General features: G+C 41.7%; 1 protein-coding gene across 1 annotated transcript; it reads left to right on the forward strand.

The window, feature by feature from the left end:
* The first annotated feature begins 8,408 nt into the window (after positions 1–8,408).
* Positions 8,409–47,913, forward strand: LOC112230799 (uridine diphosphate glucose pyrophosphatase NUDT14-like). The gene is made up of 5 exons (XM_024397127.2): positions 8,409–8,594; positions 27,093–27,136; positions 36,443–36,507; positions 38,744–39,062; positions 47,174–47,913. Exons 1-5 carry the CDS (start codon positions 8,514–8,516, stop codon positions 47,421–47,423), a joined length of 759 nt encoding a protein of 252 aa, XP_024252895.1. The 5' UTR covers positions 8,409–8,513; the 3' UTR covers positions 47,424–47,913.
* The last annotated feature ends 3,384 nt before the right edge of the window (positions 47,914–51,297 follow it).

Raw genomic sequence — 51,297 nt, forward strand, 5'->3', positions numbered from 1 at the left:
CCGTCTCATTCCATTTTCGACGACACATTTGAGGAAAATACCCACACAGAACGTGACTTTTCCAGTCATGTTTGGTTTCACTGCAATCAACTGGTTTGTTTGTAACACAACCAAACCTGATGGGTCATTTCGCGGGACGCATTGACTGAAAGAAACAGATTTGAAGACAACAAGTAATGACATCATTGTGCACCAATGATTTACCCGCTGTTTCGTTGATTGACTGTATTTTAACCCAATGACCACTGATCGTCTTGAAATCTAGCTGGGTAGATAGCCAATGAGCTGAGGTAAACGGCAATAGGTCATGTTTATGTGTTGCAAGACCAACCCATGTAGTAAGCTCCAGCGTAAAGAGAGTCATTCGCTATTGAAGTTTCATACCGGAAGGAGCAACACATATTACGCACAGCGTTGTTTCGCATATTCAGCTGTTTATATATCAATCATTATGGCGACTAAGTCAGGGAAGGCTAAATCTAAGTCTAGATATACAGATGTACACACAATTTTAGAATACATTTATTGGGAAAGTGAGACAGAGATTGTTGTAGGACGATTCATTTAGCGATTCCCAAGTGGAGGAATATCTTTTGATGGGGAGAGGACATCGTTTTGGACTGGTAAGTTCTTCTCATGCTAATGCCCTTGTTTGAAATTAATAATCTAAAGTATTATGTGATTTTTTTTAAATTTTAGAAGCAATATATAAACATGTAATGTCATGAAATGTGAGATGTGTGTGTCTGCCACCCCACCCCAACCCACATGAAATAGCCTATTTGAGGCTGTTGAGGGGAGGGCAGGCCCACAACAATGGCCAAAGTGAAATGGAGACTGTAGATACAGCTGGTCTATTGTAATATAATAAAGACAGTAGATCTAGCTGGTCTGTCATAATATATTCAACCTTATGTTCCCTGTACTCTCTCTCTATATACAGTGTCTTGCGAAAGTATTCGGCCCCCTTGAACTTTGCGACCTTTTGCCACATTTCAGGCTTCAAACATAAAGATGTGAAACTGTATTTTTTTGTGAAGAATCAACAACAAGTGGGACACAATCATGAAGTGGAACGACATTTATTGGATATTTCTTTTTTCTCCATCCTAATTTATCCTGAACATTTTTGTATTTTTTTTGGATTACTTTGGTTTATTTGTGTGGTGGCAAGTAGCCTAGTGGTTAGAGCGTTGGGGCAGTAACCGAAAGGTTGCTGGATCAAATCCCCAACTGTTGTTCTGCCCCTGAACAAGGCAGTTAACCCACTGTTCCCTGGTAGGCCATCATTGTAAATAAACATTTGTTCTTAACTGACTTGCCTAGTTACAGGTTCAATTAAAAAAATATTATGCAATATACAGCGGGGCAAAAAAGTATTTAGTCAGCCACCAATTGTGCAAGTTCTCCAACTTAAAAAGATGAGAGAGGCCTGTAATTTTCATCATAGGTACACTTCAACTACGACAGACAAAATTAGAAGAAAAATCCAGAAAATACCATTGTAGGATTTTTAATGAATTTATTTGCAAATTATGGTCGAAAATAAGTATTTGGTCACCTACAAACAAGCAAGATTTTTGGCTCTCACAGACCTAGAACTTCTTTAAGAGGCTCCTCTGTCCTCCACTCGTTACCTGTATTAATGGCACCTGTTTGAACTTGTTATCAGTATAAAAGACACTTGTCCACAACCTCAAACAGTCACACTCCAAACTCCACTATGGCCAAGACCAAAGAGCTGTCAAAGGACACCAGAAACAAAATTGTAGCAGCTTGGTTTGAAGAAATCAACTGTGGGAGCAATTATTAGGAAATGGAAGACATACAAGACCACTGATAATCTCCCTCGATCTGGGGCTCCACGCAAGATCTCACCCCGTGGGGTCAAAATGATCACAAGAACGGTGAGCAAAAATCCCAGAACCACACAGGGGGACCTAGTGAATGACCTGCAGAGAGCTGGGACCAAAGTAACAAAGCCTACCATCAGTAACACACTACGCCGCCAGGGACTCAAACCCTGCAGTGCCAGACGTGTCCCCCTGCTTAAGCCAGTACATGTTCAGGCCCATCTGAAGTTTGCTAGAGAGCATTTGGATGATCCAGAAGAAGATTGGGAGAATGTCATATGGTCAGATGAAACCAAAATAGAACTTTTTGGTAAAAACTCAACTCGTCGTGTTTGGAGGACAAAGAATGCTGAGTTTCATCCAAAGAACACCATACCTACTGTGAAGCATGGAGGTGGAAACATCATGCTTTGGGGCTGTTTTTCTGCAAAGGGACCAGGACGACTGATCCATGTAAAGGAATGAATGAATGGGGCCATGTATCGTGAGATTTTGAGTGAAAACCTCCTTCCATCAGCAAGGGCATTGAAGATGAAACGTGGCTGGGTCTTTCAGCATGACAATGATCCCAAACACACCGCCGAAGGAGTGGCTTCGTAAGAAGCATTTCAAGGTCCTGGAGTGGCCTAGCCAGTCTTCATATCTCAACCCCATAGAAAATCTTTGGAGGGAGTTGAAAGTCTGTGTTGCCCAGCAACAGCCCCAAAACATCACTGCTCTAGAGGAGATCTGCATGGAGGAATGGGCCAAAATACCAGCAACAGTGTGTGAAATGGTAAGTTGGTGGTTGAAGATATCCCTCTAGTGGTGTGGGGGCTGTGCTTTGGCAAAGTGGGTGGGGTTATATCCTTCCTGTTTGGCCCTGTCCGGGGGTGTCCTCGGATGGGGCCACAGTGTCTCCTGACCCCTCCTGTCTCTGCCGCCAGTATTTATGCTGCAGTAGTTTATGTGTCGGGGGGCTATGGTCAGTTTGTTATATCTGGAGTACTTCTCCTGTCCTATTCGGTGTCCTGTCTGAATTTAAGTATGCTCTCTCTAATTCTCTCTTTCTCTCTTTCTTTCTCTCTCTCGGGGACCTGGGACCATGCCTCAGGACTACCTGACATGATGACTCCTTGCTGTCCCCAGTCCACCTGGCCGTGCTGCTGCTCCAGTTTCAACTGTTCTGCCTTATTATTATTGGACCATGCTGGTCATTTATGAACATTTGAACATCTTTGCCATGTTCTGTTATAATCTCCACCCGGCACAGCCAGAAGAGGACTGGCCACCCCATATAGCCTGGTTCCTCTCTAGGTTTATTCCTAGGTTTTGGCCTTTCTAGGGAGTTTTTCCAAGCTTCTACACCTGCATTGCTTGCTGTTTGGGGTTTTAGGCTGGGTTTCTGTACAGCACTCTGAGATATCAGCTGATGTACGAAGGGCTATATTTGGATTTGATTTGATTTGAAAACCTTGTGAAGACTTACAGAAAACGTTTGACCTCTGTCATTGCCAACAAAGGTTATATAACAAAGTATTGAGATAAACTTTTGTTATTGACCAAATACTTATTTTCCACCATAATTTGCAAATAAATTCATAAAAAATCCTACAATGTGATTTTGTTACAATGTTTTTTTTTCTCATTTTGTCTGTCATAGTTGAAGTGTACCTATGATGAAAATTACAGGCCTCTCTCATCTTTTTAAGTTGGAGAACTTGCACAATTGGTGGCTGACTAAATACTTTTTTGCCCCACTGTACTAATCATCCTCATTCGATGTCCTGCACACACACAAATAAATAATGAACCTGCTATACGACTTCAAATTAAGAACAGGCGCGGGGAGAGGAGAGAGAGGAAGGCGGACGCTTCGGTGGAAATGGAGTCCCTAAAGAAAACAAGAACAAGGGGGTTGTCAGGAGTAGTGCAGTATTATCATAATGTCACACCCTGACCATAGAGAACCATTGTTTCTCTATGGTGTAGTAGGTCAGGGCGTGGCTAGGGGGTGATCTAGTATTTCTTTGTCTATGTTGTGTTCTAGTTTTCCTAGTTCTATGTTGGTGAGCTTGGTATGGTTCCCAATTAGAGGCATCTGATTATCGTTGTCTCTAATTGGGGATCATACTTGTTGTTCCCACATGGGTTGTAGGATATTTGGGTTGTGGGATATTGTTTTGTGTTTGTGCACCACATAGCCACGTTTCGTTGGTAGTTTATGTTTATTGTTATGTTTTTGCTAAGTTTCACTATTAATAAATTACGTACGTGACACATAAGGAGACATATACTTGAAAAAAGAGGGAGAGGAGGTCTAAAAGAGAGAGGGAAGAAGAGGGTGAGCTTGAGTCAGATGAAAATACTAAAATGGCAGGAAGAAATGGCAGCAGAAATGGCAGCAGTTTTACGGTTGCCCAACCAATTATGCAATTATGCGTTGTTTTTTTTGTGTCATTTGTAACTTATTTTGTACATAATGTTTCTGCAACGGTAGCTTACAGCAAAAAAGAGCTTCTGGATGTCAGGACAGCGATCACTCACCTCGGACTAGACAAAGATATTTTTTTCAACAAGCAGGACGCACAGGACATTCTCCAAACACCCGACAAGGCCAACATCCCAGTTATTTGCAAGAGGAAGAGATGCAGGTACAGGGGACACAGAGCGGGGTGCATTGTAAGGATACGCAGAAGGTGGGTGGGAAAGCTGCCGTTACCATCAATATTACTCGCCAACGTGCAATCATTGGACAATAAATTAGACGATGTATGATCACGATTATCCTACCAACGGGACATCAAAAACTGTAATATCCTATGTTTCACGGAATCGTGAATGAATGATGACATGAATATTCAGATATCAGAATAGATGCTGCACCGGCAAGATAGAACAGCAAACTTCGGTAAGAGGAGGGGGGGGGCGGTCTGTGCATATTTGTAAACGACAGCTGGTGCACGAAATATAAGGAAGTCTCTAGATTTTGCTCACCCGAGGTAGAGTATTTTGTGATATATTGCAGACCACACTACTTGCCTCGAGTTTTCAGCTATACTTTCGTGGCTGTTTATTTACCACCACAAACGGATGCTGGCACTAAGACGCACTCAGTCAGCTGTACCACAGACTGGAACATGTACCAGGATTCTTCCGATGGCATCGAGGAGTACACCACATCAGTCACTGGCTTTATCAATAAGTGCATCGAGGACGTCGTCCCCACAGTGACTGTATGTACATACCCCAACCAGAAGCCATGGATTACGGGCAACATTCGCACTGAGCTAAAGGGTAGAGCTGCCGCTTTCAAGGTGTGGGACTCTAACCCGAAAGCTTAAAAGAAATTCTGCTATGCCCTACTATAAACCATCAAACAGGCAAAGTGTCAATACAGAGCTAAGATTGAATCATACTATACCGTTTCCGATGCTCGTCTTATGTGGCAAGGCTCGCAAACTATTACAGACTACAAAGATAAGCACAGCCGCAAGCTGCCAAGTGACGCGAGCCTACCAGACGAGCTAAATCACTTCTATGCTCGCTTCGAGGCAAGCAACACTGAGACATGCATGAGAGCATCAGCTGTTCTGGACGACTGTCTGATCACGCTCTCCGTAGCCAACGTGAGTAAGACCTTTAAACAGGTCAACATTCACAAGACTGCGGGCCAGACGGATTACCAGGACGTGTGCACCGGGCATGTGCTGACCAACTGGCAGGTGTCTTTACTGACATTGTCAACATATCCCTGATTGAGTCTGTAATACCAACATGTTTCAAGCAGACCACCATAGTCCCTGTGCCCAAGAACACAAAGGCAACCTGCCTAAATGACTACAGACCTGTAGCACTCATGTCTGTAGCCATGAAGTGCTTTGAATTGCTGGTAATGGCTCACATCAACACCATTATCCCAGAAACCAGGGCAGCAGGGTAGCCTAGCGGTTAGAGCGTTGGACTAGTAACCGGAAGGTTGCAAGTTCAAATCCCCGAGCTGACAAGGTACAAATCTGTTGTTCTGCCCCTGATCAGGCAGTTAACCCACTGTTCCTGGGCCTTCATTGAAAATAAGAATTTGTTCTTAACTGACTTGCCTAGTTAAATAAAGGTGTAAAAAAAAAAAAAAAAAAAAAACTAGACCTGCTCCAATTTGCATACCGCCCAAATAGATCCACAGATGATGCAATCTCTATTGAACTCCACACTGCCCTTTCCCACCTGGACAAAAGGAACACTTCTGTGAGAATGCTATTCATTGACTACAGCTCAGTGTTCAACACCATAGTACCTTCAAAGCTCATCACTAAGCTAAGGATTTGTGGGACTAAACAACAGTTTTTTTCTCAACAGTTTTTACCCCCAAGCCATAAGACTCCTGAACAGGTAATCAAATGGCTACCCGGACTATTTGCAGTGTGTTCCCCCCCAACCTATCTTTTACGCTGCTGCTACTCTCTGTTTATCATAAATGCATAGTCACTTTAACTATACATTCATGTACATACTACCTCAATTGGCCCGACCCAACCAGTGCCCCAGCACATTGTCTAACCGGGCTATCTGCATTGTGTCCCGACACCTACCACCCGCCAACCCCTCTTTTACGCTACTGCTACTCTCTGTTTATCATATATGCATCGTCACTTTAACCATATCTATATGTACATACTTCCTCAATCAGCCCGACTAACCACTGCCTGTATGTAGCCTCGCTACTGTTATAGCCTCGCTACTGTATATAGCCTCACTACTGTAATTTTTAACTGTCTTTTTACTGTTGTTTTATTTCTTTTACTTACCTATTGTTCACCTAATACCTTTTTTGCACTGTTGGTTAGAACCTGTAAGTAATTTCACTGTAAGGTCTACTAACCCTGTTGTATTCGGCGCACATGACAAAAACTTTAATTTGATTTGAAATGGTGGAAAAAAGGGATATGGTTTGTTAAAGAAGAATGGTAGAAAGTGTAAGCAGAGGGAGCTGAAGACAGGAGGAGAAATGGAAGTGAATGAGGGTGAATTATCGGAGGTGGTAGGTGTGGTATAGATATCGGAGACCGAGGTATGAACCAAGGATCAGGAGGTAGGTGTGGTATAGATATCGGAGTCCTAGGTATGAACCAAGGATCAGGAAAAAGATGAGTCTGTGAAAGTAGGAGTGAAGTTTATGGAAAAAGTGGACTCTTTCCTTTTGGCTGATCCATTTGTGGTTTCACGGTTGGTGAAAAAAGAGTTGGTGATCCAGTGATAATTGTTTGTGTTTGTGTTGGCCAGAGGGAGCTCGAAGTAAAACGAATGGGGGCAAGAAAAGTGAATTGTTTCGTTCTCAAGTAAAGGGCACCAATGAAAGTGTGATAACTGGGGTAGCAGTAAATAGAAAAGTTGACCAGCTGAGGGCAAAGATTCCCTGTGTATGTGATTCTCGTCGTTTGATGCGATGCAGACATGGTGGCAAGAGTGAGGAAACAGAAGAGTCATTGTCTGTTCTTTTGAGTTTTGAAGTTGAGTCTTTGCCTGACAAAGTGAAGTTAACCTGTACGATCGTATATGCTGAATACATTACGATGTTACAGGTGTCAAGCTTACGGGCATGTGGCAGCAGTGTGTAGGAGGGAGGGTGTGAGAAATGTGCAGAAAGGAATGATACAAAGGAATGTGTAGTATTGGGGAAAGTAGTGAAATGTGTTACTTGTAGGGGTGTCCATGGAGCTGGGTGTAATATTCATGTGTGTAAACATACTGAATTGTAATTGGATGCATTTTACCGCCATATCATACTGTGCTATGATTGGTTAAGACCACCCAAATGGTTAGGTCATGGGCAGTTTGATCCTGGTTGGCGATACGTGAACATGCCAGTTATAGCTAGCTAATAAAGAGCTACGTTAAGAAATATCCTGTAGTACTGCATTTCATTATTTTGTACAAAGTGTGCAAAACAAGACACGGGATCAGAAATGTCCCGTGCGAGAGTGGCAGGTGAGGATTCCAGGGTTAGAGTAGTGCAGATGTTGTCATATGCTGAGGCAGTGAAGAAAGTAGAGGAAGTTGGGATAAGGGGGAGGAGTGGTGAGAGTAGTAGAGATATACCAGTACAGAGGGACAGGCCAAAAAGTGATATACGTTTCAGTAAGATTGGATTTTTAGCATTTATAGCAATGGTTATCAGCTGTGCTGCAGGGATGGAACGGAAGTTGCAGAAAATGGAGGTTGTGGTGGCAGATGCAGAGAGGTATTTAGTTGTGCAAGACTTGACATCAGAAGAGTTACAAGGTGTGTTAAGTGGTGATGTCCCATCCTTTCAGGATGATGGCATGAGGTAGGAATAAATACATTTAATTAGTGGAGAAGGGTGGTGTTAATTTTATTTGATATAATTTAGATGATTAGTGAGTGTAGTGTTAGATGGTAGGGTATTTATTTAGTACATTTTAATTTTTCAAGCAAAGTATAAGGGAGTTGTACTCCAGTCTAGTAGGTGGCGGTAATGCAACAAATTGGATGCCAACCGCCGTTAAATCGCATAGAAGAAGAATAAGAAGCCTTCCAATTAAAAGCGAGTGTATTTTGTCCTTACTAGGGAACCGTAGGCATTTGTCTCATCCTCCACTACGACCTGTGGTTTGTGCTATCTGACGTGAGATAAACACCGGTGGAAAGCTAGCAGTCAGAACTATGGAGCAGATACATGATATCCAGGTCGTTCCGTGCACTAACTCCAATTATCTGAAACCATTCAGGGTGCACTATAACCAGGTGAGTCAAAATAGCTCACTCGCGTTTGAATCTAGTCTGAATTCCCGGACTCATTAATTTCTATTGCTAGTAGCCCAACCCCCATTATTTCCCCCATTGCTTTATTGTGCTGCTTCAACGGCATAACCTTCATAAAAATACAGTACACCATATTTCAGTGACACGTATGGACTTAGCTATCTTAACTTTGCTTCACCACTGCCACCAAATATTTTCTCTTAGCATGAAATGTAGATTTTCAGGCAAGTAGCTAACATATCAGTTACTGTCTCATGAGCATATGCTTTACATTAACGTTAGCAACCTAGCTAAGTAACTGGCTAGCTTGTTGGAAATGTACAACCTGATGCTTAGCTACAATATCTACATTTCTCCTGTGGTTGTTGTTTCACGTTGAGCGTTAGCTAGCCAAGTCATGTAATGTCAGGCCTTGTTGGGATGTGTCAAACTAGAGATGGCCTTGCTAGTTTGATAGTGATTTTATGAGGTCGGATGTTGAGCAGTTGGTGCTGTGCTGAGCTTGCAAACCCATTTTACTTTCAGTGATATATTTTAATATATCTAGGGAACCCACACAAGTCCACTTATGTATAGAACCCACCAGTATTTTATGGCCCACAAATCATCTTGTGAAAATGTTCATCTACCTGAGTCTTTAATCTAAAGGGCAGCTAGCCCCTCGGGAGATAAAATGCATGTTAGGATAGCTTTCTAGTTAGCTACATTGATTCCACTAGTAACTGTCCTCTTAGGTACGTACAGTAGCTAGTTGTTTGGAAGATGGATACACTTGAACTAATTGCTATTAGCAATGTGATGTTCAAGACGACCATACTTTTATGGTTGATTGTATGTTTGTTGATTAGGAAATACGTCTGATCACAGGCAATTAGGCTATTCATATTTAGCTACTCATAAAAACACAATTGGAACCAGGTTTTGTGGTCGCTGTTTCAGTATGATATGTTGGATAAAGGAATACTAGACTCCGTAACAGTCGTTGCCATTCTTGAATTAGGCTGTTACCACTTTCTGAATCGAAAGCTATGCTCAGGTCAATCAATAACATACATGTAGGCTTCTAGAGGCTGGGCATTGGCTGTGCCATTGCCTCCTTTGACACTTTCCTTCAGGAAATGTGGAATTGTTCTGCTGTGATTTCTTTGGCAGTGAGACTCTGGGGCGGGCAACGTTTCATCACATTCACTCAACCTTTCCTGAGATAATGACATTTCTCCTTCTGTGGATTTCATGAAGGGCATTAGGCACTGTTTCGGCAGGAGGGCACCTGTAGATATTTCCGTCCCAAGTGTTCTCCCCATCTGGGCTTGTGGTCCTTGCCTAACACTTCCTGTCATTGAGTGTGGAAGTGTTCTGCTTCTCTGGCCCATTGTTGCTCTTTAGGTGTTTGTGAGTCATAGGCTGAATTACCACTTGAGCCCTATTGGTATGGCATTTCTTCCCCATCCGTTGTGTTATAGCAGAGACTTGATACTTTAAGTAGGGTGTTAAAGGACAAAATGAAACTTTGGTTCTGGTGTTATACTTTGTATTGTTATAGAGAAACTTCTCATGAACACAACACTTTTTTTTGATTTCATGAAGATAGGACTTGCCATTGCTGAGATCTTATTTTCAAGTTATCTGAAAAGATCAACAAGGTTGCAGACCTAATTCAACATGTTTTGTCCAATATCTCAAGAGAGGGGGGTCATATTGTAATTAAATTGATTAAAAGTAAAGTACAATTTATGAAATAGAAATGCTATATTATGCAAATTAGGCACTACAGAATATATATTTACAGTAATTTAAGACCAATAATTTGAAGTAGGGTGGTCATATTAACAGATGTTCATGCTTTATGCAAAACTGAGTTACAATTCATTACATTTGATTAACTTGTTATACAACTTTACAAATGATATACGTAATATGCTAATTAGTCTGTACGGAATAAAAACAGAAATACAGCATGTTAAACCCATTCATTTAAAGTAAGGTGGTCATATCATTAACATATATTGGTGTGTGCGCGTGCACACCAGGGGTACTAGCAGTGTACATATAATTGCCAGGGCTCTAGAAGCACTTTTTTTACAAGGAGCCCGTGGGTGTCTGTAAGCCGGTAATAGACTGCTTTTGACTGTAAAAATAAATAGAAAATTGGCACCAGCCAAATGTCCAGGATGAGAGGGAAAATCCCATTGTGAAATAATGCTTTTTTTTTTAGCCTATTCATTGAAGGAAATACCAGTTGATGTAAATACATTTGACTGGTTATGCTTATTGTTCTATTGGTTCATTTGCATCATTTAGTGCAATTAAATTGGCCAGTTTGTGTATTCTTTATGTATCTCATTTATCAGATGTGCATAGTGTACAGAGAGCCTTTGAGCAGAAAATGAAGGCCAATGGTGACTTTAAAACAGTTTAATGGCTGTGATAGAAAACCTGAGGATGGATCAACAACATTGTAGGTACTCCGCAACACTAACTTCAGGGTAATAAACGGAATGGAGTAATAAAAACATGTTTGTCTGCAGGGAGATGAATACACCTTTCAGCAGGACAATAACCTAAATTATAAGGCCAAATATACTTGAGTTGCTTACAAAGAAAACGTTGAATGTTCCTGAGTGGCCTAGTTACAATGATGACTCTGGCAATGATCATCTTGACAAGGCTTGAAGGAAGGCCCATTTGCTTGTTTGAATTTGATCACTTGCAAAGTCACAGATCCGATACTGCTTTTAGAGGATGTTTCTATCTCATCGGCCAAGGGTTGCAAGCTATCATCCTCAGTGGCAAGGGTCTCCTGCTGGGTCTCTCACTATTGCTCTGAAATTCTTAATGCTCCTAGGGACCAGAGTCACTAGTTCTAGATTCCTGCTCGCTTTCAGAATCTCCCATTGACTCAGTTTCTCCATTACACTCTTGTCCTATCAACATGGACCCGGAGGCGTCCACAGCCTCATCGACTACTTTTGAACTTAGACTGTGGAGGATACAGACAGCAGTTCTCTGGTCATCACTGCCCCCATCCACATCTGGTAGTGGGTTTGGTTTCATTGTTCTGGCATCTGCAAAACCCTCCTCTGAAAGGATGGAGGGAACAGTTGTATCCTCTTCAGCCTCTCCAATCGGAAGAAAGTTCACAGGAAGTAAGAAGTTGCGGTGTACAGCCTTGCCCTTTTCTTTGGAAGGGTTGGCTACTCTGTAGATGTGCAGATCTGGGTTGCTCCAGCTGAAGACATAGACGGTAGATTCTCCCACACCTGCCAATTTCCGTTTGCCCCCTTCTTTCTTGTTTGTTAAGAGAATTTTGTCACTGACCTCCAGGGTGCATCCTCTAACCTTCTTGTCATATTTTCTTGCCTGCTTTTTTTCTGTGCCTGCGATGTGTTTATTTGTGTGACATGCATGGCCTCCTGAAGATCTCTTTTGAAAGGAGTCTACAAATTTGCTGTAACCCAAAACGGTCTCGTCTCTCAGAACACTTCCAAACATGGTGTCGACCGTTAGCTGTGGGGTCCGCCCAAACATTAAGTAAAAAGGGGCGAACCCCGTCATCTCATGTACGGTACAGTTATATGCAAACGTGAGAGTTAACTGTAAGGTTGCAAGATTGAATCCCCGAGCTCACAAGGTGAAAATCTGTCCTTCTGCTCCTGAACGAGGCAGTTAACCCGCCGTTCCTAGGCCGTCATTGAAAATAAGAATGTTTTCTTAACTGACTTGCCTAGTTAAATAAAGATTAAATAAAGGTGTAAAAAAAAAAATTAAATGGCCAAATCGGTGTGCAAAAATACCGATTTCCGATTGTTATCAACTTGAAATCGGCCATTCCGATTAATCAGTCAACCTCTAGTTACTACTAGTACGTCAATACTTGCTCCATCCTTCGACTGAACAGAAATCGATACAGACCAACTCTAGTGGCGCACTTGTCATAATCGCTTCAAGAGGAGCTCTTACCTCAAGTCTTCTTGACTTGCTCACAAGACATCGTCTACATCTCATGACCTAGTCTTTAACTTGTTCATCCATACCAACTCGAAATAACCTGTCTGAGGTGTAAGGTTCTTGCTTGCCCTTGGTTTGCAGCATCATCATGTGTTCCTTTCAACACATCTGCCTTCAAGGACAAAGTTACAATGAACAGATAGCTCTTATTTCCAGTTTTATCCTTTGATTTCCTGTACAGTTTTCCAACTTTTTTTCTGCACGTCCACTGTTTCATGTTCTCTTTCACAATGTATTGGTCTCCGTTTCCTTTCCACATAATAGGTAGCACGAGCCAATGTCTCATCTGCTTGCTGCTTCTCTTTGAGATCTCCTAGTCAAAAAGTGTGTAGCGCTGGGTAACCTCCCTGCAGCAGATGTTGGGATAGCTGCATCAGAGGGACAGTGCACATGGATATGATCCCCTTTCGGGACAAGCGGTTGTCTAGGAGTGCCTTCACTTCATCAGAGATCTCAGCAGACTTTGTACCTTGATGCGACCCTGTCATGCAACTGTTTGGTGAGGCTTGGCAATTCACAGACAGCCGGAGTGTCTCTTGTACGTTCTCTGCTGTGACTGGTTGAGTGGTACCATCCCCGATGAATGGTATACGGCTGAGGTAAGTCTGCGGGTATGTTCTTTGGCCCAGGTATGTATTTCAGATCAAAGTCATACGGGGCTAGCTTCGCCACCCACCTCTGCTCACAGGCATCACGTTTAGGCTTTGTCAGTATGTGAGGGAGTGGGTTATTATCTGTCAGGACAGTAAACTGGGCTCCTTTAAGCCAGTGACAAAATGTTTCACATACGGCCCATTTCAGTGCAAGAAACTCTAGACGGTGGGCTGGATATCTTGCTTGGGATTTGTTGAGGGATTTACTAGCAAACGCAATGGGTCTACTTTTACTCTCACCCTCTGGGATCTGGCTCAGAACAGCACCTAGGCCGTCAATTGAAGCATCAGTCGAAAGTATGAAGGGTTTACTAAAATCTGGGTGAGCTAAAACTACAGCATTTATTACAGCTGCTTTTAACTCCTCAAAGGTATGTTGACACTCACTCGCCCAGTCTTCGGGTGTCGGCCTCTGGGACGGCCTACTCTGAGTCTTGCCATTAATTTTTTTGTTTGGTTTTCTGTCCTGCTGTTAAACAGTACAGAAGCTTGGCAATTTTGAAAACCCTTTGAGTGGGAGTAATGGTTCATCATTCAGAGAAGTGACTGGACCCTCTTCAGTCCAGGAGTTTTTCCATCAATCTCCATGAGATCAGTGGCTGTCATCTCACTGATGGCTGTCACTTTTCCCACATCAGTCTGGATCCCTTTTTCAGATATCACATGGCACAAGAATAACACAGATCGCCTAAGGAAGTGGCACTTTGGAGCAAGCTTCAAGTTGTTGTTTGAGAGTCTACATTAAACCAACTCCAACCATTCAAGTGCTTCTTGTTCACTTTCACCAAAGACCAGTAAGTCCTCTAGATTGACATCATCATCCTGGCAAACATAGCTGGGCTGTTGCAGAGTCCCTTAGCCCATCTGTTCTATTCGAAAAGGCCAACTGGTGTGGTAACGGTTGTGTATTTACAATCTTCTTTGTTTATGGGAATATTGTAAAATCCCAATGTCAGATCCATTGGGCTGAAAAGGCAGTTTCCGCCCAATGACGCCAGTGCTGCGGCTTGATTTGGTAGGGGCTAAGCATCCTTCTCAGTTCTCGTGTTGAGCCATCGGAAATCTGTACAGATTCTGAGTTCACCATTTGGTTTCCAGACAAGAACGAGAGGGCATGCACACTCACTATTTGATTTCCTGAGCATTTAATGTTCTTCCATTTCCTCCAAGGTTTGTTTCAGTTTTTTGGAAGTCACATGATGGCACTCTGCTGTAAGGAAGTCTGAAAGGCCTCTCATCTTTCGGTCCAATTTCCCTCTGGAAAATATGTTGTCATATTTCACAACCAGGTCTGCCATCTTGTTTTTCCATTCATCTGATACTCCACAGGAGGCAATGTCATCATCATCAGTCAGACCCATGTCTTTCAATACATCAGCATATGAGCGTTTCTCTGCCTGTTCCGTCGTGGTTCCAATGACGTTCTGTGCAACATCTTGTTAGTCATCACATTGACTGCAGCTGCTGTTTAACTCCAGGTCTTCCAATGCTATACAGGGGTATACATCTGCCAGCGTTGCATTACACTTCAGTGTAACTGGGCGATCTTGGACATTAACCACCTTCATGTGGATCCATTTGTCACCCCACAGTGGGCATACAGTACGACCCACTAACACACTCCTCTGTGCTGCTCGGGACATTGTGGGCTCTACAATAACAGTACTGCCAATGGAAAATTGCCCTTTTCCTTTGTCTACCTCAGACGAAGTGTTGATGTTTTAGGGATAGTGTCACACACTGGCTGAGAACAACCGTGGCAACTTTTTTTCCCCAGCATTTTACGTATTTGCCAGTATTCTTAAGTGTATCTGATTCATCAGAAAGGCCATTGGCTGGTTGTGATATTGCTTCCAATATCCCTCTACTTTTTTGAGTTGGAGGACATTTTTCAGTACATTTGTTCCAATGATCACTTCATCAGTTTTTCCTGGCACAGCTAATACTGGCACCGGCATCTTGCAGTTCATTAATTTGATATGGAGCTCATATTCACATTTTGGATTGACCTGTTGCCCTCCACATCCAATGAGTACTACAGGAGTGGACATTTTCGAGCTTTCAGTTAAGACATGTTTTCGAAGCAATGTATGCTCACACAGATTCAGTAACGTACAGGCCATTGAACCACTATCAACGAGTCCTCTTAGTTCTACTGAACCCTGCACTGTCACTGGTGCATAGAACAGCCTTTCATTGCCGGTTATTCTCCGAGTAGGTTGATATATCACATTTTTGTTGCCTTGATTTTTCTCTTTGTATGAAGACAGTTCTATTTCAGGATCGGTTTCATTTATAGGGGCTGAGTTTTTAGCTGCACCTTTCCCCTCAAGGTGCAGACCTATTAGTTTCAAGCTGCACCTTGATTTTGTGGCCGCTGCCTGACTGGTGCCTCTTCTAACCTACTGCTTTTGTGGTCTATGGTTTGATGGCCAGGATTGTGACATTTGAAGAAGATCTTTTACATATAGCACATGGGAAGGAGGGAGACAGCGGTGCAGTTCTGCTGGGCCCTCTTGCGTTGCAAGCAACGTTCAGGTTCATAATAAACCGGTCTAGCAGTGTTACAAGTTTTGTCATAGCCACTCTGAACTCCTTGAACCGCTCAGGTAAGGATGGGGTGCTCTGAGCTCACCTCCTGTTTTTTGAATGTCTTCCTGGGGTGTCAATATGTTGTTTCCTCCTTGTAGCACATCTGTCATTTTGGTGGTTGTCTATCAATTTCTGAACTTCACCCACTGTCCATTTCTCCCTAGGCTTGCATCCGAATGCTGTGTACAGGTCATGATAGGGGCAGTGCTTCACAAACATCATGGTGACCGCATGACCCACGTCATCCATCTGTCTGCCCTGTCTTTGTAGACATTCATTAGCTAGATCTGCTACTCGGTTAAGGCACACCCAGTAGTCTAAGCTACTCTCCCCCTGATAAGGTTTGGTTTCATAATCTTGAAGTGGCATAGTAGAGGAGATGGCCTCACCAAAATGTTCTTTCAATGTACTGAAAATAACCTCAGGGTCTCTGCTGATTTTTACAAGGGGGTTGCTGTAATTTTTAAAATCTTGATTAAATCCTTTCCCCATTGACATTTCTATGACTTTATTACCTTGCTCTGGAGTTTTGTAACCTTTCTTTACCAAGTAAGTCTTCATCATTTCTTGCCACTCATACACATTACATTTATCTGTTCCATCACCTCTGAAAGTGGATGGCTCACACACATCAGATTTCATGACAGTTTACCTTGTACCAGTCTGGCATGCACAATGGGACGGTGTTGGCGGCTACCTTGGATGGAGTGGTATTACTTGCTGACAGACTTGAAACAATACTGTGACCAATCTCTTGACCCATCTGTTTGACGAAATCAAACATAACACTGCTGCGTATGGTATTCATCATCATTGGAGTGATTATCATCTCCATCACTCTGACCTGTTGTTTGATCAATAACATCCTCTTGTTCATTTACTGACGTTACACCAGACTCCCGGTTAAAGTATGCTCTACCATTCTCGCTATCTGAGCCCCCCTACCAATACAGTATCACAGGTAACTCCCCTAGGTTGTAAGTCCTCACCAGTGTTGGAATTGGCTAAACTTTGAAAATTTAGATAGGAGGGCAACCGATTATGATTTTTCAACGCTGATACCGATTATTGGACCAAAAAAAGCCGACACGATTAATCGGACGATTTATTTTATTTTTTATTTATTTGTAATAATGACAATTACAACTACTGAATGAACACTTATTTTAAATTAATATAATACATCAATAAAAATCAATTTAGCCTCAAATAAAATGAAACATGTTCAATTTGGTTTAAATAATGCAAAAACAAAGTGTTGGAGAAGAAAGTAAAAGTGCAATATGTGCCATGTAAAAAAGCTAACGTTTAAGTTCCTTGCTCAGAACATGAGAACATATGAAAGCTGGTGGTTCCTTTTAACATGAGACTTCCATATTCCAAGTTGAGGTTTTAGGTTGTAGTTAATATAGTATTTATATGACTATTTCTCTCTATACCATTTGTATTCCATATACCTTTGACTATTGGATGTTCTTATAGGCACTTCGGTATTGCCAGTGTAACAGTATAGCGTCCGTCCCTCTCCTCGCTCCTACCTGGGCTCGAACCAGTAATACATCCACCCTCGAAGCAGCGTTACCCATGCAGAGCAAGGGGAACAACTACTCCAAGCCTCGGAGCGAGTGATGTTTGAAACGCTATTAGCGCGCACCCCGCCAACTAGCTAGCCATTTCACATCGGTTACACCAGCCTAATCTCGGGCATTAACCTGTTATGGCTGCGATCCCCGTACAGCGATCAACATCAGGGGAAATCTCAGTGACAACTAAAAATACAACTTCGTAACATTAAACATTCTTGAAAATGCAAGTGTCTTACACCCTTCAAAAGATTAGAATCTTGGTAATCAAACTACGTTTTCCAATTTAAAATGGCTATTACAGAGAACAAATCCCATGCTTTTGTTTGAGAAGAGCAAATAACAACAAACATTTTCCGCCATGACAGTTTTTACACATTCACATCTGAAGGTAAAATTATGACTTACATTCTGATATCTTGCTCTTATTTCTCTTCCTGAGGGTCCCAGTGATCAAATGAAGTGCCGTTTTCTTTGATAAAATCCATTTTTATAGCCTAAATCTAAACATTTTGTAAACCGTTTGTGCCGTGAATTCCATGTCTTTCAATTTTTTTACGGAGCATTTGACGTGATTGTTTACAGGGGGTAATCGTTTATCTAGTCATGGTTGGTTTCAGTGCATTCCTCTGGATGTTTGCAACACAGCCAAACGTCTTTTTTTGTTGTTGTGGGGAGTGTTGAGTGAACTGATTTGAAGACAACGAGCAATGACTACCTTACGCACCAATAATTTTAGCGAAGCTTCATTGATTGACTATTTCTGCCCAATGGCCGCTGGGTAGATAGCCAATGAGCTGAGGTAAACGCCAGTATGTAATGGTTTTGGGTTGGACCACAATTCCTTGTTTGTAATCGCACGCGCAGGGTACTCCATTCTGGCCTTGACAATCAGAGGAGTTGCTGTAAGGCTTTTTACGCGCAGCTGTATTTCGGAAAGTTGTAGTTTCAATGATTTCATTGAAGATATCATGGCGAATAAATCAGGTAAAGCAAAGTCGAAAGTGAATGTGAGACAGATTTTTTTTGTTTGAGGAATCTTGGAGTGTTATGATTCAAACTAACTGAGGAGCTGTTTCTGCAAGGACAGGACGTACTTCTGGACGGGTAAGTGCTAATGCCGTTTTATGAAATATAAATATATATATATTATATATAAAATAAAGTGTTTTTTTTGCAATGAAATGTGATGTATGTATGTGTATATATATTCCTTTTTATTTATTCAAATGGAATGGAGTAGAACAGCAAACACACACATGGCCACTGTGCCTGCTACTCCTCTTCATTTCCATATGAAATAGCCATTGGGTGCTAGGGGCGAGTGCAGGCCCACAACAATGGCCGGAGTTGAATGGAACAGCACTTCACCTTAGTGACTGTTCCCTCTGCTCTATACAATACATATTTGTTTATTTTATGTGATGATAAAAGGCTCATAACATGAAAAAAATATTTGTATTGTTTCTTTCACAGTGATAGCGACTCCGACTGGGAGCCCCCGGTGCCAAGCTGCCCGCTCTACCTCTGCCCCCAGTGGTGCTCATATGCATGATTGTGCCTTAGGGCCAAAAGGGCACAGCATGGAGGCGTTGTTGTGTTCTGTGTTACATGAAATGCACCACTTGTTTAGTTTGCCTCTGCTTTACATCAGAAAGAGACTGCTATGGGACATGGTACAGGCAGCAACATATTGTGACGAGGACTTCCAAGGGGTGTACTGTTTTTGTTTTTAAAATATTTTTTAAATAATTTTAACTTTTTTTTGTGTGTGTGTGTTAGAATTGCTTTTTGATATATTGTATATAGTTATTTGCACTGCTGTATATAGTTATAGGTCATTTCACCAATTCGGCCACTTGGGTACATTTGGGCAACTTGTGTGGGACACCTGGGTGACTTCATACTAAATGTCATGTAGCTCACCCATTCCTGAAGTTATCAGTCTGAAATTTTGCACACCTACAGTTGCCCTCTTGTGTTATCCATCATAATTATCTCCAGCATCCTATCTGACTGTGTGGCTATTCTAGTACATGTGAAAGATGATGCTACAACAATAAAAAACAGAACGTATGCTCTTTCTCTTTTCTTCCACCAGATCTACTGTGTTATATTCTCCTATATTCAATTAACATTTCCACAAACTTCAGAATGTTTCCATTCAAATGATACCAAGAATATGCATATCCTTGCCTCTGGGGCTGAGCTACAGGCAGTTAGATAACAGGTTAATATGGTCGAAACCGGAAACTATCACTTCGAAAACAAAATGTTTATTATCGCATATACCCTGACTCTGCGTGCAATGAACGCAAGAGAAGTGACACCATTTCACCTGGTTAATATTGCCTGCTAACCTGGATTTCTTTTAGCTAAATATGCAAGTTTAAAAATGTGTACTTCTGGCTCCAGGTCATCTACATGTCCATGCTAGGTAAAGCTCCGCCTTATCTCAGTTCACTGGTCACGATGGCAACACCCATCCGTAGCACGCGCTCCAGCAGGTGTATCTCACTGATCATCCCTAAAGCCAACACCTCATTTGGCCGCCTTTCGTTCCAGTTCTCTGCTGCCTGTGACTGGAACGAATTGCAAAAATCGCTGAAGTTGGAGACTTTTATCTCCCTCACCAACTTCAAACATCTGCTATCTGAGCAGCTAACCGATCGCTGCAGCTGTACATAGTCTATTGGTAAATAGCCCACCCATTTTTACCTACCTCATCCCCATACTGTTTTTTATTTACTTTTCTGCTCTTTTGCACACCAATATCTCTACCTGTACATGACCATCTGATCATTTATCACTCCAGTGTTAATCTGCAAAATTGTAATTATTCGCCTACCTCCTCATGCCTTTTGCACACTGTATGTAGACTCCCCTTTTTTTCTACTGTGTTATTGACTTGTCAATTGTTTACTCCATGTGTAACTCTGTTGTCTGTTCACACTGCTATGCTTTATCTTGGCCAGGTCGCAGTTGCAAATGAGAACTTGTTCTCAGCTAGCCTACCTGGTTAAATAAAGAAATAAAAGTTAATTTTAAGAAAGGCATTGTTTATGGTTAGGTACACGTTGGAGAAACGACAGTCTTTTTTCCGCGAATGCACACCGCATCGATTATATGCAACGCAGGACATGCTAGATAAACTAGTAATATCATCATCCATGTGTAGTTAACTCGTGTTTGATTTGTTTTTTTATAAGACTAGTTTAATGCTAGCTGGTAACTTACTTTGGCTTCTTACTGCATTCGCTTAACCGGTAGTCTCCTCGTGGAGTGCAATGAGAGGTAGGTGGTTAGATCGTTGGACTAGTTAACCAGAAGGTTGCAAGATTGAATCCCCGAGCTGACAAGGTAAAAATGTTGTTCTGCACCTGAACAAGGCAGTTAACCCCCACCGTTCCTAGGCCATAATTGAAAATAAGAACGTGTTAACTGACATGTCTAGTTAAATAAAGGTACAAAAAATAAAATATCTGCCAAATCGATATCCAAAAATACAGATTTCCGATTTGGCTATTTCGATTAATCGGTCGACCTCTAATTTAGATTTTGTATTTTTTTCACCTTTTTATATAACCTTGTACGCTATTTGAGAACAAGTTCTCATTTGCAACTGCGACCTGGCCAAGATAAAGCAAAGCAGTGTGACACAGACAACAACAGAGTTACACATGGAGTAAATGATAAAAAAAGCCAATAACACAATAAACAAGCCAATAACACAAACAAGTCAATGACACAGTAGAAAAAAGAAAGTCTATATACAGTGTGTGCAAAAGGCATGAGGGGGTGGGCAATAAATAAATAGGCCATAGGAGCAAATAATTACAATTTAGCAGATTAACACTGGAGTGATAAATGAGCTGATAATGATGTGCAAGTAGAGCTACTAGTGTGCAAAAGAGCAGAAAAGTAAATCAAAACAGTATGGGGATGAGGTAGTTGTAGATTGGGTGGGCTATTTACAGATGGACTATGTACAGCTGCAGCGATCGGTTAGCTGCTCAGATAGTTGATGTTTAAAGTTGGTGAGGGGGGGGAAAAAGTCTCCAACTAAAGCCATTTTTGCAATTTGTTCCAGTCACTGGCAGCAGAGAACTGGAAGATAAGGCGGCCAAATGAGGCCGACTAGAGCATACAGGTCGCAGTGGTAGGTGATATTAAATAAATGATGGATCAGAAGCATAGAATATAAGGAGTGAAAGTGACTGAGTTTTATGTCTGAAGTTAATGGTTCTCTGAAGAAAGACAGATGGCTTTGGAATGTGTTGGTGGAAGTCACAGGATTGCTATAGGGGAAGCAGATGGACATCTGATAATTAGGTGAAGGAGGAGTTGAGGTCAGGAGGTCAGGTCAGATCCCCTGAAGGGAGTAATAAGGGTTTATTACTCTATTACCCTCTTACTGTGGAACCATAAGATGAGAGGAGGAGTGTCTAAAGTGGGATATATATCTATCTGTGATGGTGAGATGTTTTTTGTTGTCTGAATACAGCTGTGTCAACCCTTTGGGAAGAATTAAACTTGGTTAAACTTCTCTGGTGTCCTTGAGTTATTTACTCTGAAAAATAAGAACCTAACACCAGTAAAAGTGGTGGATCACCATTGTGCTTGACCAGAGTACCTGGATTTTTTTGGTCTGGACATGTTATTCATGACAAATATTCAAATTAACTGTCTTTTGAAGTTGACGGCAGGTGTAGTTCTCTTCTCTGGAGCACTGCTGTATTCCCGGTGATCTTGTAGATCTGGGTCACGGCACCAATTTTGTCACACAGCCCCCCCCCAGAAGAAAGGCACACAGAAACCCACACTTCAGGTTGACTCGGGTTTTCATCTGCAGTAAAATATATCAAACCGTGATGACAGGCATTGACAGGACGGTCACATTCACACATTCACTGGTTAGGTAGGACACAAGACATCTTTTAGATAGGAGCAACAGTAATGATACATGCCCTCAATGTGAAGTGATATTCATCCATAAATACAGAGCACAACTACAACCCTTTTTATATTTATTAAGTGAATGTATATGTCAAAAATAAACATTCACTTAATATTTCAATAAATCACCTGCTAGCAATAGCTATCGTGACATTGTAGTGCAGTGGCCAACATTGCAAGTTAGCTCGTCATTAACATGGCTAGCTAAGCCAGTAAAAACTTGGTTAACTTGCCGAATTAGGTGTTAAATACATTAACGGCAAAATAAATATATACAGTTGAAGTTGGAAGTTTACATACATGTTGCCAAATACATTTAAACTCAGTTTTTCACAATTTCTGACATTTTATACTAGTAAAATTTCCCTGTCTTAGGTCAGTTAGCATCACCACTTTATTTTAAGAATGTGAAATGTCTTATTTCTTCCATCAAATTCCCAGTGGGCCAGAAGTTTACATACACTCAATTAGTAGCATTGTCTAACTTGGGTCAGATGTTTCAGGTAGCCTTCCACAAGCTTCCCACAATAAGTTGGGTGTATTTTGGCCCATTACTCCTGACAGGGCTGGTGTAACTGAGTCAGGCTTGCACACGCTTTTTCAGTTCTGCCCACAAATTTTCTATAGGATTGAGGTCAGGGCTTTGTGATGGCCACTCCAATACCTTGACTTTGTTGTCCTAAAGCCATTTTTGCCACAACTTTGGAAGTATGCTTGGGGTCATTGTCCATTTGGAAGACCCATTTGCGACCAAGCTTTAACTTCCTGACTGATGTCTTGAGATGTTGCTTCAATATCTCCAAATAATTGTCATTCCTCATGATGCCACTTATTTTGTGAAGTGCACCAGTCCTTCCTGCAGCAAAGCACCCCCACAACATGCTGCCACCCCCTTGCTTCACGGTTCGGATGGTGTTCTTTGGCTTGCAGGCCTCCCCCTTTTTCCTCCAAACATCAAACATAACAATGGTCATTATGGCCAATTTTTTCTATTTTTGTTTCATCAGTCCACGGGACATTTCTCCAAAAAGTACTATCTTGTCTCCATGTGCCGTTGCAAACCGTAGTCTGGCTTTTATATGGCGGTTTTGAAGCAGTGGCTTCTTCCTTGCTGAGCGGCCTTTCAGGTTATGCAAATATAGGACTCGTTTTACTGTGGATATAGATACTTTTGTACTTGTTTCCCCCAACATCTTCACAAGGTCCTTTGCTGTTGTTCTAGGATTGATTTGAACTTTTTGCACCAAAGTACTCTCTAGGAAACACAACGCGTCTCCCTCCTGAGCGGTATGACAGCTGCTTGGTCCCATGGTGTTTATACTTGCGTATGATTGTTTGTACAGATGAACGTGGTACCTTCAGGTGTTTGGAAATTTCTCCCAAGGATGAACCAGACTTGTGGAGGTCCACAATTTTTTTTTCTGAGGTCTATAGGATAACAAGAAATTTGTGGAGTGGTTTAAAAACAAGTTTTAATGACTCCAGACTAAGTGTATGTAAACCCCCAACTTCAACTGTACATAGTCACATTTGCTATTGACTTTAGGATATATGAACCCGTTTTCCAATGATAATTTTTATGCAGTTTTTATATACAGAGGAAGGAGACACGATCCTGCTCTCAGAATATCTCTGACTGAGGAGCAGGCAGACCAACTTCCCAAATAGGGGAGAAGCACTCAAAACCCACTAGTTGTTCTTTCAAAGAAAATAATACAAAAATGGTAAGTCCGAAGACCTCTTCTATTACCAACCTTAATACAATGGCAGCAAATATTCTTATGAATTCAGCAACACATAATGAAAGGTAACTTTATTTATATCACCCCTTTTCCTGAAGTGAATGGTTTCACCCACTACTCTACTCGCAAACTGCGGCATTCTTTGATATCTACATTGCGTGCGAGGTTGATGGAAACTCTACATTTTAATTTTGTCACACTAAGCTAGACAGAAAATGCTACCTGCTCCCATAATAGGCGATCAGCAATTGATACTAACTTCAATCTACTAGCCCTATAATGAATTTTATTTAGAAATTTCATCTGATGGGTTCTTTGAATCAGTACACCACACAATATCTAACGGCATACAGTATCTGACAGCCACCTAGCTAGAATTGACATGCACCCCTACTGAAATCTCAAAAGCTCAGAACATATTCATACCTCTTGACTTATTCCACATTTTGTGGTTTTACAGCCTGATTAAATAAAATGTAAATCTCACTCGTCTGTACATAATACCCAATAATGACAAAGTGAAAATATATTTTTAGACATTTTAATTGTGATTTATTTTTTCCCCCATTTGATTTACCCAACATTCGTAGCACTTTGAAGGTGCGTAATATATGTTTATTAGCACCCCTTGTTGGATGGGGATTTGATTTGAACAGACCTCCAGGCTGTGTAAGGGCTATTTGACCAAGAAGGAGAGCTGGAGTGCTGCATCAGATGACCTGGCCTCCACAATCACCTGACCTCAACCCAATTCAAGTCAAATGTTATTTGTCACATACACATGGTTAGCAGATGTTAGCGAGTGTAGCAAAATGCTTGTGCGTCTAGTTCCGACAATGCAGTAATAACCAACGAGTAATCTAACCTAACAATTCTACAACTACTACCTTATACACACAAGTGTAAAGGGATAAAGAATATGTTCATAAAGATATATGAATGAGTGATGGTACAGAATGGCATAGGCAAGATGCAGTAGATGGTATCGAGTACAGTATATACATATGAGATGAGTAATGTAGAGTATGTAAACATTATATTAAGTGGCATTGTTTAAAGTGGCTAGTGATACATTTTTTACATGTATTGCAGCAGCCACTCACAGTTAGTGATGGCTGTTTAACAGTCTGATGGCCTTGAGATAGAAGCTGTTTTTCAGTCTCTCGGTCCCTGCTTTGATGCACTTGTACTGACCTCGCCTTCTGGATGATAGTGGGGTGAACAGGCAGTGGCTCGGGTGGTTGTTGTCCTTGATGATCTTGCTTTTAGTGACCAGCCGAATTTCTTCAGCCTCCTGACGTTGAATAGGCACTGCTGTGCCTTCACCACACTGTCTGTGTGGGTGGACCAATTCAGTTTGTCCGTGATGTGTACGCCGAGGAACTTTAAAACCTTCTACCCTCTCCACTACTGTCCCGTCGATGTGGATAGGGGTTGCTCCCTCTGCTGTTTCCTGAAGTTCACGATCATCTCCTTTTGTTTTGTTGACGTTGAGTGTGAGGTTATTTTCCTGACACCACACTCCAAGGGCCCTCGCCTCCTCCCTGTAGGCCATCTCGTCATTGTTGGTAATCAAGCCTACCACTGTAGTGTCCTCTGCAAACTTGATGATTGAGTTGGAGGCGTGCATTGCCACGCAGTCGTGGTTGAACAGGGAGTATAGGAGAGGGCTCAGAATGCACCCTTGTGGGGTCCCAGTGTTGAGGATCAGCGGGGTTGAGATGTTGTTACGTACCCTCACCACCTGGGTGCGGTCCGTTAGGAAGTCCAGTACCCAGTTGCACAGGGCGGGGTCGAGACCCAGGGTCTCGAGCTTGATGATGAGTTTGGAGGGTACTATGGTGTTAAATGCTGAGCTATAGTCGATGAACAGCATTCTCACATAGGTATTCCTCTTGTCCAGATGGGTTAGGGAAGTGTGCAGTGTGTTTGAGATTGCGTCATCTGTGGACCTTTTGTGGCGATAAGCAAATTGGAGTGGGTCTAGGGTGTCAGGTTGGGTGGAGGTGATATGGTCCTTGACTAGTCTCTCAAAGCACTTCATGATGACGGAAGTGAGTGCCACGGGCGGTAGTCGTTTAGCTCAGTTACCTTAGCTTTCTTGGGAACAGGAACTATTGAGATGGTTTGGGATGAGTTGGACCGTGGAGTGAAGGAAAAGCAGAGGGAACTCAGTGGGAACTCCTTCAAGATTGTTGAAAAAGCATTCCAGATACAGCTGGTTGAGAGAATGCTTGTGCACAGCTGTCATCAGGCAAGGCAAAGGGTGGCTACTTTGAAGAATCTCAAATATAAAATATATTTTGATTTAACACTTTGGTTACTACATGATTCCATATGTGTTATATCATAGTTTGTCTTCACTATTATTCTACAATGTAGAAAATAGTCAAAATAAAAAATTGAATGAGTAGGTGTCCAAACTTTTTTTTGACAGGTACTGTATATAAAATGCTTCTTATTGTAGTCTTTGCTCGGCATCAGACAAATGTTGTGCTTCAGTTGCACTTCTAAACTCGGATGAGAATTCACCAACAGGCATTCCATCAGTAGACGGCGCTCTTACTGATGTGTAGCTACTTTTCTCCAGTACGTTTTGCTTGTAAATGTCCAAACTCACCAAAAATTACTTTAAGTAGCTACTACTTGTATAACTTTTCGAGCTAGATTGCCAGTCTTTGTAATTTGTTTTTCATTGTTCGCAATCTGGTAACAGATGCCCAATGAGCTTTTTTTTGCCCCTTGTGTACTAAGACGGCAATACTGTAAATCCCGCGATGAAAGGCCGGCATGACTATATGAAAATCTGGATACCGCCCTATCCTAGTTATTGGATGATTTGATATCCATCCGAGCCCACCAACATGTAGGACAATTAACTAGATCCTAGCACAGTTCTTTCAGAATGTGAACGTCATTCATGTATTGTTTTTGTGTCGTTCACAGAATGGGACAAAGAAATCGTGGGACTTCATGCGAACTCATGACAGGTGAGCTTTTATCTGCCTTTGACCCGTTTCGTTGTTGATAAGAGAAACTCCGTGCTAGAGATGGGGTGTACTCACATGAACACACTCAAACACACACTCTTTCAACTACCTCGCTGTCAGCTGAGAGGAGTCGTCAGATGTGAAGACCTTCAAAACCCCACATGCCCACCCCCCCCTTCCCAACGCATTCCTATACCCTTCACTTTGACTTGCTACCTAATAAACTAACAAAATATAATATTGAGGCCATTTCCTTGAACTTGGGAAAGCCCAGAGAATTTCTCTCTTCAGTCAGTATAAGCTCTAGGCATTTCTTGTGGAGATTTTAAAATCTGAGGTATAAGTTGACACTATTGTACCTAGGGACATTTTTGGCCGATACCGATATTTTCCTTGCCAAAAAACCCGATACCGATATTAAAACATTTAGCGGCCTTTTAAGCATTCTAGTACAGTTAAATAGTTGAAACGCACAAACTGACAAAGTTAGTTTGTTGGCCTTTACGTATATCCCCATTACCAGTAAAACATAAAACCTATTTCTTTCATTTGCTGTGCTGTTTCGTTGTTCATTTGTTAAGTCGTTTCATTCTCAACCAAGATTTCATCATACATTTCAAGCAGTGAGGTTTCAGCTCTCTGTCCGTGGCCTCTTCTCGGTGCGCACTATCACTGTGTCCGTTTCCATCTTGTCCAGCTGTATCTGTAACATTTCACGTAAACCCTGTTTCTTGTCTGCATCAAAGAAGCGGTCATTGTACCTAGCATCGAGCAGGGTGGCGACACAGTAAAGTGGCTCAGAGAGAATGCCTGTTAAAGAAGTAGTGGTCCTTGTACCTAGCATCGAGCATGGTGGCGACACAGTAAAGTGGCTCAGAGAGAATGCCTGTTAAAACCTCTTAAGTCGAGCCCCTACTTTTTCGAACATTCTGTTAAAAATCGCGCAACATTTCGGCGTCCTGCTACTCATGCCAGGAATATAGTATATGCATATGATTCGTATGTGTGGATAGAAAACACTCTCATGTTTCTAAAACTGGTTAAATCACCGCTGTGACTATAACAGAGCGTCTATTTCATCGAAAAGCGCAAGAAAAACTGATCACTGAAAACTGAAAAAAATATCCATGCGCCACTTGCATGTATTGTTCAAGGGGCACGAAATTAAATGGGGCCGAGATTGCAAGTCCTACAGCTTCCACACGATGTCACCACTCTTGTCAATTGCCTTCTCGTTGTTTCTTGGTCAAACGAGGAAGAGAGACTACTTTCCATCCGGTCTCCGACAGGAAGTTTTGGAAGAGAGATTTCGGAAGATGATTTGAAAGCGTGGAGCTATTGAATACACATCGCCTCGTGATCAATTTGATAGATTATTAACGTTTACTAATACCTAAAGTTGGATTACAAAAGTATTTCAAAGTATTTTGTGAAAGTTTATCGTCGACTTTTTTAATTTAAAAAAAATGACGTAGCGTTTTGAAACGGTGTTTTTTTCTGAATCACACAGTTTCCATAGATGGATATTTTGGGTATATATGGACCGATTTAATCGAAAAAAAGACCCAATAGTGATGTTTATGGGACACATAGGAGTGCCAACAAAGAAGCTCATCCAAGGTAATGAAAGTTTTATATTTTATTTCTGCTATTTGTGTAGCGCCGGCTACGCTAATTCTTTTGTTTACGTCGCCTTCAGGTATTTCGGGGTGTTGCATGCTATCAGATAATAGCTTCTCATGCTTCTCATGCTTTCGCGGAAAAGCATTTTAATAATCTGACTTGTTGGCTAGATTCACAACGAGTGTAGCTTTAATTCAGTGCCCTGCATGTGTGTTTTGATGAACGTTTGAGTTTTAACGAGTGCTATTAGCATTTGGCGTAGCGCATTTGCATTTCCAGATGGCTAGATGGGACGTCTGCGTCTCAGGTCGACGCAAGAGGTTAAAGAAGTAGTGGTCCTTGTACCTAGCATCGAGCATGGTGACGACACAGTAAAGCGGCTCAGAGAGAATGCCACCGACTCGCTTGTTCACAGCCTCTAGTAGAGTACATTCGGCAGTTTTGTTGAGCAGGCGTTTCGTGAAGCTAATAGCAGTGACACCCATAGCAAGTAGCTCATGGATGTGCGTTTCAACAATACTGTGTAACTCCGGTATGACTACATCTGAAAAATAGCGCCTACTTGGTAGTGTGTACCGGGGCCCGAGGTGCTCGACCAGTCGGCAAAAGCCAACATCATCCACGACAGAGAGCGGTTGATTGTCAAGGGCAATGAATTCCATTCTCTTGGCGTTAACTTCTTGGATATAGGGGGCGCTCTTTTAATTTATGGATAAAAAAACGTTCCCATTTTAAACAAGATATTTTGTCACGAAAAGATGCTCGACTATGCATATAATTGACAGCTTTGGAAAGAAAACACTCTGACTTTTCCAAAACTGCAAAGATATTATCTGTGAGTGCCACAGAACTGATGCTACAGGCGAAACCAAGATCAAACTTCAAACAGGAAATGAGCAGAATTTTTGAGGCTCTGTTTTCCATTGTCATCTTATATGGCTGTGAATGCGCCCTGAACGAGCCTACACGTTCTGCCGTTTCCCCAAGGTGTCTGCAGCATTTTGACGTGTTTGTAGGCATATCATTGGAAGATTGGCCATAAGAGACTACATTTACCAGGTGTCCGCCCGATGTCCTTTGTCGAAATTGGTGCGTAATCTCCAGCTGCAAGCATTCTTCCATGTGATTCAGAGGAGAGAGGAGACTTCCACGAACGATATATCATCGAAGAGATATGTGAAGAACACCTTGAGGATTGATTCTAAACAACGTTTACCATGTTTCAGTCGATATTATGGAGTTAATTTGGAAAAAAGTTTGCCGTTTTGATGACTGAATTTTCGTTTTTTTTTGGTAGCCAAACGTGACGAACAAAACGGAGCGATTTCTCCTACACAAAGAATCTTTCAGGAAAAACTGAACATTTGCTATCTAACTGAGTCTCCTCATTGAAAACATCCGAAGTTCTTCAAAGGTAAATTATTTTATTTGAATGCTTTTCTTGCTTTTGTGAAAATGTTGCCCGCTGAATGCTAATGCTAAATGCTACGCTAGCCATCAATACGGTTACACAAATGATTGTTTTGCTATGGTTGAAAAGCATATTTTGAAAATCTGAGATGACAGTGTTGTTAACAAAAGGCTAAGCTTGAGAGCTAATATATTTATTTCATTTCATTTGCGATTTTCATGAATAGTTAACGTTGTGTTATGCTAATGAGCTTGCGGGATAATTACACTCCTGGATACAGGTTTTCTTCGTAGCTAAACGTGATGAACAAAACGGAGCGATTTGTCCTAAACAAATAATCTTTTTGGAAAAACTGAACATTTGCTATCTAACTGAGAGTCTCCTCATTGAAAACATCTGAAGTTCTTCAAAGGTAAATTATTTTATTTGAATGCTTTTCTTGTTTTTGTGAAAATGTTGCCCGCTGAATGCTAACGCTAAATGCTATGCTAGCTATCAATACTGTTACACAAATGCTTGTTTTGCTATGGTTGAAAAGCATATTTTGACAATCTGAGATGACAGTGTTGTTAACAAAAGGCTAAGCTTGAGAGCTAGCATATTTATTTCATTTCATTTGCGATTTTCATGAATAGTTAACTTTGCGTTATGGTAATGAGCTTGAGGCTGTATTCACGATCCCGGATCCGGGATGGCTAGAATCAAGAGGTTTTAATGGATTTCGTGTTTTGAGTTGTCTCTCTAAAATTCATTGTAAATTACAAAAAGTTTAAGAACAAATTTACTCACCTAGTTTGGATATCCAAAATTAATCCAAATTATTAAATAATATGAAGTCAACTTGGAAAATCATTAATCAACTGTTATAGTTGTAGATGGAGTTGTTATTCATCTCAATTGTTGGAAATAAGACCTATCGTGTTCCTGATGTTATTTCATGTGACTTTTCTGTAAGTTTTTTGGTGAATGTGGGTTCCTCTGTTAAAGAAAATTGAGAATACTTCTGGAAATCCCTTGTCTGATTCCTTTTGATCTTCCTGATGTTATGGAGGTGATGGCGGTAACTGGTAACTTAAAGATTTCATCATGTTATTTGTCACTACCCTAAACTGTACTTTGACATTCAGAGTCCTGTACTTTGCTTAATTTATCTTTGCCTCGATCCTGGCTAGTCTCCCACAGTCCCTGCCACTGGAAAACATCCCCACAGCATGATGCTGCCACCACCATGCTTCACTGTAGGGAAGGTACCAGGTTTCCTCCAGACGTGACACTTGGCATTCAGGCCAAATAGTTAAATCTTGGTTTCATCAGGCCAGAGAATCTTGTTTCTTATGTTCAGTCCTTTAGGTGCATTTTTGGCCAACTCCAAGGGGGCTGTCTTGTACCTTTTTTAAAAAATGTATTTTGTATAATTTTGTTTTACTTAGGAGTGGCTTCCATCTAGCCACACTACAATAAAGGCCTGATTGGTGGAGTGCTGCAGAGATGGTTTTCCTTCTGGAAGGTTCTCCCATCTCCACAGAGTAACTCTAGAGCTCTGTCAGAGTGACCGTTGGGTTCTTGGTCACCTCCCCTACGTTACTTCATACCCATGCTCAAAATACATTCACCCAGTGTAAGAAGAGCTAATAGAAAGACAAGACTATTGCAACTGACATTAATGTTAATTATTGGAAAATGACTGAACAAGCTAGCACTAACCGGAGCTAGCCAACAGCTGACTGGAGCTAGCCAACAGCTAGCAGCTTTTCTAACATTTACAGTACAACAATTACAATGTTGTTAAACATCGCCGTTACAACATTAAATTCTCTAAACCCTTAGGATATTGTTAGGTGTGTCTTTTTCAAAAATAAAGATGTTAAGAAGTTAATTTGTTTCTAAATGGAAGGACTGCATCTCAATTTCATTTTACGCTCAGCGTGCGTTTTCTGTCCTGTAAGAAGTTATACAATTACTATGTTCAAAACCATTACATTCACTTCAACAGGCAAGTTCCAAAACTATATTCTGGTATCCAGGCTGGCTCACATCTGGCCGTGATTGGGAGTCCCATAGAGCGGCGCACAATTGGCCCAGCGTTGTCCGGGTTTGGCTGGGGGGGGTGGGCCGTCATTGTAAATAAGATTTTTTCTTAACTGACTTGGCTAGTTAAATAAAGGTTCAATGTAAAAAATAATAAAAATAAAAAGTTAATATTCTATGTCTTTTTGCACTTTTACTGACCTCCCAGATTTGGGACTGCTGCAGCAGATAATTTATCCTGTGTTACAGGAATTCATGAAATGAGAGAACCGTAGGCCCAGATCGCATATAGTGCCAAGCAAACACGTCTCACTGCCTCCTACTGGCCAACAGTAGTATAAATTCATCGCAATGGCGAGAACTTGGACTGACATTTCGGTAAAAGCATTCTTCCCCAATTTAAAGAAACAATACAAACACAAATGTAACTGTACATTTAGTGTGAGTCACACTAATCTCTTTTGCAAAGATAATAGTAACTTCAGGCCAGTTAATATTCTACCTCTGGTGTTGAAGGTTGTTAGTGTGTAGCAGAGTAACTGATTGCCCACCTCAACAACAACAACTCTCTCTGTAAAAGCAGGTGAAAAAGTTAACTCTAACCAAATTCAACCTAGCTAATTTCCGATGTATACGAAATTGTTTGACTACAGAAGTAGCTAAACTGTACTTAAAATCTATGACACTCCCCCACTTAACATATTACTTGACTAGTTGGGACCAAGATTGTTGTACAACAATAAAACCCATTCAGTCTGTCTACAAACAGGCTCTCAAAGTGCTTGATAGAAAGCCCAATAGCCATCACTGTTACATCCTCAGAAAGCATGAGCTCCTGAGTTGGGAAAATCATGTGCAAAACACCAACGCGTGTCTTGTATTCAAGATCCTAAATGGCCTGGCTCCCCCTCCACTCAGTATTTTTGTTAAACAGAAAACCCAAACATATGGCAGCAGATCCACAAGGTCTGCCATGAGAGGTGACTGTATATATAAGCATCTTTAGTCAATCTGTTTTCTCTGTGAGAGCTTCCCATGTTTGGAACACACTGCCATCCGACACACATCTGCACCACCTATCACACTTTCACAAAAAACATGAAGACATGGCTAAAGGCCAATCATACTTGTGAACATAATCCCTAGTTGTGTATGGCCACTTTCCATGTTGTCTGTAGCTTGTGGAAACACTTCGTTGATTTTTATTTATTTTGTCTTGTTGCTTTTTGTGTTATGTTGCTTTGCATGTGCTCACTGCTCATTGATTGCCTGTATTGTAATTGTTTTTAATAACCTGCCCAGGGACTGTGGTTGAAAATTAGCCAGTTGGCTAAAACAGGAACTTTTACTGAAATGTTAATTTAATTTGCACTGTCCCTGTAAAAAAATAAACCCGAAGGAAGGTAAGTGTTTTGGAAACCTCAATCTGTTCTTTCTGATACTGTATAGAAATCAAAATTCCTTACCTGCATTTGACTCTAGGAAGATTTGAAAAAGTCACTTTTCGGTGCTAAAATGTCCTTCTCAAAACTGCTAATAACACATTTTCATTGTTTCACGGACCCCGTCTGTAATACCTACATGTTGTAAGCAGACCACCATAGTCCCTGTGCCCAAGAACACCAATGTAACCTGTCTAAATTACTATTGCCCCGTAGTACTCACATCTGTAGCCAGGAAATCTTTTGAATGGCTGGTCATGGCTCACATCAACATTATCCCAGACACCCTGGACCCACTCTAATTTGCTTACCGCCCCAACAGGTCCACAGATGAGACAATCTCTATTGCACTCCACACTGCCCTTTCCCACTTTTGCAAAAGGAACACCTACGTGAGAATGCTGTTGACTCAGCGTTCAATACCATAGTGCCCTCCAAACTCATTACTAAGCTAAGGATCCTAGGACTGAACACCTCCCTCTGCAACTGGATAATGGACTTCCTGACGGGCCACCCACAGGTGGGGAGGGTAGACAACAACACATCTGCCACGCTGACCATCAACACGGTGCCCCGGTGGTGCGTGCTTAGTCCCCTCCTGTACTCCCTGTTCACCCATGACCGCGCATGTCTCCAACACCATTAAGTTTGCAGAAGACACCACAGTGGTAGGCCTGATCACTAGAGGTCGACCAATTTTTAATCAGAATGGACAATTTAATTAGGGCCGATTTCAACTTTTCATAATAATCTGTATTTTTGGACACCGATTGGATGATTATTCTTTTATTTTTTCTCCACCTTTTATCTAACTAGGCAAATCAGTTAAGAACACATTCTTATTTTCATGGTGGGTTAACTGCCTTGTTCAGGGGCAGAACGACAGATTTTTACCTGGTCAGCTCGGGGATTTGTTTCTGCAACCTTCCGGTTACTAGTCCAACGCTCTAATCACCTGCCTTACATTGCACTCCACGAGGATATGGATATATTGAAGCAACATCTCAAGACATCAGTCAGGAAGGTAAAGCTTGGTCACAAATGGGTTTTCTAAATGGACAATGACCCCAAGCATACTTCCAAATTTGTGTAAAAATGGCTTAAGGACAACAAAGTCAAGGTATTGGAGTGGCCATCACAAAGCCCTGACCTCAATCCTATAGAACATTTGTGGGCAGCACGGAAAAAGCGTGTGCGAGCAAGGAGGCCTACAAACCTGACTCAGTTACACCAGCTCTGTCAGGAGGAATGGGACAAAATTCACCCAATTTATTGTGGGAAGCTTGTGGAAGGCTACCTGACGCGTTTGACCCAAGTTAAACCATTTAAAGGCAGTGCTACCAAATACTAATTGAGTGTATGTAAACTTCTGACCCACTGGGAATGTGATGAAAGAAATAAAAGCTGAAATAAATCATTCTCTCTACTATTATTCTGACGTTTCACATTCTTAAAATAAAGTGGTGATCCTAACTGACCTAAGACAGGGAATTTTTACTAGGATTAAATGTCAGGAATTGTTCAACTGAGTTTAAATGTATTGGACTAAGGTATATGTTAACTTCAGACTTCAACTGTACACATCTTCCTCAATACCTCGTACCCCTGAACATCAACTCGGTACTGGTACCCCTTGTATGTAGGAAAGTTGTTGTGTAACTATACTGAACAAAAATATAAACGCAACATGCAACATTTTCAGGGATTTTACTCTTACAGTTCATATAAGAAAATCAGTCTATTGAAATAAATAAATTATGCTCTAGTCTATGGATTTCACATGACTGGGCAGAGGGACACAGTCATGGTTGGGCCTAGGTAGCCCACTGGGTAGCCAGGTCCAGCCAATTAGAATGAGTTTATCTCCATAAATCAGTATTACAGACAGAAATACTCCTCTGTTACATCAGGTGGCTGGTCTCAGTCGACCCCGCAGGTGAAGAAGCCAGAGATCCTGGATTACATGTGGTCTGGGGTTGAGAGGCCGGTTGGACGTACTGCCAAATTCTATAAAACAACGTTGGATGCGGCTATGGTAGAGAAATGAACATGCAACAGCTCTGGACATTTTCTGCAGTCCGCATGCCAATTGTACGATCCCTTAACTTGAGACATCTGTGTCATTGTGTTGTGACAACTGCATATTTTAGTGGCCTTTTTATTGTCCCAATAACAAAGTTCACCTGTAATGCTGTTAAAATCAGCTTCTTGATATTTCACACCTGTCGGGTGGATGGATTATCTTGGCAAAGGAGAAATGCTCACTAACAGGGATGGTAACAAATTTGAGCACAAAATATGAGAGAAATAGGCTTTTTGTGCATATGAAACATATCTAGGATGTTTTATAAAAAGAAAATGGGACCAATGTGTTTTATATTTTTGTTTAGAATTGAGGACTATCCATGGACATATTACACTGCCAAAATGTATGGCTTGTGTTTGTATTCTGATTTTGGTATGAAATCACTATCTCATTTTGTGGGGTAAACGCTCAACTCTCATCAACACAACAGGGCGACTTCCTGCTTAAACTTGAACAATGTAATTCAATTTAGCATATTTTCAAGTTTGTGACCTTCTGTAGCTACATTAGGAAGAAGGAATGATGGCAGTCTGGGCAGGTATGTATTTTGTAGTGGATTTCTGTAAGCAGGAAATTGGTGCACTAAGCATTATGTCATGTATAGTTAATTTAGTTTATTAACAGTATTATTACTTCACTGTTGCTTGTCCACTGAAAAATTCTGAATGAAACAAACTGAATGAATTATTTTTCTCTACTTCCCCTTTTATTTCCAGTGTTTCAGTGCTGATCTTCAACACCACCTCACACTGCTTCATCTTGGTCAAGCAGTTCCGCCCAGGTAAAACTCCCTACTCCCCATTTCTCCTCGACCAATCAAATCATGTTTGCTCCGTAAGAACAACCTTTTTTCTAAGGACTGGGAATTCACATTCCTTTCCATATTCTTCATAGTTATTAGACAATGAAGAGGGACAGGAAATTAAAGTAAGGTGGAGAAAGTGTGTTAGAAGGGCGTGGGTCAGAATCAAACCCACCACAACCTTTCTTCATCCCTGTCAGGAAATGCCGCTATTGTCACATTGCAAGTTTCTTAGCCAGCACCTGTGTATTATATAGGATTTTGCTGAACTGCCACTTGAGCCTGTAAAGTGGAACAACATCACCCCTAACACGTGGCCTGGGATCTGTCTGGCACATGCTCTCTCCTCCCGGCCTCCAGCCACCTTTACCCCTGTGGTGTTCACCAGGGTTCGGGTCAATTTTGTATCTGCCAAAGCAACAGCTATACTTCCTGGGGTCCAGCAAAATTAAGGCAGTTATACAATTTTAAAAACATTACTATACATTCACAACAGATTTCACAATCCTTTAAGTGTGTGCCCTCAGGCCCTTACTCTACTACCACAAATCTACAACACAATATAGTGTATAGTGTTTATGTTATTATGTGTGTGTATGCATGTGTCTGTGCCTATGTTTGTTGCTTCACAGTCCCGCTGTTCCATAAGGTGTATTTTTACCTGCTTTTAAAATCTGATTCTACTGCTTGCATCAGTTACTTAATATAGTAGAGAGTTCCATGTAGTCATGGCTCTATGTAGTACTGTGTGCCTCCCGTAGTCTGTTCAGGATTTGAGGATTGTGAAGAGACCTCTGGTGGCATGTGATGTTGGGTATGCATGGGTGTCCAAGCTGTGTGCTAGTAGTTTAAACAGACAGCTCGGTACATTCAGCTTGTCAACACTTGACGTCAGTCTCTCTTCCACTTTGAGCCATGAGAGATTGACTTACATATCATTAATGTTAGCTCTCCATGTACTTTTAAGGGCCAGCCGTGCGCACCATCTTAGCTACTATATTCCATGGCTACATCAAGCTTGTGACTTTACAAACTTGTTGGATGCATTTTGTTTTTTTTGGTTGTGTTTTGTATTATGTTTAGCCCAATAGGAAGTGAACAATGAACGATGTGTTGTAATTTTGGAGTCACTTTTATTGTAAGTAAGAATAGAAGATGCTTCTGAACATGTCTACATTAATGTGGATGCAACAGTGATTATGGATAATCATGAATGAATTGTGAATGATGACTGAGAAAGTTAGAGGGACCAAGATCATATCCCCCCCCTAAAATAAAATGCTAATCTCCTCTGCTATTGATAATGTGTCAGAGGTTTATGTTTTGTTGTAGCCTCAACTTTCTCACTCATTATTCATGATTTTTATCGCATTCAGGGTTATTCTAGACTGGTGTTCAGAAACATCTTATCTACTAACTTATACAGAAAGTTACTCCAGTCGTTTTTCACCGTTCAGTTATTATTGGGCGTAACCTGAAACACAACCAAAACAAGCTGCAAATACACCCAGCAAGTGCGTATAGTCACAAGCTTGATGTAGTCATTGCGTGTTAGGAATATGGGACCAAATACTAAACTCTGGACTACTTTAATACACTAAGTGATTTTTGTCCAAATAGTGACGTCTTCAAAAGGGGGACTAGATATATAAAGTGCTTTAATTTCGGAGCAGTAAAACATGAATGAAAATACCCTCAAATGAAAGGTGACATTCTGTACTGTCGCCTCATATGAAACATTTGATCTCAAATCCAAGTGCTGGACTATAGAATTTTAGCTTCAATGTCAATGCATAAGGAGGGAAGTGTATCTGTGTCCTCAATTGTATATATATATATTTTTTTTCAAAAAAATAAAATAGTAATAATTTCATTTTTTTTTAAAAAACCAGTCTTTTATTACGGTGTTGACTTCCACCAGCAACGTTTTTACAAGTTCAGGGGTGTGTAGAGGTATGCGTGTAATGATTTTTTATAGGGGTACGACTTTACTATACAAAGCTTGTCAGACACTTATTATAGAATTTCAATTGTGGCCTATTTGAAGAATAAAAACAGACTGATTTGAACTGCGCAATCCCTATTGTTGAGAATTGAAAGGAATGATACATCAACGAGAAAAAGCTATCTGGGTCCCCAGGTCACTATAGTGTAACACATGTTGCGATCTCGCTCTTCCCCATTCACTCTCCCTCCACCCTGTCGCATCCTGCAGCCGTGTACATGTGTGAGTGGGAGAGGACCAAGGAGCCAGCCGTGCAGGCAGCGGCGGGGGAGGAGGATGTGGCTGCGGCTGCAGCCACTGCTATCCCGGAGACTCCCATCGGCGAGACTCCCCAGGAGGAGGCTGTTGCTACGGCTGGGGGCGTCAAGACCCACCAGCCCCCGGGCTCGGCGGGTATGACCTACGAGCTGTGTGCAGGCCTGGTGGACAAGGCCAACCTGTCGCTGGAGGAGATTGCCAAGCAGGAGGTGCTGGAGGAGTGTGGCTACGACGTGCCAGTCGCCAAGCTGCGGAGGATCACCTCGTACAGGTGTGTGTGTGTGTGTGTGTGCACATATGGCTCCGGGCTGAAGTTTCCCCTAGGTACAAATCTATGAGTAGCTTCCCCTCCTGCAATCCTAACCGTATTCATTAACTGGGAAAATACAAAACTGACCCAAGATTAGCGTCTAGCTTCACAAACACACACCCACCCATAACTTCATACTGGTACACACACATGCGCGCACACACACTGTCGTGAATAATTGATTTGCTCAAGGTGTGTAAAATGCTGAACCCAAAGATGAGGCGAATGACTTCTATATTTAAAGGTTTAATAGACAAACAATAGACCCATATCTATATGGGGAGATTGCTAGGAACCTCTCAGAGGAATGCGTCTTCTTTGCCAACCTCAAGGGCAGGCAGGCATAAAATACTCTTGCTTATCTGTTCGTTCTCCGAGTGTTCCGGTACCCTGGTTGAACATTATATCAGAGCTGAGACCACTTAAGTCAAAGTAGGCTATACCCTGGCTGGATTACAGGTAATGGCCGGGATATCAAGTTAGTTTTTTTTCTCACTCATTATTCATGATTCATTCATGTTTTTGTTTTTTTATCGCATTATCAGGGTTATTTTAGAAGTGTTCAGAAACATATTTTCTACTCACTTATAAAGTTCCTTTAGAAAGTATTCACACCCCTTGACTTTCCACATTTGGTTGTTTTACAGACATAATTTAAAATGGATTAAATGTAGATTTGTTTGTCACTGGCCTACACACAAAACACCATAATGTCAAAGGGGAATTGTTTTTATTATGTCTTTTTGACATGAATTAAGAATGAAAAGCTGAAATGTCTTGTCAAGTATTTAACTCCTTTGTTATGGCAAGCCTAAATAAGTTAATGTGCTTAACAAGTCACATAAGTTGAATGGACTCCCTCTGTGTGCAACAATAGTGTTTAACATATTTTTTAATGACTAGCCCAAACATACAATCACACTACATGACCAAAAGAATGTGGACACCTGCTTGTTGAGCATCTCATTCCAAAATCATGGGCATTAATTTACTGCTACAACAGCCTCCACTCTTCTGGGAAGGTTTTCCACTAGATGTTGGAACATTGCTGCTATAACAGCCTCCACTCTTCTGGGAAGGCTTTCCACTAGATGTTGGAACATTGCTGCTATAACAGCCTCCACTCTTCTGGGAAGGCTTTCCACTAGATGTTGAAACATTGCTGCTGGGACTTGATTCCATACAACCACAAGCATTAGTGAGGTCAGGCACTGATGTTGGGCGATTAGGCCTGGCTCGCAGTCGGTGTTCCAATTCATTCCACACGTGTTAGATGGGGTTGAGGTCAGTGCTCTGTGCAGGCCAGTTAAGTTCTTCCACATCAAACTCAATAAACCAGTTATGTATGGACCTCACGTTGTGCACGGGGGCATTGTCATGCTGAAAAAGGAAAGGGCCTTCCCAAATCTGTTGCCACAAAGTTGGAAGCACAGATTTGTCTATAATGTATTTTTATGCTGTAGCATTAAGATTTCACTTCACTGGATCTAAGGGGCCTAGCCGGAACCATGAAAAACACCCCTAGACCATTATTCCTCCTCCACCAAACTTTACAGTTGGCAGTATTCATTCGGGCAGGTAGCGTTCTCCTGGTATTCTCCAAACCCAGAATTGCCTGTCGGACTGCCAGATGGTGAAAGCGTGATTCATCACTCCAGAGAACATGTTTCCATTGCTCCAGAGTCCAATGCCGGCGAGCATTTACAGCAATCCAGCCGATGCTTGTCATTGCACATTGTGATCTTAGGCTTGTATGCGACTGCTCGGCCATGGAAACTCATTTCATGAAGCTCCCGGCCAACAGTTCTTGTATTGACATTGTTTCCAGAGGCCGTTTGGAACTCTGCAATGAGTGTTACAACCAAGGACAGACGTTTTTTCTGCACTACGCTCTTCAGCACTCGCCAGTCCTGTTCTGTGAGCTTGTGTGGCCTACCACTTTGCGACTGAGCCGTTGTTGCTCCTAGACGTTTCCACTTCACAATAATGGCACTTACAGTTGACCAGGACAGCTCCAGCAGAGCATAAATTTGATGAACATTGCATGGCTGTGTGCTCAATTTTATACACCTGTTGGCAATGGGTGTGGCTGAAATAGCCAAATCATCTACTAATTTGTGGGTGGGTGGATAGGTGTGTGTGTGTGTATAGTGTGTGTGTAAGGTCCTTCAGTCAAGCAGTGAATCTCAAATAGATTCAACCTCCAGGACCAGGGAGGTTTTCCAATGCCTCGCAAAGAAGGGAACCTATTGGTGTACATGGGCAAACATTTTTAAAGCAGACATTGAATATCCGTTTGAGCGTGGTGAAGTTAATTATACTTTGGATGGTGCATCAATACACCTGGTCACTACAAAGATACAGGCGTCCTTCCTAACTCAGTTGCCGTAGAGGAATGAAACCGGTCAGGGATTTCACTGAGCCCAATGGTGACTTTAAAACAGTAAGAGTTTTTGAAGGCTGTGATGGGAGAAAATTGAGGATGGATCAACAACATTATAGTTACCCCACAATACTAACCTAATTGACAGAGTGGAAAAGAAGGAAGCCTGTACAGAATAAACATATTCCAAAACATGCGTCCTGTTTGCAGTTATACTGAACATTTTTTTTTTTACAAAGCCTGAATACAAATACAAATGGCTCCATGCACATGTGGCTCCCGCTGGAGCATGTGGTTCAGTCCCGGTGTGCTCCCTTTTGACTCTCTCCAATCTCCCACTCTGGTTCACTATCTGTCAATAAAGCACTAAAAACAATACATGGAGAGTGACTCTCCTTTGGGGTGGGGAGAACTGCCCTGCAGGAAGCCTGAGCATTTGCCTAAGTTTCCCTGTAAAAAAAAATCATCAGCAATATACACACAATACCCCATAATGATAAAGCGAAAACAGATTTTTGCAAATGTATTAAAAATAAGGCACTGCATTCAAACTGCATTCACATACCCATAATTACATCTAAAGTGAAATTCTTGTGTTCCTACTCCAACAGTGCAGTAGTATCTAACAATACACACATCTGTGGCGGAGAAGTCCGTCACTGGGCGCGGGCAGCGTTTGGTACACTAACACACACACACACATTCATCGTGCCTCCCTGCTCCGTTGTCACCTACTTTAACATTGTGGGTCGACACACAAGTTAACGTCCCTATCTTAGTACATACATTACACACTTTATTCTTACCTCTCGTCAGTAGCAGTTTATGGTATAAAGGATATACAGACAAGCGTTCATGTTTAATTTAAGCCACATTTATTGTACTTATCAATGCTATGGATGAGTGCGTTGTTTGGTTCTGTTCCCCTCTCCATCTCTGTAGCTTCCAGGTATGCTGGGATAAGGACCAGAGCTACGGTAATCGGGCTGGCTTTGTAGTGCCTGTCCTGAATGGCTCTCTCATGTGAATGAGCATATTGGAAGACTTCATGTCAGTAGGGGTGGGATTTTGTAAATGTGTTATTGGTATATTGTATCATGAGAAACGTTTTGCAATATCTGCAATTCATTATGTTTAGCTGAGTGGAAAATGTAGGCTTTGATGAAGGTAATTGCTTAATTAATTACTGCTGGGTATGTTCTGATGGGAGTGGCTTCCCCTACAAAAGGAGCCTCTCTTTCAGTTCAAGGGGGAACCATTTTGGATTGAGCTGTTGATGTGGCAGCGTTGTTTTTAGCTGTCCCATAATGGATACTTTGGATGGCAGTACTGTTGTTTTTCTTCCGGATTCCCTATGTAAATAAACACCCACACGCACAGAAGTACTTTTGCGGCTCCGCCATATTTTTATTTGATAGAGGTTAGGTTTTTCAGTTTAGCCTTCTGGCCTACTCTACGTGACAAATCTAATTTTATTGGTCACATACACATGGTTAGCAGATGTTAATGCGAGTGTGGCGAAATGCTTGTGCTTCTAGTTCCAACCATGCAGTAATATCTAACAAGTAATCTAACAATTTCACAACAACTACCTTATACACACGTGTAAAGGAATGAATAAGAATATGTACATATAAATATATGGATGAGCGATGGCTGAACGGCATAGGCAAGATGCAGTGATGGTATAGAGGTCGACCGATTATGATTTTTCAATACGGATTATTGGAGGACCAAAAAAAAGCCAATACCGATTAATCAAACGTTTTTTTAACATTTATTTATTTATCATATATATATATATTTTTTTATAATAATGACAATTACAACAATACTGAATGAACACTTTTATTTGAACTTAATATAATACATCAAAATCAATTTAGCCTCAAATAAATAATGAAACATGTTCAATTTGGTTTAAATAATGCAAAAACAAAGTGTTGTAGAAGTACAGTATGTGCCATGTAAAAAAGCTAACGTGAGAACATAAGAAAGCTGGTGGTTCCTTTTAACATGAGTCTTCAATATTCTCAGGTAAGAAGTTTTAGATTGTAGTTATTATAGGACTATTTCTCTCTATTCCATTTGTATTCCATATACCTTTGACTATTGGATGTTGTTATAGACACTATATTATTGCCAGTGTAACAGTATAGCTTCGCCCCTACCTGGGCTCGAACCAGGGACACATCGACAACAGCCACCCTCGAAGCATTGTTACCCATCGCTCCACAAAAGCCCTTGCAGAGCAAGGGGAGCAACCACTTCAAGTCTCAGAGCGAGTGACGTTTGAAACGCTATTAGCGTGCACCCCGCTAACTAGCTTGCCTTTTCACATCGGTTACACCAGCCTAATCTCGGTAGTTGATTGGCTTGAACTCATAAACAGCTCAATGCTTGAAGAGCTGCTGGCAAATGCAGGAAAGTGCTGTTTAAATACATGCTTAAGAGTCTGCTGCTAGACTGCTCTATCATAGACTTAATTAAAACATAACACACAGAAATATGAGCCTTATAACAATTGAAATGCTAATCCTTTACACATGAACGCTCACTCATTTGGGAACAATTGCAATCAATATATTTACGCTCAGTGTAAATGATCGCTGTTGAGAAGTTTGTTTATTTTGTAGAATTGTCCGTCTGTCTGCTGTGGTTAGAGGGGATAGTTCAGAGCGACATTAATTCATGTTGTTGTAGAATGGATGTTTCGGCAGTTGTCATTTTTCGCGTTCAATGATACCGAATTCCTAGCTGCAGACTAGTAATTAATATCAAAGTTCTTCCATCGGTATCAATAGTCTAAGAGTTTAACCATGGTTAAAAGATTCAGCAATGGTCTGCAACCTTCGCCCTCCCGTGATTGAGAGAAACATGGTCTACTTGAGGAATTCTCAAGATTGGGGTTTTATTCGGAATTGCAGAAAAGGGGCTGTCCCAGCATGCCTGACCATAACTGGGCTCATGGGCGGTCCTCTGATTTAGTTAAACTCAAAAGGGAATTGGAATTTCCTTCATTAAACAGTCCAAAATCACATTACACAATTTTACAAACAGTATCATACTCACTCATTCATCTTCTACAACAATTAGATGTACCTCATATCTGAGGCTATTATCCTTGATGATCTTTTTGGCCTTCCTGTGACATTGTGTGGTGTAGGTGTCCTGGAGGGCAGGTAGTTTGCCCCCGGTGATGCGTTGTGCAGACCTCACTACCCTCTGGAGAGCCTTGCGGTTGTGGGCGGAGCAGTTGCCGTAACAGGCGGTGATAAACCCCGACAGGATGCGCTCGATTGTGCATCTGTAAAAGTTTGTTTTTGGTGACAAGCCAAATTTCTTCAGCCTGCTGAGGTTAAAGAGGCTTTGTTGTGCCTTCCTCAGCACGCTGTCTGTGTGGGTGGACCATTTCAGTTTGTCTGTGATGTGTTCGCCGAGGGACTGAAAACATTCCAACTTTTCCACTACTGTTCCGTCGCTGTGGATAGGGGGGTGCTCCCTCTGCTGTTTCCTGAAGTCCACGATCATCTCCTTTGTTTTGTTGACGTTGATTGTGAGGTTTTTATCCTGACACCACACACCGAGGGCCCTCGCCTCCTTCCTGTAGGCCGTCTCGTCATTGTTGGTAATCAAGCCCACCGCTGTAGAGTGTATGGCCACACAGTCGTGGGTGAACAGGGAGTACAGGAGAGGGCTCAGAACGCACCCTTGTGGGGCCCCAGTGTTGAGGATCAGCGGAGTGGAGATGTTGTTACCTACCCTCACCACCTGGTTGTGGCCTGTCAAAGTCCTGGATCCAATTGCACAGGGTGGGGTCGAGACCCAGGGTCTCGAGCTTAATGACGAGTTTGGAGTCTGTAGTCAATGAACAGCATTCTTACATAGGTATTCCTCTTGTCCAGATTGGTTAGGGCAGTGTGATTGTGATTGCGTCGTCTGTGGACCTTTTTATAGCGGTAAGCAAATTGGAGTGGGTGGAGGTGATACGATCCTTGACTAGTCTCTCAAAGCACTTCATGATGATGATGGAAGTGAGTGCTACAGGGCGATAGTTGTTTATCTCAGTTACCTTAGTTTTCTTGGGAACAGGAACAATGGTGGCCCTCTTGAAGCATGTGGGAACAGCAGACTGGGATAGGGATTGATTGAATAAACACACCAGCCAGCTGGTCTGCGCATGCTCTGAGGACGCTGCTAGGGATTTCGTCTGGGCCGGCAGCCTTGCAAGTGTTAACACGTTTCAATGTTTTACTCACGTCGGCCATGGAGAAGGAGATCTTTTTCCCTGCCACATACCTCTCGTGACTGAGCTGTTGAATTGCGACTCTACTTTGTCTCTATACTGACACTTTGCTTGTTTGATTGACTTACGGAGGGAATAACTACACTTTTTGTATTCGGCCATGTTTCCAGTTGCCTTGCCATAATTAAATGCAGTGGTACGTGCTTTCAGTTTTGCTCAAATGCTGCCATCAATCCACAGTTTCTGGTTAGGGAAGGTTTTAATAGTCATAGTGGGTACAACATTTCATACACTTCTTTATAAACTCGTTCACCGAGTCAACGTATACGTCAATGTTATTGTCTGAGGCTACCCGGAACATATCCCAGTCCACGTGATCGACGCAATCTTGAAGCGTGGAATCTGATTTCGTCAGACCAGCGTTGGATAGACCTAAGAATAGGGGTGACTTGTTTTTAGTTTCTGCCTATAGGAGGGGAGCAACAAGATGGAGTCATGGTCAGATTTGCCAAAAGGAGGGCATGGGAGGGCTTTGTGTTCACCGCAGAAGTTAGAGTAGCAGTAGTCAAGTGTTTCTCGCTCGTGTACTGCAATTGATATGCAGATTAGAATTTAGGTAGCCTTGTTCTCAGATTAGCTTTGTTAAAATCCCCAGCTACAATAAATGCATCCTCAGGATATATGGTTTCCAGTTTTTGTAAAACTCCAGTGAAGTTCCTTGATGGCCATTGGTATCCGCTTGCATGGGGATATACACCGCTGTGACGATAACCGAGGAGAGTTGGGAGATAATACGGTCGGCATTTGATTGTGAGGAATTATAAATCAGGTGAACAAAAGGACTTGATCTCTTGTTTGTTTTAGCTGCCTGTGGATGGTGTTCAACTGATGTGCTGTCTTCGGTAGCAGAAGCAATGGCTGTTGGAACACTTGGATCCCAGCCAGGGTCTGGGGTGAGTGTTTCCATAGGTGCAGGTCTAGGATCAGCTTTCCCTCCCCAATTCAGATCAGCGTCTAGGGGCAACGTCACCCTACACCTCCCACCAAACCTTTTACAGGATGATTTCCTGGATTCCTTAATCGGGATTAAGGGACCTTACTTGGCCCCTAGCTGTGGGTTAATTTTAGCTTCCTGTGGATGGTGTTTTGATATGGCTGTCATGTGGGGAGAATTGAGGAATCTAAGTGTAGAGGGGAAGCCTGTCATGGGGATCCTCTAGCCCCAAAGAGGATCATCATCATCGCCCTATAGACACACTACACTCACCACCTCCTCTCCACCAACTCCACGCTCGATGTGTTTCACCTGGGATTGTCATGGCGATCTCTCAAAAGCTTTGGCATTGGTTTGGGAAAATCTTTGATTTTGAACTGACTGCTAAACCCCTCCAAATTTAGCTGGATAACATTTTGACCTCGTGTGTGTCACCTCTCTCTCCGCAGCTCCGGCGTAGGTGTGACAGGAGCCAAGCAGACCATGTTCTACGCCGAGGTGTCGGACGAGAACCGGGTGGGCGAGGGCGGAGGCGTGCCTCAGGAGGGGGAGCTGATCGAAGTGGTCAAAGTGCCCCTCCATGAGGCCATGACCTTTGCCTATGACGAGAGCATCCCCAAGACCATGGGCGTCATCTTCAGCTTCATCTGGTTCCACAACAACATGTCGCCCAAGTACAAGATCTCCACCAACGTGTAACCCACCCAACCCCGTCCTTGCACTCTTGAGCCTGAGGTAGAAGTTGCAGTTAACAACAGATCTGGGATCAGAAGACCCTAACCCCAAGCCTAATCTTTACTATTAAGGGTATGGAGAAAAATATCTGACCCTGTGTCAGTGGTTAGAGACAACTTCAATCTACTCCCAACACCTTGCCTCTGACCATTTCCATATAAAATGGCCCCGTGGCAACCATTTTTGTCTTGTTACTAACCGTGTTCTTTTTTGGGGGTTTGTCAAATTTTTTATCTTAATTACTTTTCCTTGCCATATTCACTTTTTGTTGTTTGTAACCTTTTCCTCACAGAGGTCACGAAGATGGCAACATCACTCTTGTTCAGAGCTGCTAGTCTGTAGTTGATTTGATCACATTCCAGTAATGCGAAAATGTTGTTTCTTATTCAGTGCCAGAGTTTATCACATATGACGGTCGTTGCTGAGTCTGTTAAATTGCCACAGCTGTTCCAGGCACGCCTTGCTTACTTTCTCTATGATCTACACAGCCTCAAAGCCAGTGTTTCTAATTCTTGTGTCTTGGGGGGGGCATTTTTATCCCAGCCAAGCACTAAAACTCCTAATTTAACAAATTAATGAGTTGAGTAACTGCTGGGCTAGAAAAAAAAATATGGGTCCCCTCACGTCCAGGACTGGGAGACACTTCTCTAAGCAATAGTTTGATAATTGGTTGTTTGATCATGTCTAGAAAGAAATCAACATTTCAGTTTGCTTAGGCGTTTAGATATGTTGTAAGCATTGCATTGAATCCAGGGCTGTTACTACAATAGTGCGTCTTCTGAGGTCACAAGATATTGTACTTTTGATAGAGGCTTCTTTTAACTACCACAGGAATATCACCTACCTCTACACTGATAAGCTTTATTTCAGTTACTAATGTCACAATAACAGTACCACAACACTCCGTATCACAATACTCAGAGGTATAAAATCGTGATACTACAATACTCATCACGATAATGCGATAATTCTGAGTATCGTGATACTGCGCATTGTGATAACACTAGTAAACACCATATGATCAATTGTGATATTGTGAGAACCTTCTGGTGGACAATTGCTCTCACACTTATACATGTGTGTTAACAGGAAGGCTTCACCGATACTGGCTGAGAACAACAGCGTTTTTATATGTCTCAGACAGTGTTTTGTTTTTTCCTAATGAAGGAAAGTGATGTCGAGCCCCTATGAGCCTCCGTAGAATGGAGCAGGGTCAATGGGAGTTTTGTTTTGGGAAATTGAAAACCTAGCTTGTAACATGTCGGAGTAATTTTAGCATGCTACTTAACCCAGCTATCTGGGATAGCACCTTGAGCCCATAGTGCTGTTTTGTGATCCCTTTTTGTTTTTTAACCTGACGCGGGGGGAAAGTTTGGTTGATACCTGCACTGTGTGGGGCTCGAAGGAAAATGGTTGCTCTTTTTAACTTGGGCCATGTCTCTCAGCTTCACAACAGTTTAATCCTCCCTTTCCCCCATGGCTGTTTTGGCCAGACCACTTCAAGACACCCAGATTTCCACAGAAATCAACAACAGCAGCTATTCAAGTCTATAGTGGTTTGAAACTAGGGTTGCAAAACGTTCCCAGGTTTTTCAGTAAACCCGGATGGAGGATTCCATCCTCAATTATTCCCTCCAGTTTTACTAGAATTCTTTCAAGCGGAATTTCTGAATAACCTAGGAAATTGGGGAAAGGTTCCGGAATTGTGCAACCCTATTTGGGAAAGAAAGAGCTTAAGACAACAATCACAAAATCACTTGCTTAACGTCTTAGGTCAAACCGTTTTTACCCCTCTCGATGAGGTGACATTCAGGGATCCCCATTCTGCACCTTTTAGCCATAGGCTTTTTAACCCTTGGGTATTGTGCTGATGACATATGTCGTAACATTTCTATGTAGTTTGCCAATATCACACTGTCAAAATCCTAAATTGTTAATTGACAAATCTTCTCAAGAAAAAACTTTTTTTTGGTAACATATTAATGCGTGGATTCATGGCCCCTTTCGCTAAAACTTGGTAAGGATCAGTGGTAATATACTGAACAAAAATATAAACGCAACATGCAATAATTTCAGATTTTACTGAGTTACAGTTCATATAAAGAATTCCGACACTTGAAATGAATTCATTAAGCCCTAATCTATGGATTTCACATGATTGGGAATACAAATATGCATTTGTTGGTTATACCTTTAAAAAAAAAAATCGGAAAACCAGTTAGTACCTGGTGTGACCACCATTTGCCTCGTGCAGTGCAACACATCTCCTTCGCATAGAGTTGATCAGGCTGTTGATTGTGGCCTGTGGAATGTTGTCCCACCACTTTTCAAGGGTTGTGTGAAGTTGCTGGATACTGGTGGGAACTGGAACACGCTGTCTTGCAGGTCGATCCCAAACATGCTCAATGGACAAACATGCCCATGGACAAACTGGGACATTTTCAGCTTCCAGGAATTGTATACAGATCCTTGCAACATGAGGCTGTGTATTATCATGCTTATTGCGACAGATGAATGGCACGACAATGGGCCTCCAGGATTTGGTATGCATTCAAATTGCCATCGGGTTAACTATAAATGGCTTATGCCTACCCATAACTTGTATTCTCCCTAACACACGGTGTGCCTGTGTAATTGTTTTATTTGATTTAACTTGGCAAGTCAGTTAAGTACAAATTCTTATTTACAATGACTGCCTACCGGGGAACAGTGTTTGTTTTGCCTTGTCAGCTTGGGGATTCGACCTAGCAACCTTTTTTGGTTACTGGCCCAACGCTCTAACCACTAGGCTACCTGCTCTCCCGTAATTATTATGCTGTCAGCTTCTTGATATGCTACATCTGTCAGGTGGAGGGATTATCTTGGCAGATGAGAAATGCTCACTAACAGGGATGTAAACAAATATTTGTAAACAACATTTGAGAGAAATAAGGTTTTTGTGCATGTGTAACTTTTCTGGGATGTTTTATTTTAGCTCATGAAACATGGGACCAGCACTTTACATGTTGCGTTTATATTTTTGGTGTGTACACACACACACACACACAGTGCACTCGGAAAGTATTCAGACCCCTTCACTTTTTCCACATTTTGTTATTAAATCATTTTTTGTCCCTCATCAATCTACACACAATACCCTTTACATAAGTATTCAGACTCTGTACTCCAGGACGTCTTGATGGTTCCCGAAAGTCTAAAATGTAAGAATAATGGAGGCAACTGTGTTCTTGGGGACCTTCAATGTTGCAGAAATGTTTTGGTGCCCTTCCCCAGATCTGTGCCTCAACACAATCCTCTTTCAGAACTTTACAGAAAATTCCTTCGACCTCATGGCTTGGTTTTTGCTCTGACATGCGCTGTCAACTGTAGGATCTTATATAGACCAGTAAGTTGTGTGCCTTTCCAAATCATGTCCAATCAAGTTGTAGAAGCATCTCAAGGATGATCAATGGAAACAGAATGAGCTCAAGTTAGTCTCATAGCAAAAGGTCTGAATACTTAAGTAAATAAGGTATTTGTTTTTTATTTTTAATAAATTTGCAAAAACCTGTTTGCGCTTTGTCATTATGGGCTTTGTGTGTAGCTGGCTGAGAATTGCTTTTAGAATAAGGCTGTAATGTAACAATGTGCAAAAAGGCTAGGTCTGAATACTGTGTGTGTGTATGTATATATATATATATATAAGTGTTAAACAAATACGTATATTTTATATTTGAGATTCTTCGAAGTAGCTACCCTTTACCTTGACGGCTTTGCACACTTTTCGCATTCTCTCAACCAGCTTCACCTAGAATGCTTTACCAAACGTCTTGAAGGAGTTCCCACATATGCTGAGCAC

Source organism: Oncorhynchus tshawytscha, linkage group LG18, assembly GCF_018296145.1.
Source record: "Oncorhynchus tshawytscha isolate Ot180627B linkage group LG18, Otsh_v2.0, whole genome shotgun sequence".
NCBI classification, from domain to species: Eukaryota; Metazoa; Chordata; class Actinopteri; order Salmoniformes; family Salmonidae; genus Oncorhynchus; species Oncorhynchus tshawytscha.

Coding starts and splice junctions, on each gene's coding strand:
- LOC112230799 (XM_024397127.2), top strand. CDS start 8,514: ATGGAGCAGATACATGATATCCAGGTCGTTCCGTGCACTAACTCCAAT. Junction 8,595..27,092: donor TCAGGGTGCACTATAACCAG/GTGAGTCAAAAT, acceptor TGTCGTTCACAG/AATGGGACAAAGAAATCGTG. Junction 39,063..47,173: donor CGGAGGATCACCTCGTACAG/GTGTGTGTGTGT, acceptor CTCTCTCCGCAG/CTCCGGCGTAGGTGTGACAG.